Source organism: Emys orbicularis, chromosome 4 (genome assembly GCF_028017835.1).
Source record: "Emys orbicularis isolate rEmyOrb1 chromosome 4, rEmyOrb1.hap1, whole genome shotgun sequence".
NCBI classification, from domain to species: domain Eukaryota; kingdom Metazoa; phylum Chordata; order Testudines; family Emydidae; genus Emys; species Emys orbicularis.
The window spans coordinates 130,786,646-130,847,593 of record NC_088686.1 but is presented as its reverse complement, the minus strand read 5'-3'; the positions used below and the strand labels follow the sequence as shown (position 1 = coordinate 130,847,593).

The 60,948-nt window shown below is 56.8% G+C and overlaps 1 protein-coding gene across 1 annotated transcript; it reads left to right on the top strand.

Moving 5' to 3' along the window:
• The first annotated feature begins 1,613 nt into the window (after window positions 1-1,613).
• On the top strand, window positions 1,614-43,594 carry LOC135877863 (kinesin-like protein KIF21B). The gene is made up of 35 exons (XM_065403393.1): window positions 1,614-1,672; window positions 3,650-3,872; window positions 4,236-4,418; window positions 9,620-9,769; window positions 11,701-11,835; window positions 12,059-12,214; window positions 12,635-12,750; window positions 13,493-13,688; window positions 15,342-15,531; window positions 15,696-15,759; window positions 16,959-17,180; window positions 17,632-17,707; window positions 18,412-18,511; window positions 18,985-19,176; window positions 20,176-20,375; window positions 20,518-20,625; window positions 21,905-21,973; window positions 22,692-22,921; window positions 23,210-23,357; window positions 23,488-23,682; window positions 26,014-26,115; window positions 26,482-26,647; window positions 27,106-27,166; window positions 27,659-27,716; window positions 28,414-28,619; window positions 29,168-29,242; window positions 30,009-30,122; window positions 31,972-32,010; window positions 34,097-34,233; window positions 34,732-34,912; window positions 35,990-36,154; window positions 36,962-37,079; window positions 38,148-38,318; window positions 41,971-42,170; window positions 43,540-43,594. The coding sequence occupies exons 1-35, from the start codon at window positions 1,614-1,616 to the stop codon at window positions 43,592-43,594; spliced, it is 4,860 nt and encodes a 1,619-aa protein (XP_065259465.1).
• The last annotated feature ends 17,354 nt before the right edge of the window (window positions 43,595-60,948 follow it).

Below are 60,948 nucleotides of genomic sequence, written 5' to 3'. Positions count from 1 at the left end.
GTTTTTGTCAAAAAGCCTTTTTTTTTGGTCCAAGGGGACAGGGAAGGAAACGTCTTTGGGGAGAAGAAACCTGAGCGGCCCCAGTGCTGAGCCCTTCTGAAAATCTGAACCTTGCTGTGGTCGCTGAGCTCTGTCTGGAAATTCTGGCCCAAAGGGCCCAGTTGAGCCTTCTGCTGTTTGTAGGCTTTAAACAAAGTGCCAGCCTGGGAACCCTGGAGAAAAGCCCCCACTTAGTGAGACTTTTGTGCTGGCATAATCTGATACCCTTTTCCATCCTTCAGTGATACACAAACTATCCACAGAGGATTCTTTCCCAGGTGTCTGGCTCGTGGGTCTTGCCCACATGCTCAGGGTCTACCTGGTCGCCAGATTTGGGGTCTAGAGGGAATTTTCCCCGGGTCAGATTGGCAGAGACCCTGGGAGGTTTTTGCTTTCCTCTGGATCATGGGGCACTTGCAGGTTTAAACTAGTGTAAACAGTGGATTCTCTAACTTGAAGTCTTTAAACCATGATTTGAGGACTTCAGTAACTCAGCCAGTAGTTAGGGGTCTATTACAGGATTGGGTGGGGTTTTGCAGCCTGCGATGTGCGGGAGGCCAGGTGAGATGATCAAGATGGCCCCTTCTGGCCTTAAAGTCTGAGTCTCTCACACCTAGCGCTTACACAGTATCTTTCATCCAGAGATTTCAAAGAGCTTTACAAAGGTATTTGATATCATTATCCCTGCTTTACAGATGGGGAAACTGAGGCACAGAGTGGCCATGCAGGATTTGCTTCACCCATGGCTAAAGTACATTAAACAGTAGCTGAGGATAATATCGGACACTATTTGATAAGCCCCACTTAGTGAGAGGGTGGTGGTATTAATCATGTGGTCCATTCTATTGGCTTCCATGGCTTTAAAGGAATTAATATAAGTATTTATAAAACCGCCAATGAGGGAAGTTTTGTCAATAAGTCTCCAAAAAGAGTTTTTATCAGGGTATTTGGTGTCATGTTTTTTCTCCCTGATTCTTCCCAGGCAAGCCAGCTTCAGAGCTGCCAGGCTGATCCCCTGAAAATAGGAGACTTTAAAATCTCAGCAAAAGCAGCTGTTTTACCAAGCAAAGCTGCAGGTCATTTTGTTAGCAGTACATTTCTCTTTGTTGATTCCCGTGTAACAGCAGAATTTTAGGTGTGTGTGTGAAATTACGATTACTTGATCTGATTTGGGTTGTGCGGATGCTGGGGTGGCGCTGATGGCCTGTGAGCTACAGAGGTCAGACTGGCTCATGGTCTCTTCTGGCCTTCAGCGCTGTGATTTAGAAGGTAATGAAGAACTTGAGAGCGAGTACTGAAAAGACCCTTAGCCGAGCTCTTCCCTTCCTGGCTCAGATTGGGTTGATTTTCATCTCTGGCTTCCCCGGTCTCGCTCATGTGGGGTTTGTATTGTCTCTTTCCCTTGTCTGTTTTGATTAGCAATATTCGGATTACCCCAGGGTTTATTTTTAATGACTGATTTTGGGCAAAAATGTTTAAGCCTCAAATTTGTACGATGGGAAACTGCGTCAAGGGAGCTTTTAATGATGTGGATTGAACATGTGCACTGCAGTAGTCTATCTGACAAAGGAACGATGAGTTCTACCAGCTGGGAGCTGACATCAGATGAATTCAGGCTGGACATAAAGCACAGGTTTGTGTTTTATTTGAACAGTGAGGGTAAGTAGACACCAGAACCACTTACCCAGGGCTGTGGTGGATACTCCATCCCTTGAAGCTTTGAAATCAAGAATGTGCATCTCTAATACATCTGCTTTAGCTCACCCACATATCATGGGATTGATTCCGAAGTTACTGGGGAAAGCCTGTGTTATGCCGGAGATGAGACTGTGTGATCAGAATGGTCCCTCTAGGAATTTATAAATAACATTTTAAATGAGTGAGCATGCATTCTTCTAGATCCCTGAATTGGGTGTGCGGTTTGGGGCTGTGCGCAGATGTGGGGGGCTACGTACCTATGCCTTGCAGATTGAGGATCTGCATATCTAAACCAGGTGTTACCTGTCCTAGTAGTTTGTACGTGCCCAGGTCATCCAAACCCGTATTCCAGTTAGGACACTCTGATGCACCCACTGCCATAAATTAGCAGCTGGGACCCCTACGTATCTAATGGGGTGAGGGGTTGCAAGCAGTAAAGGAGTGGGAGAGAGGTCTGGAAGGAGAAATAATCCACCCGAGGGCCCAAGTTGCCCCTGGGAACAGTCTTTAGGGAGCATCCAGCATCTTCTGACCTGACCCACTTATTGTGCAAATGAAAATGGGAGCTGGTCAACACAAACTTTCAATAGCAGCCACGGATTTGGGGTGCCTCTGCTTCTGGGGGGCCCAGCCTGAGACACAGTGGGCCTTGATATTTTTTTTTCCCAGAGGGTTTGAGCACAAGGAAATCCAGCTGACGTCAGTGGGAGCTGCGGGACAGTCAGTACCTCTGGGAATTGGGCCCCAATTGTCTCAAAATGGGCTCCCCAGAAAGAGAAGCCTCCAGAATCAGAGGCCAGTGCTGAAAACATGGGTCTTGCTCTTTCTAGCAGAATGTGAGGAGGAGGGAGATAGGCGTCTGACTAGGCCAGGGAGCCATTAATAAATAGGAAAGGTGCTTCTAAGGGCTGGTCCGCACTACCCGCCTAATTCGGCGGGTAGAGATCGATCTTCTGGGATCGATTTATCGCGTCTCATCTGGACGCGATAGATCGATCCCAGAAGCGCTCCCCCGTCGACTGCGGAACTCCTGCTCGCCGAGAGGAGGAAGCGCTGTCGACGGGGGAGCCTGCCTGCGCCGCGTGGACCCGAAGTAAGTACTTTTAGTTCGATATAGGAAACGTCGACTTCAGCTACGCTATTCTCGTAGCTGAAGTTGCGTTTCCTATATCGATCCCCCGCCTCAGTGTGGACCAGCCCTAAGACTTCTGTTAGCCTTGGGCAGGGCCGTGTTTCCTTGTGCTCGTCGTCTGTCAGCAGCCGCCTGTGGTCTCTTGTCTCACAATTGATCATCAGCTCTTTGGGGCAGGGACCCTCTTCTTGTTCTGTGTTTGTACAGCGCCTGGCCCCAGGGGGTCATGATCCATAACTTGGGCTCCTATGAGCTACTGCAAGACCAATAATCATAAGGAACTGTTTTTATAATAGCAGAAGGATATTTTCCATAAACCTTCCCCCACAATTTACTGTCCCTCATATACCAGTGTGTGTATATTGGGGCCCACCAATATCACTTGCTACGGGCCAAGCAACCATCACATGGGAATTGCTGTCAGTAGCTACTGACTGGGGGGATTTGAACCAGCAACATTGAGGTGACAGTAACACCTCGGTCCCTACCCTTTGTGTGGTCTCTAAGTATCTTACTGCATTAGTCTCAAGAGTCGGGGGGCCACCCTGACCAAATTCCAGCTGCCTTTCTAAAGCCTGCATCCCGCAGGTTCACCTGGGTGTGGTATTCCTGTTCCAGACTGTTACTTTGTGTGGTTAAGCAGCTGCTGTCAGGTTGCAGCCCAGAGGTGGCTGCATTTCACTGGTGGGCAAGGTGGTCCCCCTTGCTGCAGGGATGCAGGGTGCTCTGGGAGAAGTAAGATTGTTGTGTCCTCAGTTGTCTGTCTTCTCCCGCTGGCAGGATCCGTCCCCAGCTGTCAAAGGAGAAGATTGAGGGATGCCACATCTGCACTTCAGTGACGCCTGGGGAGCCCCAGGTGCTGCTGGGAAAGGACAAGGCGTTCACCTATGACTTTGTGTTCGACCTGGACACGTGGCAGGAGCGGATCTACACCACCTGCGTCAGCAAACTCATCGAGGGCTGCTTCGAAGGCTACAATGCCACTGTGCTGGCGTATGGCCAGGTACCGGCTGTCCCCGTCCTGTGTCTCGGCGGTAAACCTGGGCTGTTGCACTGAAGCCAGGCTCGGCTGTTAGCAGTTGTGGGCTATCTGGCTGCGCCAGCAAAGCCATGCGGGAAGGTGCTTGGCTGGGCCTGCAGGTCGGAGTTGAGGCTCGTTGGTGGGGTGCAGGGGCAGAGGCCCAGGGCTGGAATATTGGGGGGGCCGTGGGTTGGGATTTTGGGGCATCAACAGAGCTGTTGGGGAATAGTCAGGGAGGGGCGGGTGCAGGTTGGGTTTGGCAGCCCAGGGCTGGAGCTGCAGGGGGCTGCTCTTAGGTTGATGCGCCCTGGGGCTGTCTTAAGTGCCCGTCCTGTGCCCTTTCAGACCGGCGCTGGGAAGACGTACACCATGGGCACCGGCTTTGACACAAACATCTCGGAGGAGGAGCACGGGATCATCCCGCGGGCCATCTCCCATCTCTTCAGCGGCATCGAGCGGCGCAAGCGGGCAGCGCAGGAGCGTGGCACAGCCGTGCCAGAGTTCAAAGTCAGCGCCCAGTTCCTGGAGGTGGGTGTGAGCGAGGGGGGAGCAAGCTGGGGCCCCAGAACATGAGGAGCTGCCATTCCCACACCCCGGAACAGGGTATGGGTGGGGGTGTCTGTCCCAGCGACCGCAAACCACAGCTGCTCATGCACTGCTTCAGGGGGGCACGTGCTGTGGGCCCTACATAAAATGGTGCTGACTGTTTATGTTCTGGCTTCTCTGGGAGGCAGTGGTGCTGGTTATCTGTGCCCCCTCTGTGTCTGGGAGCTGGAGGGCTGGCTCCACTGCAGTCCGTGTACTCTGCATCCACTTGTCTGCATCCAGATTTGGGCCAAAGTCCAGTTTCTGTACAAAGGATGCAGGTTTTCCCAGCCTTCCCCAGCTGAGCAGGAATTCTCAAGCGCCTTCCACCCCATCTATTGCTTCAGGCTTTCTCATCACCTTGAAAGTAACGTACTGGCCCTTCCCACCTCTTTGCCCTGTTTCTCAGTCTCCAGAGCCTAATTTTAGCATGTTCCTATCATTATCCAAACCTTTCTTATTGCACCTTTCATCTAGAACGATCCCATCATGCCTTGCAGACTGTGTACTTTGTGATTGCTTCAGCTCTTACCCACACGCAGCTAGTTCTGGGGTGGAATATGAAAAAACCAAATGCAGCATCCATCAGCAGTTCAGGACAGGAATGGGTTTAGAATGACTTATCTGGGCGAATGCAGGAAGGCTGTATATAGCTAGCCCCACTGTTCTGACAAAGTTTCTATTTTGGTAATGCCCCAAACGCATGTGGAAAAGCCAGGAGCTTTTCAAAGGATTGGCTTTGCATTTTACTTTCGGATCATGTTGATAGAGAAATGTGTGCTGTGGTATAATCGATCCAGACTATGCCATCCTTGTGTTTAGTGACTAGAGCTGGGTGAGAGGGATTTTGTGAAATCACGGAAAACCACTGTGACACTATTTTGCCAAATCACTTTTGCATAATTTCATGGAATCCTGAAACTTGAGCTTTTTTTTTTAGAATGTGTAAAATCTCAAGTGATCTGAAAACTAGTCCCACTTCAACATAGAAATGCCTCCCCTGTTGGAAAAGTGTAGAGGAGAAAGCATCTGCTGTAAGGCTATATAGCCTAGAAAGGACTGAAAGATTGGGAGCAGGGAGGTCCTGAGTCTAATCCCACTGCTGACACAGTGCCCTCAATGATCCTTGTATATCTATCCCTTCAGAGGAGTATTTTCTTGGGCTTCACAACACCTTGATGAATTAGATAAATACCAATGGTCCATTTTACAATGGAGGTACAGATAGTGACTGGCCAAAGATCAGGCAAGCCTGGGTCCGAACCAGAAGTGGATTGCACATCTCCAGATGATCAGGCCCAAACCACTAGAGCACAGAGTTCCCCCTGGAAAGTCTCTGAGCTCCATTTTCTCCATCTGGGCAAAGAGTTGAGACCCGTATGACTTCAGACCCCTGTACCTGGCTGGGTAAGTTACCCCAATAGGAAACCTTCCCGGCTTCCATGACACCCTCCTCATCTCTTCTGCCCCAGATCTGAAGCAGCCGGAAGTGCGACCGTGTTCCCAAGGATCTCTAGCCTTGGCAGGGCTTTGGCTCTTCCCTGAGTGCCTGTGAGCTGGCACGGAAGCAGGACGCGGGAAGACTTCCTGCTCATTGGCACCTCCTTTGAAATCCCTTTGTCGGGGCGAGGCTATTCTGAGTGGTGGTTAACCCTGCTTCTCATTCAGTACGGCGGGGAGTGCCCCTCCGCCAGCAGCGTTGTGTGACTGCCCAGCCCTGGGCATGAGCTATAGGATCCGACACAAGTGCTGCAGTGAACCCTGTGAGATCCCATCTTCCCCAGAGCCAGCCAGTCCTGCTTGTGAATGCCACAGGGTGCTGGGACTCCCACCGCGTAAGTCGCCAAAGGAGATCTCGCTGTTGTCGAAACCTCCTGCTATTCAGCCTACATTTCCCTTTGCTCGATCCCTTTCCTCCCAGCGACACCCACTTTGGGAACGCCCTGTTAGAGTTTATGGGCTTGGGTAACTCCAGTGACTTCAATGAAGCTATGTCTGAGGATCTGGCCCCACTGCACTGGCATGTGGAGAGTTTGTGCAAACTTGGCCAACGCCGTGGCTGCCACGGGGTGGCTGGTGGACCCTTTACGTGGACTGAACCATCCCACCTAGGCTAAGAGGAGCTACATCTGAAAACCCTTCTCCTTGGCCTTGCTGCAGCTCTGTAGGTTCAGCACCAGAAGCCGTCCAGTCTGAAGGCCGGGCTGGCAGATGCTAGCTTCTCGGCTATAGAGAAGCTTTGACAAAGCCCAGAGGCTGCTGGGGCGACAGCAGAGACTCCAGCGCTGCAAGGGTTAATGACACTGGCAGTGCTGGAGCTGGGGGCTGCCTGCTGAGTTTATTGTGTCCTGTCTGTTTTCTGGTCAGGATATTTTTGCCTGTTAAATAGTTTCAGAAACTTAGATGTCTGGGCTTCTGGAGCCTCCAGTCCCAGCATGAGGCAGGAGTTTCCGCCAGACAAACCCCTCTGGTCTATTTCAGAGTCACCCGTTCGTATTCCCCCGGCAGGCTGTGCCCAGCCTTGCTCGCTCCAGGCGATCCACAGAATCACAGTGACCGCGAAGGCCCTAGTGTAGGCAGAGCTCAGGCTTTACCGTCGCATCATCGAGACCCAGCTGGTATCTAGCGCTTTGCCTCAGGAGAGCTCAAGGTGCTTTACAAAGGAAGATCAGTATCATGATCCCATTTTACAGATGGGCAAACTGAGGCACTGAGAGGGGGAGTCACTCACCCAGCAGGCCAGTGGCAGAGCTGGGAACAGACCAGAACCCAGGTCTCTGTAGTCCTAGGCCAGTGCTCTAGCCACTAGGCCACACTACCGGCTCCTCGGCTGGCTGGCTGGCTGCAGCTGCACGAGATGGCCAGGGTAGATAAGGCCTTCTTTAGCTGCCTGCTTGGCTGCTTTGCCAGAACATCACTACGCATGCAGGGACCGGCTCAGCTGGCCTATAGCGCCTGTCGTCTCCACGCTGAACACCCACGCTCCCTGCAAACCCAGCAGGGTAGCGCAGTCCTGTGGGGACTGGTTTGCCCCAATGTCCCCTCTCCCGCAGTGGGGTGTGCTGATAGCTGCCCTCCACCCCAGAGGTGGCTGCATCTCGGCGCCGTGGTATGCACAGCTGGAATAAAAGGTGCTCTCGTTGGGGTGATAGTGGGGGTCCGTTAAAGCTCCCGAGGCTGCCAGCATGCAAGGTAATTACCTGTGCTGTTGTATCTGCTGTGCTCTTACCCGTGTCCTGTGACCTCTCCGGGCAGGTTCATTAGAGGGGAGGCTTTACTCCTCTGGAGCTAACTTCCAGGGACAGTGGAACGGATTAGCCTTATCTTCAGAGCCGCTCTGCGGTGCTTTCCCGCTAGCCCCTGAGCTGGGATCCTTGCAATGAACTGCGTACGGGCCTAATGCCAGCCAGGTGCCAGGACTCCTGGCTTCTACCCCTGGTTCTGCCCCTGACTTGGCATGTGGCCTTGGTGAACTCACTGCTCCACTCTGTGTCCTGGGCCAGGGCCCAGACCCTGTGATCGGAACATGGCCTCCCAGCATCTCTGGCGAAGGCCGGGTGGGCGAGAGGCCCAGGTTGAGATCTGCAGCCTGTCTAGCACCACAAGCAGTGAGGCCCCAGCCCAGCTTCCTTCTGGGACTTCAGCGCACCACCCACCCTGTTAATGATTCGCTGGATTCTCGTCACTTACGCAAATGGGCAGGTCCCAGCCTGTGCCACCCATAGAACTGTCAGCCAGCCGGGCGAAGGAATGGGAGGCCAGGCACGCCCACCACTCCAGGGCAGGATCCCATCTGCAGGTGGTGGCTGGGGAAGGGGGACGGCCGGGTCACTTTACCTATCCCTCGTGTAGGGTCACAGCCTGGATCAGCCCTACGGCAGGATTTCGGAGACCTGGGGTTTTCCTCCCTGCTCTGCCATGCATGCCCAAGGTAACTCTCTGGGCACGTCCCTTGGTCTCTCTGGCCTCCGTTCCCCATCTGTACAATGAGGCGTGAGGATAAATACGGTAGATTGTTAGGTGCTTGCATATTAGGGTAAAGAGGGGCCTGTTAATATCGTAGATGGGGTGAAGCCTGTCTGTTCTACGCTGCTCTGCCAAGGAGGAGCCACTACATAGCCCCTCTGGACCTGGCCTTCAGGGGGCTTCCTCTGAGCCCACCCGTTCTCCTGCCCTGTAGTGACTGGGATGGGCTCAATGCACCTGCCCTGCTGTTCTTGCCCCTTCCCCCGATTAGCCACAGGCACTAAATCCATTTCTCCTCCGCCGCCGCCTTCTGCTCAGTGCTCGCCCCTTCCATGTTGCTCCTGCTCCCAGCAGGGGAGCAGTAGCTGGGCTGGTGATACACCGCTTGCTTGCAAAGCTAATCCAGGGCAAGGTGCAGAATTGGCTCTGGCTTCCCTGCCTTTGGGGACCTCCCGGCTTGGAGCCCTAATTAGCCCCTTTCTCCACCGGGGCAGGTCAATCTGTCAGTGATGACACCCCCCCCCCCCACCCCACCCCACCCCCGGCGGGCCAGGCCTGACTTGCTGGGCTCTGGATAATTACCCTGCTCGGACTCTAGTCCCAGATAACTAGGGGGACAGCAGGGTCCCCAGACGTACGGACAGTGCTGGGTGACTGACGGCCATGGCGATGGGGGGAATGCCAGGTGCGGTGAGCTGGCTCCTCGGCCTCCTGTCTGCTCTCTGAGAGCTTTTAAGGAGAGAGCAAGGCCTAGTGGGCATGGCCTGGGAGCTAGGATGCCTGGGTTCTTTCTATTCCTGGTTCTGCCACTGGTTTGGCGCATGGCCTTGGGGAACTCACTGCTCCAGTCTGTGCCCTTAGCTAGGGATCATCGGGACAGCACGCTGGCACTGTGCTGCTCTGCGTGTGCTGGGTAGGGGAGGCCTTGAGGAGGGGGGGGACCCAAGAGGCATTGGGGGGGGAGGTTGGGAGTACCTGGAGGAGAGGTGGGGGGGACGACCCAGGAGGCATATGGGGGAGGTCGGGTTACCTGGAGGGAGCCAGGAGGCCCCAGGGGTCTGAGCACGGCCCCTGTGCACCCCGCAGTGGCGGGAGGTAAGTTGTGAAGCCCCATGCCAGGCTCTGCAGCAAGCCTCGTGCCGCCCAGTAACCCGCTGCCCTGTCTCCCTCCCCCACAGCTCTACAACGAGGAGATCCTGGACCTGTTCGACAGTGCCCGGGACCCTGACTCCCGCCACCGCAAGTCCAACATCAAAATCCATGAGGATGCCAGCGGCAGCATCTACACCACGGGTGTCACCTCCCGCCTCATCAGCTCCCAGGATGAGGTGGGTGACGCCCGGGACCTGGCTGCTGCGGGGGGGTCGGCTGCTCTGGATCGCCGGAGAGCGGGCAGGGGCAGAATGGAGGGGCCGGGTGCTGTGAGGGGCAGAGCCCCCAGTGACGACAAGGGGAGTCAGGCGCTAGCGTGCCCCAGCCCCAGGGCAGAAGCTCTCCTAGCCAGCTGTCCGAGGCTCTGGCTGCCGCCGCCCTGGGACAGACACACTCAGGGTGTGGCATTGACATGTGCCCGGCTGATGCGCCCCTGGGTGGCATCAGGGCACTGCACCAGGATGCCGAACGCTTTGGATTTTCCTGTGGTGGCTTCGCGGTACAACTGTGCCCCTGCTCCCAAAGCTGGTCTGGAGGGGCGGAGGGGGATGGACTGTGAATGGATTTTCCCTCCCCCCCCCCCCAAAAAACTGCTCTACTAGCCCCCCCTCGAAGGAGAATTGTCCCCCTGCTGATCCCAGCCCTCTCCTGTTGCCCACACTCAGCAGCCCCCCTTGCAGCAAGAAGGGAGCCCAGCTTGGACAGAGTTAACTCTCTCCTTGCCAGTCCCCAGAGGGGAGGGATAGCTCAGTGGTTTGAGCATTGGCCTGCTAAACCCAGGGTTGTGAGCTCAATCCTTGAGGGAGCCATTTAGGGAACTGGGGTAAAAATCTTTCTGGGGATTGGTCCTGCTTTGAGCAGGGGGTTGGACTAGATGACCTCCTGAGGTCCCTTCCAACCCTGATATTCTATGATTCACTCCCTACCCCTTCAATCTGTGTGCTTGGATCCTTCCTTCTCTCCAGGCCCCCGCTCCTGCCCTCTGTGCCATGTGGTGCAGGGCCTAGCGAGAGCCATCCCGCTGGCATCCTCAGTGCCCACGTGCTCGTCCCCTGTTACCCGAGGGCAGGCGTCTGGGCTCCATGCCCAGCCCTCCCATGCCCCCTTGTGTCGTTGGCACGTGGTACCTGTCTCCCATGGGAGCAGCGTCCTGGGGCGAAGGGGGGGGTGGGAATGCAGCCCCCATCCTGTAGCGCCGGGGCGAGGGAATCGCTCACCTAGCACGCAGTACGAGCCGTTTGTTAACCAGGCATCGCTGCAGGAGGCTCTGGTCCCAGGGGAGATGAGTCAGGCCCAAAGACAGGACTGTGAGCACGTGAAGCCGGGACGCGTCTCTACTGCTGCCTCAAGTGGGTAGCTCCTGGCACAAGCGCATGGAGGGGGTTGGTCCTGGAGAAGCCCTTGCCCTGTGCGTTGTCTGTGAGCGGGAACGTCTCCCAGCCACTGGGGATAGCAGAAACGACCCTCAGGACCTGGAGGTCAAATGCCTCCTCTGCTGCCCCTGGACACTTCGTGTGCAGCAGAGAGCACAGGGGGCAGCGTAGATCAGTGCTTAGGACTCTGGGCTGGGCCCTGGGAGAGCTGGGTTGTTACCCACCGGGCCACTTGCTGCGGCGTAACCTTTGCAAGTCCCTTCTCTGTCAGTTGCGTGGGGCTGGGGCTGGGGTGGTCTCTCAGCATTTGTACAGCACCTAGCACACCAGGGCCTCGGTCTGTAGAGTGTCACGTTACTCGCCATGGCTGTGCATGGGCGGGTTCCCAATCCCGTCTCCGAGCACACAGACCCTGAGTTAGCCTCCGCCCTGGCCTCTTGCCTGGGGTTTGGCTTTCCTGGTGACTCGTGAGCGGGGCTGTTCCGGGGTCTCCCTACAGTGCCTGCTCCCTTGTTCCCTGTGGCCACTGGGCAGGGATCTCCCAGCGCGGGGCCCTGGCACCCGGGCCTGGATGGCTCGGCAGGAGAGCCTGCATGCCATGCAGGGGCTCGGCTGCCCCCATCCCAGGGTGACTATGGCACATTGACCTAGGGTGCCCTCCCCACTCTGGCATCTCCCCACCTCCCAGCAGGCTGGGGTGGACATTTCTTTGAACCCTTTCCTTGTTGTTGCAGCTGATCCAGTGCCTGAAGCAGGGAGCTCTGTCCCGCACAACCGCCAGCACCCAGATGAATGTCCAGAGCTCCCGCTCCCACGCCATCTTCACCATCCACCTGTGCCAAATGCGAGTCTGTGCCCAGCCCGACCTGGTGAGACTGCGCGAGAGGGACAGGGGAGCGCCCTTCGCCCCACAGCACGGCAGGCGTGAGCCGCTGTCAGGCTAGTTCCTACGTCTCCCTGCCACGTGCTGGTTGACAGCGGAGCCGCAGCGGGCTGCTCTGCGAGGGGGCGGGTTGGGATCTATCATAGCAGAGGGATAAAGCCCCGTTCCCCTGCGGGAGGCGCTGACGCTGCAGCCTGTCTGCTTGCCAGGTGACCGGCCTTCCAGAGGGATCCCAGGCCACCAGCGAGTACGAGACCCTCACCGCCAAGTTCCACTTCGTCGACCTGGCTGGCTCGGAGAGGCTGAAGCGGACGGGAGCTACGGGCGAGAGAGCCAAGGAGGGCATCTCCATCAACTGCGGCCTGGTAGGCTCTTAGCGGGTGGAGGAGACTGGGACAGGCTGCAGTGGATATAAAGGGGCTGCTGGACACAGACAGACCCTGCCTGGCTCACTAGCTCCCAGACTGAGCCACCACGGGTCACCACTAGGGGTCGCGCGGTGGACTCGGTGGTGAGGGATGGGGCAACTAGCTGCGCTACCCAGCACTGTCCCCAGTAGGGGTAGATTCCTGGATCTGGGGGCTCAGGAATAACGTGGAGGCAGGAGAGGGGCTGCACACTGGCTGGCTGGTATAGCTGCACTGACTGGCTGCTAGTGCATTGGTCCAGAGCCCCCCGCTCCCTGGAAAGAGGTGGCTCTGATCACCCTGAACTTTGTTTTCTACAGGGAGGGGCCCTCCCCAGCACGGGGGGAAAACTCAGTCCCTTCCGTTTTTTGTTGGCAGCTGGCGTTGGGAAACGTCATAAGCGCCCTTGGAGACCAGAGCAAGAAAGCGGTGCACGTACCCTACCGAGACTCCAAACTGACCCGGCTCCTCCAGGACTCGCTTGGGGGGAACAGGTAACAGGCACCCTGAGCCAGGGCGTGGGGTCACCCAGCGGGTGTCCGCTTCAGCTGGGTGTGTGTGACCCAGAATGGAAGAGCTGTGCCCTCGCTGGGTCTGCACCCTGGGAGTGTTGCCTGAGGCGGGTGGGGGATTTCTGAGTAACAGGAGGGCCGGTCGGGCTCAGGGATGGACCTGAAGTGCCGTGTGGGTTTCCTGGGGTGGCGTGTTGCTGAGGGTCCGGTGGAGTCTCCATAGTGACTTTTCGAAGGTAATTATCTCGGCTCTCTTGGTCCCGGGCCCCAGACGCAATTAGGCAGCTTTCGTGGAATTAGCTCTTGCAAAATGCGTCTGAGCCCTTCGTGATCTGGGACTTGGCAGCTGAGTTTCCCAGCACGGGATTGCTCTAATCCCTCCCCCTTCCTGTCTCAGTGATGCCCCGAATGCCCTGCCGTGGGCTGCCCGGGGTGGCGACTCCCTGAACACCACTTTGTAATGAGCAGGGGAGGCCACCCGGGGTTCTCTTTGCCAGCGCAAAGCAGGCTGCTGCCTGAGCCACACTCCCAGCCTGTGCCGGCCCAGGGTGGAAGGGGCCCACACCCCGTTTATAAAGTAAATAAAGGCCAAAGGGGGTTGTGGCTGGAGCTGCCAATAGGCACCCATGTGCCAGCGTTGGAATTGGCTGATCTGACGTGGCCCAGGTGCTGCATTGTTTGATGGCAGCTCCAGCTGACCCCGTTGGCTCTCCGTCCTCCCTAGCCAAACCATCATGATCGCCTGCATCAGCCCCTCTGACCGGGACTTCATGGAGACCTTAAACACGCTCAAGTACGCCAACCGGGCTCGCAACATCAAGAACAAGGTGGTGGTGAACCAGGACAAAACCAGCCAGCAGATCAGCGCCCTGCGGGCCGAGATCGCCCGCCTCCAGATGGAGCTCATGGAGTACAAGGCGGTAAGGGGCGGCTGAGCAGGCGAAGCCTCGTGTGTGTACGGCCCACTCGGGTCACCAGCGAGGATCGAACCCAGGACCTTCCACGCCGGCCCCTGCCGCTTGGGCTAATGGAGTAACTCCACTAACTGAGTTTGTGGCAGGCTGTTGTGGTTGCTGGGGCTGGCTGCTAGAGGGAGACCTACTTGCATGTACAAAGCCTGGGTATGACCTGGACTCCTCGCCGTCACAGGTTCAAATCCCAGCTGTAGCAACACAGCCTCGAATGGCATGGGGAAAGTATTCCTGCCTCCCCTGCACAGATCTGGCCCCATGCTGTGTGTACAGCTACTCCTCTGCTGGCCTTGGCCAGCACCATGCCCTCCTGGGTGCGGTGTATGCTGTGGCACTGGGCTCCACCCCACTGGGCTCCACTCCACTGGGCTCCACAGATGGCTGTGTTTCAATGGTGCTGTAGTTTGTGGGTAGGATGCAAGGGACTATGGCGAGGTAGGCTGTTAAAGGGCTGTATGTCATGTCTGAACAGGGAGAAGGCTTCAGGGTATCTTTCGGAGCTGGGAAGGCACCTCCTGCTTTATATCCCTGTCCTGTGGGCATATCAGACATCCTGCTTCATGCTGAGCTTGTCTGGACTGGTTTCCCATGAGCACCAGCCCTTAAGCAGCCAGAGGTTGCTATTGAGCTGAGTCCTGTATCTCCCCAGCCCGAGAGGAAGGATGGCCCAGTGGTCATGGCACTGGCCTGGGACTTGGGAGCCCTGCGTTCAATTCCTTGCTCTGCCACAGACTCCCCGTGTGACCTTGGGCAACTCCCTTAGCCTCAGGGCCTCAATCCCCATCTGCCCAGCCGGGGTCAGAGCACTGCCCTGCCCACTGGGGGTGCATGAGGGTAAATGCATTAAACTGGGAGGTGCTCAGCTCCTGCCATCATGGGGCTCAGATCAGAACCTTACCTGAGTAAAAGGCACTTACAGCATGTCAGCTGCTCCCTGTTTCTGCCGTCCCCCGAGCACGGCCTTCCCACGGGCACGCCTGCCATTTTTTGAGTCTCTACCTTTTCCCTGCTCCTCTTGCTGTGACCCATCTTTAAGGTGACCATATTTCCCACAGGGAAACCAGAACACCCCGTGGGGCTGGCCTGAGCCCCTCCTCCTCCTCCCCCGCCCCCCACGGGGCTGCCTCGAGCCACTCGCCTGAGTCCCTCCCCCCATGTGGGGCTGGCCTGAGCCACTCACGCGAGCCCCCCTCCCTGTGCAGAGGGTAGGCAGGGCTGGGGCGAGCAGCAAAGCACATATGGGATAGGTCGACTATTTCCCAAAGGCTGGGGCTGGCGTCGCTGCTCACCCGAGCCCTGCCTGCCCCCTGCTGGATCCCGGCCTCCCCCCCACGTTCCTCTGCACCCCACTTTCTTGACAAAACTGGGTGTTTGTCCCGTTTGCCCTTGGAGACAAATGCCCACTTTTGCCAAAAAAAAAGTCGGGACGCCCGGGACATGGCTTAAAAAAGGGACTTGTCCCAGCCGAAACGGGACGTAGGGTTACCCTACCCATCTTCCTCAGTGCGGCGCCATTGAGCACGTGGCCGGCTGGGTTCGGCCAGGGCTGACGGACGCTGTGGCTTTGCCCTCTCTGCATCTCCCTTTCTCCTCTCCCCGCAGGGCAAACGTGTGATCGGGGAGGACGGCGCCGAGGGCTACAGTGACTTGTTCCAGGAGAACGCCATGCTCCAGAAGGAGAATGCCACCTTGCGCATGAGGGTGAAGGCCATGCAGGAGGCCATTGATGCCATCAACAGCCGGGTCACCCACCTGATGAGCCAGGAGGCCAATTTGATACTGGCCAAGGCAGGTGAGGATGGGCACCTCCGGAGGATGTGTATGCGAGGTGGGGCATGCGGATCGGTCCCACGAAAATTACAGCCACCCCGGAGCTCAGGTCCAAGGGCAGCTGAGTGGCAGCCCAGCTGCTAGGAGTTTCTGATCTAGTCCGTGATCCTAATTCTGTCCCTCCAGGTGATGGCAACGAGGCCATCGGCGCCCTGATCCAGAACTACATCCGGGAGATCGAGGAGCTCAGGTGGGCGTGGGCCACGTTCTCTCCTTCCGCCCGTCTGGGGGGGCCACGTATCGCGTGCAGCTTGAGAGGACCTGCAAAGAGGCAGTGCGGGCTAGCGGGGGGGCTGCTGACCTGGGGCTCTGGAGGCCCAGATTCCCTCTCTGGCTCTGCCGCTCCCGGTGCCGCGGGCACTGGGTTCAAATAGTAGGCTGGCATCGCAGCTCTGCCAATGACCTTGGGCAAGTCACTTCCCCTCTCTCTTGCCTTTGGTCTGATGCGACCATTTAGATTGTCGGCACTTTGGGGCAGCGCCCGTCTCACGGGTGTGTGCAGCACCTGGCACAACAGGGCCTTGATCCCGTCTCTCTCGGTGCTGCTGAAATATAAATAAAAGCCCCACATTCGAGATGGAAATGTCTCCATCCTGTAGGGCGTCCTGTCCGGCCCTTGTGCTCCCAAGCTTTCTCTGGAGCCTTGGCTGATCCAGACTTAAATGCCTCCCAGGGGTACATTGAAATGCAGTCTGATAGCTAGTGCTGCTCATAAATGTGGATTCCGTGCTGGAGAAACTGACAACCCCGGAGACAGGAATCCCCTCACTCATTCTGGGCCAGATTCTCAGCTGGTGTAAAATCAGCTTTGTCCCACTGGGGTCCCTGGAGCAATGCCGATTTACCCCCCTCCCGCTGAGGATCCAGACCCCTGTCCGTAATGCTAGAAAACAGAGGTGCCCCACCCTGTCTAGCGCAGCCGCTGCTGAAGATTAACCCTTAGGCTGCCATGTCAGCGTATCACCGTGGCTGTTGAGAACTGGCTGTCGGCCATAGGGTTGCTTCTCTCCCGTTAGCGTTCAGGCCTGGTGGGAAGCCCTGGGGCCTTTGTGACGAGGCCTGGGCTGCATTGCCATCTAAGGGAAGGCACTAAATCCGTGAAGTGGCATCTGCTGTGACTCTTTGCTCCCACAAGAGGCATGCAGATGGTTAGTGGTGGCCATGCCAGCTTTCCTTCCCTGCGATGTCCTTCTGCAGCCCCCCTCCCCGGGAGCAGAGCCATGAGCCCCTTTGACCAAGCTGAGCGAGGGCAGTTTAGGTTCCAGACACACACTCTCCCGGTCACCCCTCCTTAGAGGTTGGGGGGAGGGGGTGTCTTTTCCCCTGGGGTGTCTGGACATCTGCCCAGGGCAGCAGATCTCCGTAACCAAAAGCCCCTCCGATCCCCAGGACAAAGCTCTTGGAGAGCGAAGCCATGAACGAGTCGCTCCGCCGGAGTCTGTCGCGGGTCTCCTCCAGGCCCCCGTACTCCCTGGGCTCGTCTCCAGGCCCAGGCCTGGGGGCGCTCAGCAGCCCCGTGGTCTCCATGGAGGCAGAGGCCACCGAAGTCCTCCGGCGGGCCAAGCAGGACCTGGAGCGGCTGAAGAAGGAGACCAGGCAGCGGAGGAAGAGGTGATGGCCAACTCCTTGCTGGGGACAGAGGGGGGGGGGGGGCTGTTCTGGGTGCTCCCACCCCTGGCTCTTCATTATTATGGCTATTGGGATGCCCACTTCTCCCTTGGCTTCCAGCCCTGGCACCCTCCAGCCCCCATCAGCCCTGCTGGTCCAGACATTGTCCTGCCCCATCCCTGGGAAGCCAAAGCCATACAGCAGAGAATCAGGACTCCTGGGTTCTTTTCTCAGCTCTGTCTCTGACGTGCCACATGACCTTGGGTGAGTCCCTTCCCCTCCTTGTGCCTCAGTCTCCCCATCTGGTAACACTGCCTGGCCCGTCTCTCTGGAGGGCAGTGAAGCTGGGTTCCTGAAGGGCTCTGAGATGGAGGGTGTTGGGGATGTATGGTCTAAGGGGACCGTGTGCCAGGGCTCCCCTGTCACCGGGGTTCATCCTGTCTCTTCCTGGCAGCCCGGAGAAGGAGGCCTTTAAGAAGAGGCCAAAGCTGCAGCAGGAGAACGGGGAGGAGACGGACGAGAACGAGGAGGTGAGGGAGGCTTCCCCCGTGGAGTGGGGGGTGGGAGCCCGGTTGCTAGCCAGAATGCCAGCGGCCTTCTCTGTGCCTCGCCGGCGCTTGGGGCAGCTGTGTCCTGCCGCACCCTGGGAGGTGGGGCAAATCCCAGCCTGTCTGTGGGAGTCGCAGGGGATCCGGGGGGCAGGGGCAGGGTCCATGACCACCCCCCCATAGGGCAGCCAGTCTGCTGCTGTTTGGCCCCGCCTAGGTGTGGAGAATGGGGGCAGGGCATGGCTGAGGATGGCGGGTAAGACAGTCCCCTCTGCCCCCTGGCAGTGCCCTGTGCCATCTGACACCCTGGCAACAGGTGGGGCAGGGCAACTAGCCACAGGCCTTTCCATGCAGCTGGGCTTTGTCCCGTGAACCGTGTCCCCTCTGCCCCAGCCGTCCCGGAGGTTCTCATCAGGCCCTTCATTTTCAGCTGCCATCTCAGCAGGGAGGGTGGGGGGAGCTCCCCAGACATGGCCCACTCCCTTTGCACACAGGGATCAGCCCTGCCCCTGGCCCCGGGTCAAACGTCCTCTCTCCTGCCTCTGCCTGGCACTGGTTTCCGAGGCAATCGCTTTAATTCCCCCACATCTGGGGGTGGCGGATGGGGAGAGGCCTGAGCCCCTGCGACGATAGGAGAGGGGCCGAAGGCTCCTGATCTCTGCCCTAACCCTGCGCTTGTTTCCCAGGAGGAGGAGGAGCGGGAGGAGAGTGGCTGTGAGGATGAGGACGAGGATTCGGGCAGCGAGGAGAGCCTGGTGGACTCGGACTCCGATGTGGAGGAGAAGGGTAACTCGGAGGGCACGGCGCCCAGCTCTGTGCTCAGGCTGGGACCGGGGATATCTGCAGTGACTCAGGGCTGTGCCCCTTTTGGGGAGGTGGTAGGCGGCTGCAGTGGGCCTGTAGGGTGAGCTGGGCAGGTCTTGGCTGGAGGTGCACGAGGTGCCAGTCAGGGTGGTAAGGTGGTCCGGCTCAGCTGGTGCTCAGTGGCACAGGCCTGGCTGCCAAGCTCTGTCCCTTCCTCCTCAGCCCCCCGCATTCGCCTCCGGGTACCCGGGCAAGGCTAAGACCGCAGGAGCGAGATGCCATCCCCTCTGAGTCCTGCCTCATCTGCCTCCTTTCCTCTGCAACGCCAGAGTCCATAGGGGACCCGTGAGCCAGGCACTGCCCCTCCCCTCTCCAGGCCGGCCCAGGGCTGCCTGGCTCTCTCCTCCTGACCTCCCCGGGGCTGCCTGGCTGACTGACTCTCCCCCCACCTCTAGTGGTGAATTTCCAGGCTGATCTGGCCGACCTGACCTGCGAGATCGAGATCAAGCAGAAGCTGATTGACGAGCTGGAGAACAGCCAGCGGCGCTTGCAGACCCTCAAGCACCAGTACGAGGAGAAGCTAATCCTGCTGCAGAACAAGATCCGCGACACCCAGCTGGAGAGGGACCGGGTGCTGCAGAACCTCAGTACGGGCAGTGCCCCCTCCACCCCCCCGGCTCATCCCACCGCACGGGTCCTCTGAGCCAGCGCTGGCAGGAGAAACCCTGGGGTTCTCCCGGCGCCCAATGAGGCCCAAACTGGGCCGCTGCCCCCTGCATTCCATGCCCCTCTTGCGGTCCCCAGAGATTCCCGCTGGCTGCTCAGTGTCTGGCTTCCCAGCTCCTGGGATCGATCCTTCTCCTCAGCTGTGTGCCACTTGTCCCGCCTCTTGATCAGGGCTGGGCCTGGTGACCCCGTGACCTCCCAGCTGTGCAGCCCGCTGGCTGTGGGGAGACAGTGGGAGTAGGGCCCAGGGAAAGTCCCTTCCCTCGGAGGAGCTCCAAGCTCTGACACGCGTCAGGGAGACAGGGCCAGGCAAAGAGGCAAAGCCACCTGGCATCTGTGGCCAAGCTCCCAGCTGCTCCCGACTTCCTCCCAGCGAGGAAACTGTGGCTCTCCAATGCAGGAGCAGCAGCGTAGCCTGCCCATGCAGAGAGCTCCATCTCCAGGGCTTTTCAGTCCTGGGCATCTTCCCCGAGTGGGGCAGCTGATGCTATAACTGAGACTTTAGTGATTGAGACACCTGCCCCCAGCTGAGTCCCACCAAACTCATTTCAGCAGCATCCCCCTCTGGGCTGAACAGCAATGGCTGCCTGGAGGAGAACAGTGTGCACCCAGTCCCTGGAGCGGTGCGGTCCCTGGCACACGCCTGGCACTGCTCTGCTGCCGGGGTTATTGGTCTAAAATAGGCCCATGGTTCTGGCTTGCAGGCAATGACTGGTCTGGGCTACTCGGCCATTGAACATCTCTTGAGCTGCTGGACCAGGCAGACTTGTCCCTGGAGGCCAAGAGTTAATCTAAAGTGCCCCCCACTGAGGGTGCTTTCCCTGGGGGCCTGGTGGGTCCAGGGGGCAGCTGGGTGGGATGCAGCGTGATGGGCTCGGCCTAGCCTGGCACTCTGAGCGTCTCTGCGCCACCCCCTTCAGGCACCATGGAATGCTACACGGAGGAGAAGGCCAACAAGATCAAGGCGGACTACGAGAAGCGGCTGAAGGAGATGAATCGGGACCTGCAGAAGCTGCAGGCAGCCCAGAAGGAACACGCTCGCCTGCTCAAGAACCAGTCGCGCTATGAGCGGGAGCTCAAGAAGCTGCAGGCTGAGGTGGCAGAGATGAAGAAGGCGAAGGTACCTGGCTGGGCAGAGGAGGAGGGGGCTGGAGGGGCATGGCCCGCTTGTGCTAGCTCTTCAAACTGGGGAGGGGCGGTGGATGGGCACAGCCCCTTGTGCACACTCCTTATGCTGGGTGTGGCTGTCGGGGGGCCCGCAGGTGGCACTGATGAAGCAGATGCGGGAGGAGCAGCAGCGGAGGCGGCTGGTGGAGACCAAGCGGAATCGGGAGATCGCCCAGCTGAAGAAGGAGCAGCGCAGGCAGGAGGTGAGAACCCAGCTCCTCGCCAGGGCTCTGCAGATAGGGCAGCTCTGGCTGGGACCTGCGCCCCTCACTCGGCTCTGAGCTCCCACACCAGCTGGCCAGGGTGCAGCGGGGAGTGCGGGTTCTCCAAGGGGTCTGGGCCTTTCCTGGGGAGATGCCCCAAGCCAGGCTCCTTGGGACCAGATGGGGAGGGTGCTGGAGAGCCCTCGCTGATGCATGATGTGTCAGGTCCCCTCCCCTGTGCACAGGTGAGCAGTTACCTGGGTGAGGCAGCCTGCACCCAGAGCCCCTGACGCAGGGTGGGGCAGGGGCAGGGGAGCCCCTGTGACGGGGCAGGGCTGAGACAGGGAGTGGGGCCATTCGGGATATGGGGCAGCAGGGGAGCCCTGCAAAGCTGGGGCTGAGCCGCAGGGATGGCTGAGCAAGGCGATGGGAAATCTGGAGCAAGCGCTGCACCAACAGAGGACCAGATTCCTCTCTCTATTACGCTCGTTGTAAATCTGGAGTAACTGCATTGACATTAGCGGAGTCGCTCCAGATTTACACTGCTGCTGCTGCGATGTGAATCCAGCCGTCGCCTGCATCAAGAACATTCCACGTTCAGTCCTGCCCTACCTCTGCTCGACAGTGTGTTAGAGCTCTTCCGGGTGCCCGGCCGCTGGAATCAGTGCCCGGCTTGGCATCCAGGCCCGCTCCTTTCAGAGCCTGTGTTGGGCCACTGGCCGGCCAAGGCCTGCAGGTCCTGTGAAGCCAGGAATGGGGCCGGCAGCATAGAACAGCGTAAAACCCTGCCTGGTTGGGGAGCTGTGTGCTGGGAACCCTGTGCGGAAACCAGCCACCCCACTGTCTGTCTGGGGACTCCTCCCCCTGCTGAAGGCGCAGCATGTCCCCTCCCCCAACCACATGTCCATATGTCTGTCCATCCCTTGAGATCAGCACCTGGTGGGGTGGCAGGTTCCGCCTTCCCCAGGTCAGAGGAGGTGATTGCTTCCTCCTGCATCTCTGGTTGCTGCTCAGGGCAGGTACAAATGCCACAGTGCTGCCATCGGTTACAGCAGAATAAATCCAGGTTTTACACCGCTGCTGGGTGAGATCAAAATCTGGCCCATGGCCTGCACTGAGAACATCCCACGTGCTGGCCTCAGGCAAGGGGGTGGGGGAGCCCTGGGTCCCCTCCCCTTCCCCCATTGCTGCCATGGGTTCTACCCCAGACCCTGGGTTCCTCTTTAGCGGCTCACGCCCGCTCAGGACTCGACTGAGGCTTGGCTTCTCTCCCGCGCAGTTTCAGATCCGGGCTCTGGAGTCTCAGAAGCGGCAGCAGGAAATCGTGCTGCGAAGGAAAACCCAGGAGGTGAGTTCCAGCCCCTGCACCTGCGGGGGTCTGGAGAGCCGCTCGCGGGGCCGTGACTGGGTGGGCGCTGAGGCCTAGCTCCTGGATTGGGCCGTTGGCAGGGCAGGGCCCTGGGGCCTCTCCAGACAGAATAGTCCCCTCTGCTGTCCCAGTGGGTCGTGCTCCGCCAATGCTGGGTTGTTCCCAAGGTGCTGGCCCTGGGTGGGGTGGATTTCCCACAGAGCCTGGTGGTTTTATGGCTAGGAGTAACCAGGCAGATGACAGTGATTGCGGGGGAGGAAACGCCTGCCTCCGGGGGCAGCTGATCTTCTGGGGTCAGGAAGAAGGAATTCTCTGCGTGCCATGTGTGACTGTGCACAACAGGCTGTGTCCCCCTCCCTCCTTCCTGGAGCTGGGTCCTGGCAGCCGAGTTGGTCACGTGACTCGTCCAGGCTGCCTCCTGCCCCAGCACCCGTACAGCTCGCGGGACGGGACGGTGCTTCGATCCCAGCCCCTTCCCAGCCCCTCCTGATGCATTCTGGGAAACTGCTATCCAAGGGTACCGGACCTTCACCCAGCCCAGATAGGCTCAGCTCTCTTGAAAGGTGCTCAGCTGCTCCCGGGCTCACTTTGCCACCTGAGAAGCGTTGGAGTCGCTCTGCCACTGGGGTGGCTGGGGGGCGATGCCCCCTGCGGGTGTTCCCAGGAGGCCCAGCCCTCAGGCACTGCTCTCACCCAGGTCTCTGCTCTGCGCCGCCTGGCCAAGCCCATGTCGGACCGGGTCTCTGGGAGGCTGAGTCAGAAGCCCGCCATGCTGGACTCGGGTGCGGAGGTGTCCGCCAGCACCACCTCCTCGGAACCGGAGTCCGGCTCTCGCTCGGTCTCCAGCATCGTGCGCCAGTGGAACCGGAAAATCGACCACTTCCTGGGAGACCCTTCGCCCTCCGTGAATGGGGCTCGGCCCGTCAGGTCAGACCAGTGCTTCCGAATCCGTGTCCCCCGCGGCCTCGTTCCGTGCTTGGCCCTCAGGCCCCGGGCTCCTGGGTGTTAGATGGGAGCGGAGTTCTGTGGGAACACGGGAAACGATCGCTCTATCATCGTGGGCGACTCTGCCATGTGGTTTGACACGTGAGACTCTCCACATTGGCTGGAGGCAGACCTGATGTGTAAATGCCCCTCTGTCCTGAGCACTAGCGGGCGTGATGGCCGAGCGCCTGCCCGGTGGAAGCCCCCTGACCATGTCCCATCCCACTGCAGGAAGAAGTTCCCAAAGAAGGGGATGAGCCAGACCTTCAGCAAGGCGGCCCGGCTCAAGTGGCAGTCGCTGGAGCGGCGCATCTTTGACGTCGTCATGCAGAGGATGACCATCGTCAACCTGGAGGCAGACATGGAGCGGCTGATCAAGGTGAGGTGTGGGGGGCAGTGCCCTGGTGGGGATTGGATGGCCTGAGCATGACCGAGGGCCAGGAGTGCTGGGAGGCTGCTGGCACCTGGACGGCGCCGGCTGAGGCGTTTCCTTCCCACCCGCCCCCCAGAAACGCGAGGAGCTGGCGCTGCTGCAGGAGGCACTGCAGGGGAAGAGGGGAAAGCTGCAGGCGGAGAGCCCAGAGGAGCAGAAGGGCCTGCAGGAGCTGAACGAGGAGATCGAGGTGCTGACAGCCAACATCGACTACATCAACGACAGTATCGCCGACTGCCAGGCCACCATCATGCAGCTGGAGGAGACCAAGGTGCCGGGGGAGGGGGCCTGCGGGCGGGGGCAAGGTGCAGGGGGTCTGTATATGGGGAGTTGGTCTCACGGGAGGGGGAGCGGGGGAGATCACCCCAGGGCATTGTGTGCTGTAAGGGAAAGGGGGTGCTCTGGGGGCTGGTTGATAGTTGGGGTGGGGGCTGGGCGTGAGCAGGAGGCTGGCTGGCTGGACTCTTCCTCTAGGCAGTTTAAGCATAAGGGGTGCAGGAGGCAGGTTTGCAGGGTCCTCTTGCTTTCTAAGCTCCAACTTCTGGGCTGAAACGTTCTGTCGTGGGTCACGCAGGGAGTCAGGGCCGAGCTGGCTCCCTGCTCTTAGCCCCCAGAGCTCGCCCCCTCCCTACAGAAACGTCACAGAGCAGCTGTTGCAGTCTGGCTGCTTTCTCTGCTTGTTTGCTGATGACGGCTGTATAAGGCCCAGTTCAGCAGGTGCCTGAGCACTCACGGGGCTGGTGCGATAGGCTGCCGTAGGCCCGTGGGCGCCAGGCTTGGCTTGGACCAGCAGAGGCCAAGAATCAGCCCTCTTCAGCTGCACGGTCTGCAAGGCCGGGGCCAGGATTTAGGAGGCCCCTAATATGTTGGTCCGCCAGGGTCTCCATCGGTGCTGGATGGTTTGTTTGTGGAAGGGACGGCTGCGGAGAGCATGATGTCCACCACCAGCTGCTAGGCCCAACAGCCCTGATGGGAGTTCTGCACATGCTGGAGTCAGTGGAAGCCCTGTCCGTACCATGGGACAAATGTACCCATGGTGTACCCAGTGCTGCGGGCAAGGCGTGGTCTAGCCATGCTCAATCCTCTCTGTGTGCACAGAAAAACCCATGTCAGCACCAGGCTCCAGCCTGGGTCGCCGCCAAACATGCTTAGAACTTGGGCTTTCTCCATTCCCTGCGTATACGGCAACACAACCTCCTGTGAGAAACTGCCTCGACCCAGCCCAGTTCCACAGTGGCGTTCCTGTAGCCTAGACCGAAGCCAAGCACGGGGGGCAGCCCGGTATTCAGAGCCAACTCCAGGTGTAGCCACGAGAGAGGGTTGAAGATGCTGTTTGCTTTTGTAGGAAATCTCAAACCCTTTTAGTTTTTCTTTTGAAATTTCCCAGGGGGAAGAAAAAATCAGTTTCTCCTCTTCCCCCACCCCCCCGCCCCACCCCCTGAGAAACTGGAATTTTTGTGGTTTTTGAAAATCAGTTTTGATGGTTTAAGGCAAAAAAATTGGGGGTCTTGGGAAAGAGTTTCCCTATTCTGAAACCGCGAACTTGTGCTGAAAGCTATTGTCAAACATTGAGTCTCTTTTCTGATGTCAAATGTTTGTAAAGGGAGGGTGGGATTTTGACCAAAAAGGAAATTTTTGTTTAATCAAATATTTCCACAGAGAAAGAATAGCCTAATAATGAGGCCTTTCTCCCTGGCACCTGTCGGGTGTCTGTGCTGCAAGGAAAACCCCACAGCACAAGTCTCACAGCCTGGATCCATTGCCTTGGGCTCGCAGGGCTACGGGGCTAAAACGAAGAGTGTAGACATTCGCACAAGGGCTGGAGCCTGGGCTCTGGAGGGTCTCGGAGCCCATGAGCGGGAATGTCTACACTGCTACTTTTAGCCCCGTAGTGCAAGCCCGAATCCTTTGGCCAGAGGCTCGCTGCTGTGGGTTTTTCTTTGCTGTGTGGACGCACCGTTAATGACATGTGGGGTCTGACCCAGGTTCAGCACAGTGTAGCTCTCTGCTCCCCTCCTAGCAGCTGGAGGTCGTAAACAAGTTTTTAGTATATGTCTACGCTTAATCTGCTACAGCTGCAAGGCTTTAGGTGTAGACGCTCCCCGTCGGAGTAGGTAATCCACCTCCCAAGGAGGTGGCTGTTTAGTTCGGTCGGCAGAGCTACACTCTCCGGGATCGGGGGGCAGGGGGCAGGATTTTCACACCCTGGAGAGACATAGCTATGCTGGTATAAGTTCCCAGTGTAAACCTGCCCTTGGTCTGCTCTGGTCACCTGGCTAGCGAGCAGCTCCTGCCATCCAGGCGGTAGAAGCTCCTCTTCTTTAGATCCGCAGGTGTGTGGTTCAGGCCCCATAGATGGCCCAATCAGGGGCCTGGTTCCAGGCACACATCCAGTGCGAGTGCTCATGCACAGTATTGGCATGCAAGTCGTCTTCCCCGCCGCCTGCTCGCAGAGCACCTGTGTCCCTGCCGGCGTCAGCCAGTCAAGGAAACCCCCCCTGTTCCGTGGCGCTGGTGTCTCTGCTGGCCCTCTGCTTTCTGCCCTTCACCGCCCTCAGCGCCGTTCTAATTCCCCTCCCTCGGGGCCTCTCCTGCACCGTAGGAGGAGCTGGACTCCACCGACACCTCCGTGGTCATCAGCTCCTGCTCCTTGGCCGAGGCACGCCTCCTGCTGGACAACTTCCTCAAGGCTTCCATCGATAAGGTCAGGCAAAGGGCCTTCCAGTGGGGGTGCAGCTCTGGGGGGCGGGTCGCAGAACATGGGATCCCAGGAGGCCCCCTGTTGGGGTGGGATCACAATTGCTGCAGGTCAGGTTTGGAGCCAGGGCTATTTGGCTGCGCCTGGGGCATCCTTTGTGCGTGGGTGAGGGAGACTGAGAGGCTGGCCTGGCCTGTGTGCTGTTGGACCCAGGGCGGGGAATGGGTTACAAGCAGCAGCTGAGTGAGGCTGGTGTGGAACTTGCATCTGTGCCCAGGGACAGGGATTGAAGCCAGGAGCTGATTCCCCATCCCACCCACTGGCCCGTCCTGTGTGCTGGACGGAAGGTAACCTCCTGCTCCCGCCAAACAGGGGCTGCAGGTGGCTCAGAAAGAAGCCCAGATTCGCCTGCTGGAAGGGCGCCTGAGACAAACGGATGTGACCGGCTCCTCCCAGAACCATGTGATCCTGGATGCCCTGCGGGAGAAAGCAGAGTCCCACCCCGAGCTGCAGGCGCTCATCCACAACGTGCAGCAAGGTGGGTGCTGGGCTCTTCCCTCCTGGGGACCCCCGTGAGTACTGGGCATTGGCTGGCAAAGCAGCCGGCAGTGGGGCCTGGGGCTGGCAGCAGCTGGGAAGGCTTGGGGTGTTTCCCTGCCCCTACAGATGGCACGTCTGCCCATTGGGACAGATGGAGCCCACCCCAGGGCTCTTGGCATTGCTCTGACCCTGTGGGCAGGAGTGATAGGCCCACTTCATCCAGACGTATCAGCCCACATGGTCACAGCCTGTCCAGCCGTGAGGATGCACTGATGGCGCTTTGGTGGCAAAGAGTTAATGATACGATAGCAGTGGTCTGGGGGGGTCCCAAGGACCTAAAGGGCCACACGCTGATTGGCGACCGCCTGCTGGCTGGCTCTGATCGGACCGGCCCAGTGCGGTGCCCTCCCACCCTCTGTCGCGTTGACGCACCCTTGTCGGCTGTTCCTTGTGCAGAGAACGGCTACGCCAGCACGGACGAGGAGATCTCGGAGTTCAGCCTGGCCTCGGAGGGGAGGTAAGCGCACCAGGGAGCATGCAGTGTCCCAGCCTCGTGCGCCCCTGAGCGGCGGGATCTATGGAGGGAGGGGGGCGCATCTCTGTGGCACTCATTGGCAAGGTAGACCCGTTAGAACTTGGCAGCTAAATTCTCCAGGTTCTGTCTGCACCGAGCATGCTCCAGCCCCTCAGAGCTCCTACGTGTGACCCGACGGTGCACAGGCTACCCACACGCGATGACTGGCCATGCTCAAACCCAGGCGTGCAGGGGCTGTACAGAACTGTCCCAGTAATCGTTCCTCTTGAGGGCCAGGGGCAAGATGGAACTGGGAGGGAAGAGGGCCCCGAAAGGGACCGGGGGATGGGCTGTACCTCGGGGAATGGGAGGAGGAACCGTAGCCGGGCTGGTGATAGGGTGTTATGGGGTGGAGGTGATGGGCAGTGGTTTCTTCCTTTAGCTTTAAGTTAAGCCTTAAAGGGGATCGGCCATTTAACCCTTTGTTTCCTACAGCTTCTCCCAGTCTTTCACCATGAAGGGCTCGGCCAGCCAGGACGACTTCAAGTTCAAGGTCAGTTCACAGCCACAGACAGGGCCATTTAACGTCCAGATGTGGGGTCTTTGGTCCATTGTACCCCCTCTCCCTTTGTGCTCACGGCTGGGCGGTGGCCCTTGGCGGGAGTCTTCTCCATGGGCGGAATGTCTTGGGTCTGGAACTGAAATAGCCCGGGGTCTGGTCTCCTGGTGACGGCCGTGCCTGGCGTGTTACTTTGGCCCTATAAATGGCTCCTTGAGTCGTAGAGCCCACTTTAAACCCCCAAATGCCACATCATTGAGCTGTACTGGGCTTCCCTGAATCCAGGCAAGGTGCCCTGGTGCTGTCTAGCCCTCCTCTGGGAGCAAATAAAACCCATGTGACACCCTGGTGCTGTGCGCCCTTCCCAGCAGCTAATTGACTGGACCAGTCCCTCCATGTGCCGAATCCTCCTGGGAGAGCTGCTCCGGAACTCTGGGCCATACACGTTTCAGCCTTGCACAGGGGGTACTTCCTGTTGCCCTCATTAATGAGCTCATGAAACGTTAATGCTGGCAACCGGGGCCCAACTGAAAGGTTTCTCTAGATCTGCCACTGCTGGGTGCTTGGCCTCAGAGGCTTCTTGGAACTGAATGGCCAAGGGGCGCCAGCGTCTCAGACTCGCTCCACGTGCTACCCTCGGGGCAGTGAACTCCTCGCCTCTCAGCTCTCCCCTCCCTGTGCCACGCCATAGGGGGAACCCAAGCTGTCAGGCCAGATGAAGGCTGTGTCGGCCGAGTGCCTGGGACCCACGCTGGACATCTCCACCAAGAACATCACCAAGTCCTTGGTGTCCCTCATGGAGATCAAGGAAGACGGGATCGGCTTTTCCATCCGGGATTCCTACTACAAGGATAAGGTCTCCCGCACCATCAGCCTGCCCACCCGCGGCAGCACCTTGTAAGCCCTGGCAAGCGTGGGCCCCACGTGCTTACAGGCCCTTGGGGGAAGAGGTGGGCTGGGCCATCGTATTCTGCCCTTGGAGCCTTGAGTCTGGACTCCTCTCGGTCGACCCAGCCTGTCCCAGCATGCAGTGGTGGGGCCAGCTTGCTCTGCCATCTTGGATTGCCAGTGTCCACAAACTGCCCGTCGGGGGGATGGGGCCTGGGGAAGGCGGGCACAAACCGGGTTCTGCTGTCGGACAGAGTTGGGCGTCCAGTCTCCACAGCCCTCTTATCGAAGGCACGGAGCTGCCTTCTCCGGCAGCAGTCTCGGTGATGAAGCCAACAGGACCTGCGCTCACAGCGCAAACCCTTAGCCGGGGCCGCTGGCCTGGCCTTGGGCCCTGCCGGGGCCTGATCCAGCCCGCTGGACCCCTGGCTCGGGAGGTGGATCTGTGCGCTGCCCCAGGGCTCTCGGCTCGCTTGCTCTGGGGTAGGCCTGTTCAGTGCTGAAGGGCCCTGGCCCCAAGGAGGGGCGATTGCTGATCTGGTCTTGCTCTGTTCCAGCCCTAGGCAGTCCCGTGGCTCGGACACCTCGCCTCTGACCCGCAGGAAATCCTATGACCGGGGGCAGCCTGCCAGGTGAGTGGGGAGAGGCTGGAGAGCACGTGGGCCTAGCTCCCCATCGGGGACCGGCCTCTGCACTCGGCTGTGCCCAGGCACGACGCTGGGTGCTGGATCCAGCTGTGCCATAGAATCCTAGAATATCAGGGTTGGAAAGGACCTCAGGAGGTCATCTAGTCCAACCCCCTGCTCAAAGCAGGACCAATCCCCAACTAAAGCATCCCAGCCAGGGCTTTGTCAAGCCGGACCTTAAAAACCCCTAAGGAAGGAGATTCCACCACCTCCCTAGGGAACCCATTCCAGTGCTTCACCGCCCTCTTAGTGAAATCGTTTTTCCTAATATCCAACCTAGACCTCCCCCATTGCAACTTGAGACTATTGCTCCTCATTCTGTCATTTGCCAAGCTCCATCCTTTTTGGAACCCCCTCCTTCAGGTAGTTGAAGGCTGCTATCAAATCCCCCCTCACTCTTCTCTTCTGCAGACTAAACAAGCCCAGTTCCCTCAGCCTCTCCTCATAAGTCATGTACCCCAGCTCCCTAATCATTTTTGTTTCCCTCCGCTGGACTCTCTCCAATATGTCCACATTCTTTCTGTAGCGGGGGGCCCAAAACTGGATGCAATACTCCAGGTGTGACTTCACCAGTGCCGAATAGAGGGGAATAATCACTTCACCATGGGCTGGCACTGCAGGCCTCCCTGTGCTGAGTGGAGGTGCGGGGCAGGGGGTAGATCCCCGGACCAGGCTTGTGATCATGGGTCTCTTTCTGAACACCCCGGCTCAGGACTTCGGACGTTGGCTTCACGCCTCCCTCATCCCCTCCCACCAGGCCACGCAATGACCGCAACGTCTTCTCCCGCCTCACCAGCAACCAGAGCCAGGGCTCCGCGCTGGACAAGTAAGAGCCTCGCGGGGCAAGGAGCGGGTAGGGGGGTGAAGCTCCAGGGAGCCCAGCCCCAAGAGCAGTGAATGGCAGACGGTGACTCCCATGGCTGTCCCCAGGTACCGTCCCCGCTCTGCCTCGGGCCCGGCAGTCCCAGCTGGAGTCAGCCCCAGGCTCCTGCCGGGCTCGTGAAGCGACCAGGGCGAAGGCAGAGAGCTGCAATACCGGTGCAGTAGAACTTCACATGGGGCAGCATCTCCCTGGGCAGGGGCCCTATGCCAGACCTGTCTATAACCCCATTGATATGGGGGGGGGGTCTTTGGCCCCCCTCTACTGGCTAGACCTTGTCTCGGGGCTGCCCCTGAGCTGCCAAGCCTGGGCCTTTAGCTCAGGCAGAAGCAGCTGCTGTTGAGAGCCTGGGGTGGCAGATGCCCTCCCTGTAGATGATCCAGCTGGAGGCTCGTCGTTACATTGCACTGCTAGAGCCCTCAGAACAGGCCCGAAGCGGTGCCCTGGCCTTTAGCGTTGTGTGCATACACGTGGCAGTGCCTGGTCCCCCGCTGGGCCCGTGGGGATCCCCTGGGGGGCTGGGGCTGTCACAGGCCCCACTAGCGGCCCTGGGCTCTTTAGCTCCTGCTGGTAGCTCTGGAGGGCCCTGGTTCAGGCCCCAGTGTGTTGGCCAAGATGGCAGCTGTCACACTGGCTGCCAGCAGAGGAGAATTTCACCCGCAGGGACGCTGCTGGGTGGGTTTGGCTGCAGTTATAAAGCGGGTGAGGTGGGTCCAGGGGGCTGCTAGCTGAGGACACTAAGCCACCATCCCGTCCCCAGCGAAGCGTGGGGCTCATCGGCGCTGGGCTTGGCAGGGGTCCCCAGGCGGTGGGGAAGCCATTTCCCAGTCGGCCCTACCCCGGTTCTGTGGGGCACTGGCTGTGCCATTGCACCTGCCCCTTCTGGGCCCTGCTCCCTCTCCCGCTGTGCTCTGTGGGGAGATGCCGGCTGCTCACAGGTCCCGGTCCCCCTCAGGAGGTGACATGGCTGCTCTGGGTGGGGCGAGCTTTCCGCCAGGGGCCCGTAGGTGCTCCGATTGCTCCTGGTGCCAGGGGCTGTGACCCTTCGGAGGTGGGGTGGGGGTGCTCTCCAGTGGCAGCCTGTGGTTTCTACGGAGGAACGAGCCCACCTTAGGACTGCCTTTGACCGTCACGGGCCAGCCCCTGCACGGGTGCAAATTGGCCTAGCTGCCATGGGGGCAGCAGAGCGGCTTTGAATTACAGCCCCTGAGGACCTGGCCCTATGGGAGCTGGTAGCAACCACCTCCCATCTGCCTCCCTGCAGAATCCCAGTTTGGCAGCGATGTTCTAACCGGCGGGAGCCCATGGCGCTGCCTGCAACTCGGGAACAGCCCCTGGTCCCCATCCCACCTGCTAGCAGACCGCACGATAGCGCAGAGCCGGACCGTGTCAGAACGCCCCAGCCGTACCCCAAAACCAGGAGTGCGGAACCTGAGGGGCTAGGTTGGATGGCTGGTGGCAGTGATGAGACGGGGGGACCATGGGAAGATTAAATGAAGACTGGATGCAGGAATCCCCGGGCGAGGCCTCAGGCCTGCACTGTACTGGTCAGACTGGGTGATTGTAACAGTCCCTTCTGGCTGAATGACTCCAGTCCAGCCTGAAAGATCTTGTGTCCGAGCCACGTGTCCCTTCCTGCTCCTCTGCCCCTTTCCTCTCTGGTTTTCTGTGTCCGCTCCTCCCTCTCTACCCCGCTAGCTTGGATGCAATAACAACACTCCACTCTCTGACTCCGCTGCTGCCTCTCTCATCCGGGATTTTTTCTCCCGTAATCCTGCTAATTTTCCGTCCCTAGGTCTGATGACAGCGATTCCTCTGTCTCGGAGGTGCTGAGGTACATACAACTTTCTATTGATTAGAACTCTCCTGCTTCTCGCATTTCCCTCCCCCTGCCCTGCATGCTGAATCCGTGCTGGCCAAACTCTGGGCCTTGCTTCTTTGCTAAATCTATTGGGACTCTGTCCTGGTGCTGCTCTTGCTCGCTGTGTGTCCCTCTTTCCTTCTCTCTGCTTCCCCGCATGGCCCTGGCATGCCGTATCCGGCTGTGGAAGTCCCTTTCTGCCTCTGGTCTCCAGTGCCTTAAGGTCTGAGCCATCGTCTTGAAATGCAGTGCTGGGTGTTTAAGCGGATAGCGTACGGTGCTTTCACTGAATGGGGGCAGCTGCATGCTCTATTCTGCCTCGAGGGCAGGGCGGGTAGTGATGATATCTTGCGCTGTGTCTGGCCTAGCTGCAAGAGGCAGGGCAGGCCAGCTGTTGGAGCCGGTGGATGCTTGGAGGGTCCAGGCTATGATGCTTTTTTTTTTTTTTTTGGTCTTCTCTCGCACCTTCAGTTCAGACATCTCAATGCACTTGACAAATGTGGCTTCAGCCTCCCAGCACCCATGGCGAGGCTGGTCAGGATTGTTATCCCTGTCTTGTGTCTCGGTTTCCCCATCTGCAAAGAGTAAACACCTGGGGTGCAGCCTCTTGGCACCGAGGATCCTGTGGCTGCTGCTGAGGCCTGTGCAGCCTCCCAGATATATTAGAGCAGCCTTGGGGTTGCTCTAACTCACTGCAACCTCCCAAAGGGCTGCTTGCCAGCTATGCCACAACCCAGAGTTCCCCTAATGGGGTGTGCTAAGGCCCTGGCTCTGCCCCCAGCATGCCTGGGTTTGCAACACAAGCCACATAGAACCAATTACGCTAGCCCAAGGCAGTGTCTGTGCCAGGACAACTCTCCTTCCCCCATTCCCTGCACATCAAAAGGGCCAGGCTGGCAGAGGAGCATCTCCCCACTGGCCTTTGGGTGCCTATTTGAGACACCGTGGGCCTGACTCTGACACCCTGAGCACCATCAGCTGGAGTAGTGGGTGCTCAGCGCCCCTCAAAAAATCCATTCCAACCATGCCACAAATGTGCCGTGTGACCCTGGGCTAGCCCTTTCCCCTCCCGTTGCCTCAGTGTCCCCACCTGTAATCCAACCCTGCTGGGAGGAGGGGAGGTGCTTAGAGATCCTGGCTGGGATGCTGCTTTGGGGCTATCAACCCTCTCCATGATGGGTTCTTCCACCTGGGCTCTTTCCTCAGGGGTGTCGATTCTCATGTGCTCAGCGCTCTAGAACCTCCCTCTGAACTCTGCTCACAGCCCCATTGGCTGTTGCTGGGGCAAAGCCTAGAACTGGTTTGAGACAGGATTGTCTCCTGGCCAGGGAGCCAGGATTCCTGGGTTCTCTCCCTGTTCTCGGGGGATTGAGAACTCCTGGGCTCCGTTCCCAGCTCTGCCATTGATCCGCCACGTGACCTGTTAAAAATCCCTTCCCCATCTGCCAAAGCAGGGTGAAGCTCATTGCAAAACCGGAGTGGGTCAGATGAAGAGAGGGCGCTTCCCCCCCCCCCCCCGCTGGCCACGGGGTGGTGCCCTTATGCCCCACATAGCACGGCTGGAGCAGGGCCCCAGTTTGTTCAAGCCCGGAGGTTCTGGGGGTTGGGTCCGGAGCCAGCCTGTCCCTGCTAGTCTCTGACTCCACAGGGGATGGGGCAGCGTGTGCCATGCAGCAGCCTGGACTCTGTTGGCTTTGGGATCTTGCCTGGATGGGGCACAGGGGCCACCCACAGCTCTCACGGGGGGAGGGGGTAGCTCATCTGTGCCAGCAGTGAGATGGCCAGGGGGTGAAGCCCGTTTCCTTTCCAAGCCCCTGCCCCAAGCCAAGGCAGGGTCTGCACGAGTCCCTGAGCCCTTAGCACCAACGGGGTGTGACCTGCCCCCGGGGGGCCTGTCTGGGGAGCAGGCTGCCCAGCAGCTTCTATCTGTGGTTTGCTTTGCTCCGGAGCCCCACTAGCAGGCCCTGGCAGCCTCGTGGGGCGGGATCTGGCTTCGTCCTGGGTCACCCAGCCAGCGCCCCCCTGCTGACGCCCTTGCTCTCTCTCTCTCCCACGGAAGGGGCCTCATTAACCCCGTGGGCGGAGCCAGGAGCACCCGGACGGCCCCGCTGCAGTGCATCTCCGTGGCGGAAGGACACTCCAAGCCCGTTCTCTGTGTGGACGCCACCGACGAGCTGCTCTTTTCCGGATCCAAAGGTGCGCGTCTCGGGGGTGGGCCGGCTGCTGAGCTCTGGGTGTGATCACTGGGGAGTGAGCCTGTTACCCAGGGGAGGGGCTGAGCCACCCCAAAGTGCGGGGGCAGGACAGGAGCCTCTTGCTCGGATGGCACCGGCCTGCCTGAAAGCCACAACGGGCCGGTGCAGTTCTGGGTCCCCCCAGCAGAGGGCAGCAATGCTGCACGAGTCCTTAGGCTGAACAGCTGTGTGGTGACATCCCTGAAGCGAGTTGTTGGGGCCTCTACACGGTTCCTAGTGGCTGGATGTTCACCTCGCACCTGGCACTAATAGACCCTCCCCCCGTTGGCAGGTCTGGCGGAGGTGCCAGGGGCTGGATGGGCCACAGGGACTGAGCTCCCCTGGGGCACTCGTGGGAGCAGGGGGTGGCGGGGGGGGAGGGAGGGAGGAAGCCATGGGGATCCTTTGCTGAGGACAGGAAGGGTCCCGCAATGTCATGTGCTCCTGCCTCCTCCCGCAGACCGGAGCTGCAAAATGTGGAACCTGGTGACGGGCCAGGAAATCGCCTCGCTAAAGGGCCACCCCAATAATGTGGTGTCCATCAAGTACTGCAGCCACTCAGGGTTGGTCTTCACTGTCTCCACCTCCTACATCAAGGTGTGGGATATCCGGGACTCGGCCAAGTGCGTCCGCACCCTCACGTAAGTACCTGACGCACCGAGGCTGCCCTGTGGGCCTGGCCAAGCTCGACGCGCTACCCTGCCAGCGTTCTGCACCCAGGGCAGCATTGCAAAGGCCAGGCAGCCGGGCTGGTCTGCAGGGCTGAGTCTAGGAATGCTGCAATGCTGGTCGCTCTAGCCTGGCCTGGCTCGTGGAGGCTCCGTGGCTTGGTGCTCTGCTCTCAGGGCAGTTGCTCCTCTCGTCTGTTTCGGGGGGCACCGTGCACCCTACAGTTGCTTTGATCAGGGATGGGTAATGACCCATCTGCAGCTGCCAGCACCGTTTCCAGACCCCAGCGTATCAGCCCCTCTCTCTGGTGCCCAGCCACAGACTGAGACTTCTCTTCTAGGCCTCCCCAATCTGACTGGCGGGAACAGGAGCGGCGCCAGGGTTTTTGGCGCCCTAGGCGGGGGTCCTTCCGTGCTCCCGGTCGTCGTCGGCAATTCAGCGGCGGGGGGGTCCTTCCATGCTCCCGGTCTTCGGGGCACTTCGGCGGCGGGTCCTGGAGCAAGTGAAGGACCCGCTGCAGAATTGCCGCTGAACACCCGGAGCGCGGAAGGACCCCCCGCCGCCGAATTGCCGCCCCCCCCCCCCAAAATCCTGGTGCCCTAGGCGACCGCCTAGGTCGCCTAAAAGGAAGCGCCGGCCCTGGGCGGGAATATGCCTGGGCTGCCTGTCAACATCAACTCCAGGCCAGGGGTGGGGTTTGTGTCGCTCCGCCCTGGGCGTGGAGCTGGCACGCCTGCTGGTACGGGTCTGGCTGGCTGCGCGGCAAGGCACCTCCCTTGGGTGCCGAAAGCTGCTGCCTGGGTCACCCTTGCTGTGCCATTGCTCCTGGCTTGAGGGGACGTGGGGGTCTCATCCTGGCACCACTGGCACTGCATGTGGCCAGGAAGTGGCGTTGCTTCACCCTATAGATGGCTGGGGACAGACGCTCTCCAGCCTTCTAATCAGTCCACAACAGGCTAGATCTTCCATTCCACACTGTGTAAATTGCCCCCTCCCTCCCGCGAGGGTCTCTGCCTTGAGGCTCACCTGTTTCTGTCTCTTTGGCTTAGCTCTTCAGGTCAGGTGATCTCTGGGGACGCCTGTGCCGGGACCACCACCCGCACCATCGCTAGCGTGCAGGGCGAGCACCAGATCAACCAGATCGCACTCAACCCCGCCGGCACCATGCTCTACGCTGCCGCCGGGAACTCTGTCCGCATCTGGGAGCTCAACAGGTCCGGGCGGGGCTAACTTGGGCCCCCAGGCAAGGGCAGCTCTTGTGGGGAGGCAGACGGGTGCTGCGTAGGCAGAGGGAGCAGTCGTTCTGGGCTGGGCGGGGGCCCGCTCCCTCCCGGCTGGAAGCTGTGTTATTGAGGCAGGGGCGGATTTGGACTGGCACCGGGGGAAGCTGCACTGGCACAAACCCCAGCGTGGAGCAGCTTAGCCTGTTTGCTCCTGGGCTTTGCACTACATCAGCCCCAGCAGCTGCTGATCACGCCCAAGGGTGGCTGAAAGCAGGACCCAGTGCTCCTCTCCCAGCTGCAGCCCTTAGGGCAGGGGTGGGGAACCTTTTCTCTGTCACTGGCCATTGACCCACAGAAAAAATCAATCACGGGCCACTTGCCTGCCAGGGGGGCGCGGAGGCTTGGGGCTTCCCCTGCAGCGGGTGGTGGGAGAGGGCGCCACGGGTCAGATGAAATTAACCAACGGGCTGGATCCAGCCTGCGGGCCGTAGCTTTCCCCGCCCCTGCCTTAGGAGATCGGTGGACAAGACGGTCACCCCCTGACACCGCATCTGAGCCCAGCTCCCTGCCCCTAGCCCAAGGCCACAATCACGGCCCATGGTGCTGAGGGATGTGGTATCCCCGAGATTGCTCCGTGCTCTGCGCCCCGGAGCCCGAGGTCCCCGCTTCTGCTTGGGATGGTGGAGAGGGGCCTGGGGCTGGGAGGGTCCCTGCTGGGAGCCTTGGAGACTGGGCCAGCGAAGAGCGCCTCCTGCTGAGCGCACCCCACACCCTGAGGCCCCGGGCTCCTGCTTGTAGGCTGCAGCCTATCGGGAAGCTGACCGGCCACATCGGGCCTGTGATGTGTCTCACTGTGAACCAGACCGTGAGCAACCCTGACCTGGTCGTCACCGGCTCCAAGGATCACTACGTCAAGGTACCCTGGGACCCTCCCTCCCTCCCTCCCGCTCACAGGCAGCACAAGGGGCCTTTGAGCCCAGGAACTGCTGCTTGTGCCAGCCCTCCCCACCCCCATGCATAGCCGCTCTCCTGTAGGTGCCAGCTACAGGGGCTCGCTGTCCACCAAAGGCCTGGCGAGGAGGGGACGCGCTGGGTGGGGTTGTCCAGAGCGCCCAGCGTCGGCCTAACTCTGCTCCCATGGGGGGCGGGAAGGAGCCGTTCTGTTGATCGCAGCGGGCGCAGAGGGAGGCCAGTACTGAGCACATTTGCAAATGCCACCAGGGTCTGAGAAATGCCATGAGCCCCCCAGCGCTCGTGGCCTGAAGGACCTGGTGGCTTTGCAGCTGGCCAGCGTTCCTGTCCCCACACCTGCCAGGTGTGTCTGTGGGTCACGGGGAGCAGGGTCTGTGCACTGCCCCTAAGAGCGTCCTGGAACCCAGATCCGGGAAATGATGGAGGAGCTGCCATGTCTCAAAGTGCTGGGCAGCTCGGCAGCCGTGGAGACCAGAATTCCAGGTGCCCGGCCCAGGCCTCCCCTCCGCACCCCCCGCTTCCTCCTGACGCCTCCTGCGTGGAAGGTGGAACCCACCTCCTCCTGCCCTCCGTGGCCTCTGCTGAACCTGCTGCCAAGGAGGCTATTTTGTCTTTGCAACGTGGCCCCCTGCCAGCCGGACGCTGAGCTGTGCCCGCACGTTGGCCACCAAACCATTGGAGGAGGCGGAGATTTCCAGTCCCAGCTGAGCCGGGCGAGGTTCGAACCCGCGACCTGTATCTCAGCCCTAGTGCTGAGCCATTGTGTCCCCACATGGCCTCTGCCCAAGGATCCCAGCGTGGCGTAAGCAGGCAGAACCCTGCCGCTGCCAATCCATCCCTGTCTCATTTCACTGGGCTGTGGCTCAGCATCCCAGTGGTAGCTGTGTGGTCGGACGCTCTCGCCATCCCCGCCTTGCTGAAAGGGCTGTTGCTGGCCTAATGACCTGAGAGCGACTGGTCTCCTTTGCCACCGGGGTTCACAGCAGCTGCCCTCCGGGCTGTTGCCTTGCAGATGTTTGAGATTGCGGACAGCGTGGTGGGGAACGTCGGCCCCACCCATAACTTCGAGCCCCCACACTACGATGGCATCGAGTGTCTGGCCATCCAGGGCGACGTGCTCTTCAGCGGCTCCAGGGACAACGGGATCAAGAAGTGGGACCTGGAGCAGCAGGAGCTCCTCCAGGTACGGAGGGGGACGAGCAGGAAGGCCCTGCTGCTGGGCGGGGGGCAGAGAGATGGGCTAGACCCGCAGCGTGCCGTTTCAAGGGCCAGTGCCAGGGTCTGGAGCGAGGACTTAGAACCTGCTGGAGAGTCACTGTCCAGTCTGGAGCGTGCTCCCGCCGTCCTGGGGGCAGAGGATCAGAGGGCAGACACAGGGACCCCATCCCTACGTTGCACATGGGGCCTCCAGGCAATGGAAGAGCCCCGGGGGTTGCAAACGACAGTGGCTGGCAGGGTGGGTCCCGAAGGCAGTTTACAGCCGTGGGCAATGCACGGTAGCCAGTTCTATAGGGCTGGGCCCCACCTGCTGCGGTTAAAGGGCTCAGTGGCCTATGGGGAAGGGGGACAGGTTGGTCTGGGGGTAGATAGCGCTCGGCGTTGTCCCTATTTCTGACCCCGGTGAGTGTGGCTGTCTGGTCTCCGGGCCCCATAGGCCGCAGTGCCTGGCTCTCCAGGTCAGTGGTGGCGCGCAGCAGTGCGGGGACGGCCTCCGGTGGGCCTGGGATAGAGCAGCAGCTGAAGGGGGCGTGCAGGCCGGTGCTGGGAGGCAGGAGGTCTGGCTCTGCCATGAGACTTGGCTAACATTTCAGAGACCTCCATTGATTTTTTTTTATTTTTATTTTTTGGTGGGGGGGCGGGGAGGCTCTGTTTTGGAGAACCTACTGTGTGCCCGCCCAGGGCCGGGTTGTTCAGAGGAGCTGGGCACTGTGGGAGTCGAGGGGAGCAGTGGGGGCTCCACCCCTCTGAAAATGGGGTGGTCGGGGTGTCCCCCAAAATGGAGCTGCCCAGAGCTAGTCACCATTTGTGGCTGTGTGACCCTCCCCCACAGTCTCTCCCCTATGAAATGAGGCTAATGCTCATTTTTCTTCCCACTGGAGCGCTGAGGATTGATGGCAGACAAATAATTAGAGAGATGGGGGTGGGGGGGAATCTCTTTTATTGGACCAGCTCCTGTGCGTGGAAGGGACAAGCTTTCAAGCCCCACCCTGGAAGAAGAGCTGAGTTTGCAGACTTGTCCCTCCCCCCCCCCCCCCACACACACACAGAAATTGGTCCAATCAAAGAGATTCTCTCCCCCATCTTGTGTGTCTCGTATCCGGGTTGCCAGCACAGCTTGGATTGATCGGAGCTTGGAGATCCCCTGGCCAATCCCAATGAGCCATTGTCTCATAAAAGAAGCAGTGAGAGATAAAAAGACTTCCTTTAAAAAGTGGAAGTCAAATCCTAGTGAGGCAAATAGAAAGGAGCACAAACACTGCCAACTTAAGTGCAAGAGTGTAATAAGAAAAGCCAAAGAGGAGTTTGAAGAACGGCTAGCCAAAAACTCCAAAGGTAATAACAAAATGTTTTTTAAGTACATCAGAAGCAGGAAGCCTGCTAAACAACCAGTGGGGCCCCTTGACGATGAAAATACAAAAGGAGCGCTTAAAGATGATAAAGTCATTGCGGAGAAACTAAATGGATTCTTTGCTTCAGTCTTCACGGCTGAGGATGTTAGGGAGATTCCCAAACCTGAGCTGGCTTTTGTAGGTGACAAATCTGAGGAACTGTCACAGATTGAAGTATCACTAGAGGAGGTTTTGGAATGAATTGATAAACTCAACATTAACAAGTCACCGGGACCAGATGGCATTCACCCAAGAGTTCTGAAAGAACTCAAATGTGAAGTTGCGGAACTATTAACTAAGGTTTGTAACCTGTCCTTTAAATCGGCTTCGGTACCCAATGACTGGAAGTTAGCTAATGTAACGCCAATATTTAAAAAGGGCTCTAGGGGTGATCCCGGCAATTACAGACCGGTAAGTCTAACGTCGGTACCGGGCAAATTAGTTGAAACAATAGTAAAGAACAAAATTGTCAGACACATAGAAAAACATAAACTCTTGAGCAATAGTCAACATGGTTTCTGTAAAAGGAAATCGTGTCTTACTAATCTATTAGAGTTCTTTGAAGGGGTCAACAAACATGTGGACAAGGGGGATCCGGTGGACATAGTGTACTTAGATTTCCAGAAAGCCTTTGACAAGGTCCCTCACCAAAGGCTCTTACGTAAATTAAGCTGTCATGGGATAAAAGGGAAGGTCCTTTCATGGATTGAGAACTGGTTAAAGGACAGGGAACAAAGGGTAGGAATTAATGGTAAATTCTCAGAATGGAGAGGGGTAACTAGTGGTGTTCCCCAAGGGTCAGTCCTAGGACCAATCCTATTCAATTTATTCATAAATGATCTGGAGAAAGGGGTAAACAGTGAGGTGGCAAAGTTTGCAGATGATACTAAACTACTCAAGATAGTTAAGACCAAAGCAGATTGTGAAGAACTTCAAAAAGATCTCACAAAACTAAGTGATTGGGCAGCAAAATGGCAAATGAAATTTAATGTGGATAAATGTAAAGTAATGCACATTGGAAAAAATAACCCCAACTATACATACAACATGATGGGGGCTAATTTAGCTACAACGAGTCAGGAAAAAGATCTTGGCGTCATCATGGATAGTTCTCTAAAGATGTCGACGCAGTGTGCAGAGGCGGTCAAAAAAGCAAACAGGATGTTAGGAATCATTAAAAAGGGGATAGAGAATAAGACTGAGAATATATTATTGCCCTTGTATAAATCCATGGTACGCCCACATCTCGAATACTGTGTACAGATGTGGTCTCCTCACCTCAAAAAAGATATTCTAGCACTAGAAAAGGTTCAGAAAAGAGCAACTAAAATGATTAAGGGTTTAGAGAGGGTCCCATATGAGGAAAGATTAAAGAGGCTAGGACTTTTCAGTTTGGAAAAGAGAAGACTAAGGGGGGACATGATAGAGGTATATAAAATCATGAGTGATGTTGAGAAAGTGGATAAGGAAAAGTTATTTACTTATTCCCATAATACAAGAACTAGGGGTCACCAAATGAAATTAATAGGCAGCAGGTTTAAAACAAATAAAAGGAAGTTCTTCTTCACGCAGCGCACAGTCAACTTGTGGAACTCCTTACCTGAGGAGGTTGTGAAGGCTAGGACTATAACAATGTTTAAAAGGGGACTGGATAAATTCATGGTGGCTAAGTCCATAAATGGCTATTAGCCAGGATGGGTAAGAATGGTGTCCCTAGCCTCTGTTCGTCAGAGGATGGAGATGGATGGCAGAAGAGAGATCACTTGATCATTGCCTGTTAGGTTCACTCCCTCTGGGGCACCTGGCATTGGCCACTGTCGGTAGACAGATACTGGGCTAGATGGACCTTTGGTCTGACCCAGGACGGCCTTTCTTATGTTCTTATGTCCTGGGGCGGAGCCCTCTTCTCTCCTGCTGAGCTGCTTCTGTAGCTCACCAGAGTCCGGTTGTCTTGAATTCAAATCCTCGGCTGCTGCTTGATGAGAAATCGAGCGGAGCTTAAAAATTCCAGCTCTCAGCCACGGTACAGATGTGGGGGGTTTGCATCAGCCCATTACAGAGCCAGCAGCCAGCTGCAAACCCAGCATCTGGCTCTGGCTGCTGGCCTGACCCTGCCCTGGAGCTCAGGGGGCGGTTTGAGTCTTGATGGCCCCGGCTGGCAGTGTGGATCGTGTTCTGTTGGCCCCAGGGCCCTCACTGGCTCTGCCCTGTCTCTGTGCCTGCCAGCAAATCCCCAACGCGCACAAGGACTGGGTCTGCGCCCTGGCCTTCGTCCCCGGCCGCCCCATGCTGCTGAGCGCCTGCCGCGGGGGCGTGGTGAAGGTCTGGAACGTGGAGAACTTCACACCTGTTGGGGAGATCAAGGGCCACGACAGCCCCATCAATGCCATCTGCACCAATTCCAAGCACATATTCACTGCTTCCAGGTGAGGGCGGTGGGCAGGGCTAGGCCCCTGCGGCGGGGGGCAGGGAGGTCTGACCCCCAACTCACCCCGGTGCAGCAGAGCCTCAGGAGCTCTCCAAATCCACTGTTGCTCCCCCCATGTGGCAGGGCCTGGAATGGCACTGGGAGCGATGGATGGGAACAGCGCCGGAGCCGGGCTGCAGGCGGTTTGGTGTGGGGCAGCAGTCGGCTGCAGGGCCCCCAACCCCTCCCCATCTAGCCTCTCGTCTCCTCCATCTCTCAGCCGTTGTTAGGTTGCCCCACAGTGAGGCTCTTCTGCCCCATCCAGTTATGCCAAGCGCTGGTCCTGCCCCGCCATGCTTTTGGGATGCTCTTGCCAGCTCCTTCGATGTGCCGGGACTAGCCAGACATGGTGCTGCTGGCCCTGCCACCCTCAGTGCAGAGAACGGGCTTCCTGCCAGCCGGGCACCAGCTCCTCCTCGAGGGCACCTTGTGCATCTCCAATGAGAGCACCACCGCCCCCTCCTTCCGCTCCCCGGCCCCTGTGCACAGCCCTGGCCCCCAGAGAGGGTCCCCGGGCTCACAATGTCTCTGGCACGGTCTCTGATCTCCTCTTTTCCGACCATGTCCCTTTTCTCCTTTCCTTTCTCTTCCTCTCTTCCCCCCTCTGTTTCTCTCTGTGCCGCAGTGACTGCCGGGTAAAGCTATGGACTTACGTGCCTGGGCTCACCCCCTGCCTTCCTCGCCGCGTCCTTGCCATAAAGGGGCGTGCCACTAGCCTGCCTTGACCCTCCTCCTGCTCTCTCTGGCTCTCACCCCCTCTCTGGCTCTCTCTCCTTTTTTCTCTCTCTGTCTCTTCTCTCTCCGCTCTGGTCTCAGCTGCTTCTTAACGGTATGAGATTCTTTTGGATTTCCCCCCCATGTAGAGCTCTTTGCAAGAGGAGACTGCCTCTTGCCCCCCCCCCCCCCCCAGGTGATTGGATCCAGCGGCCAGCTCGGTGCTGCATGGGGTTTGCCCATCTGACTACTGCTCCTCCTGGGCCACTGCTGGGGGGATCCCTGCCCCATCCCCACCCCCCACTGCGTCACTGGCCACTGCCAGTGAGGTGCCACTGGCTGAGCCTGCGCTCTGGCAGAGTGCCCCGTTACTGGCGCTCTGGGGGATTATCCCGCTGGCGGGCAGCTGGGCGCATCTGCTCCCTCCTTGCGCCGGTGCCCGCCCGCCTGGGGCACAGCGGCCTTGCTCTCCTGGGCTGCAGCGTGATGCATTTGGGGGTGGGGGAGTTGGGGGCAGGGCGTGGCCCGTAGCTGATTGTACTCGCTGTGCTGCCTCTCCCAGCTGGGGCGGGGGCAGCCCCCGGCCTCACTTCCTCTCTCTCTTCCTTCCCCAGCGACCTGACAGTGAAGCTCTGGAGCAGGAGAAGATTGCTGAACGGCCCAACCTAGGCACTGGAAAGGCCGGAGCCAGGGCGACTGTCAGGCTCCCTGGCGGGCCCAGGCCCCAGCCCCTCTCCCTGGCTGTGAAGAGCTGGGAGCGGCCTGGCCTGTGTGTGCTCCAGTTTCCAGGACTCTGGGGTGACGGTGTCTCAGCTGGGGCTTTGTGAACTGCCAGCTCCCACGGCTAGGGGGCGTCGTTCCCGTCCAGCCCCACGCTGGGTTTCCATGATGCATAGGGCTTTCTGCTGACCAGGGCAGTGCTTTGGGACATGGTCTTGCCAGCCACAGGGAGGACCCCAAGCTGAGAGACTCAACGGGATCATTCCAGTCTGTCCCGCAGCCCGTTCAGCAGCCCCAGAGCCTGGATGTGCGAGAGGGATCCTGCCACCTGCATCCTGCTGCTGGCCTCTGCACCTCCTGGGTGCCTGGGGTCTCATTCCTTCTGCAAGCGGCTGCAGGCCCCTCTCCACACTTCGTCGTTCAGCAGAGCTGGGATCTGCCGGCCGGTACCGAAATACGGAGAGGGCTTGTGTGCTGCCGACCCCAGCCTAGCACCAGCAGGGTGCATGGAGCACCGCTGGGGAATGACCCGCTCCCAAAGACGGCTTCCGAGTCCCGGCACTGCACTGGGGCTCCTTGCAAGGGGCTCCGGCAGCAGCTCCATCGCTGGGTCTCCTGACCAAATCCCCATGCTGCCTGGCAATTGTCGACCTCTGCATCTGACCCACCTCGTTCTGAGCCAGGATGCCCCCCCTTCTGCCCCGGGGGTGGAGAGAAGGAAGCTGGCACATGGGGATAATCCCTGTGGGTGTCTCCAAGGAAAAGTGGAATTTCTGGATCTGTTCACTCTGGGTACCCCTTGACCTGACTGAGCCTTAATTCCGCACTGGTCTGTTCGCTGTTCCCTGTGGTCCCCTCACTGCCCATTTGGACACCCGGCTTGGTGCCATCTCTGCTGTGCGTGGGACTAGCTCATTCCCAGCTGCTGCGGGAAGGGATCGAAGCTTTTATAGTGGGGTTTTAAAGAATGTTTTAAGCACCCTTGAGAACGGATTGGGACCTGGGGATTTTTAATAGCCGGGAAAGGCTTTAATGCTGGGAAAAGGGCTAAGCTCTCCACACCATCTCACAGGAGGGGTTTAGGTTTGCTTGGGGCAGTTCCCTGCCTGCCGGCCTGTGGGGCCTGGCTCGGGAGAGGTCTGGGATTAGAGTAGTGGAAGGGCGGGCAGGGGGTGGTTATATGGGCAGGAGAGAGGTGCGTTGGCAAAGGCAGAGGGCATGGGGCGCTCTGGATGGGATCTGCAGCAGGGAGCGGGGCAGGGCTAGAATGGAGCTGGATGAAGGGGAGGACGGGGGTAGCGGGAGGGGCCCACATGAGACTTGAGGTGCATTAGCAGAGCTGGGGGGGGCAATGAGGGGTTGCCCATGGCCTGCCCATGCTCTGCTTGCCACCCACCTGCACTGCCAGTCTGGCACGAGACACTAAATCACCAAGGTCACCCCAGATTTGGGTTTTATAAAGGTCAAAATTCCGTAAGGTCTCTCGCCACCATCTCCTGCCATGCTTGGGTGCCCCCCTTCCTCCGGGGCATCCGCAGCCAAGTGCCTGCAGCTGCCAGAGCCACGTGGGCACCCCACAGCGCTGCATTCCCCAGAGCACATGGACTCACTTTCACTGGGGTCTTTCGCTACCTTCACTCCCTCCCCTAAGGACTGGCTAAGGTGTCCCAGTCCCACGCAGCCAACGCCCAGTGCAGTCGCACCCTTCGTCAGCCAGCTTCTCGCTGCTGCTTAACGCCCTGGGGGTGCAGAACTTGCCGCGAATCGGACCTGAGGGAACCGCAGCAGCCTGGCCGTTTTCCCCGGGTGCGTTTCTTGTGTCGCTCTGCACGTCATGTAGGAAGCGGCGGTTGGAGTCTGGTTATACGGATTGATTCCCGTTGATGTGCTGGGGGCGGTGAAGTGTTGGCTTTTCAGCTAACCCCATCAGCAGTGGATTGTGTGTTCTCTGGGATCCAAGAGCGTCAGTATCCTTGGTTAACAGGTGATTTCCCCTGGTGTCCTTCTACACGGCAGCTCGAAGGACAACACCAAGGGGTTCTTACCCCAGATTTGACCTCCTTTCAAACTTATAAACGGAATGGGAAATGTTTCCACTTTCTAAACATCAGCAGCCTCTTTATTTATTTGTTTTGCCTTTTGATAATCCAGCTGCCCTGTCTTGCAGTAGCAAACCCTACAAAAACTGTGATTGATCGCCCCCTGCTGGACAAAGTAAAAATTGCCTCCAATCGCTGCTGCTCTGTGGAAACAAAGCAGTGTTTCTGAGGTGGGAAAATGTGTTCATTTGCATCATGCCTCTGAGCATCGGGCTACTGACCAGTATGGGGAGCTTGGAAGTCCTGCCAGGGTGCTGGCTCTGGGGGATCCAAACACAGTGACTTGGTTTGCTCAGCTACGCATGACAACCACCCGTCATTCTCCCACTCCTGCCCCCAACGAAAGGAGAAGCGTCCCCAGGCTCTGCCGATGCCATGGGGGAGGGGAATGCAGGTTAAAGTGATGCGTTCCAGCTACCGAGAGAGTGGGTTATATCCAAGATCCCACCCCATGGAACAGGATTAAACTGGCTGGGAGAGAAAAGATGGACTTTTTTCCCATTTGGCAACAAGAGGGACAAGCAAACGTGAATTGTCTGAAATGAAGAGGATGGGAGCTAGGGGCTCTGAGTTGCCACTCATATCACTGGGGTGTGGGTGGGTGGCCTGTACCCTGGAGGAGGATGTCTGAGTCTCTGCTTGGCACAGCGGCTGTTGAATGCAACTGCTCTCATGGGGTAACACTTGACATCCGCTCTGCCCTGGCAGGTGTGACTGGCTCTGGGGGCAGGAGGCAGCCAGGGCAGGGGTGTCTCTGCTTTAATGGGGCTTCATCTGCTCTTTAAGAGCCTGATCCGAAGCCAGCCGAAAGTCTTCCATTGACCTCCATGGAGTTTGGATCACGCGCTCAGTGGGGGTCGCTGCATGAGAAGGGAAGATTTCACCTGCATGTAGCCCAGTGGCCACCTCTTGGGATTCCCCGGTTCTTTCCCTCGGGGCTAATCCCAGGCAACGCCACTCCAGTGACCCGCAGCACGTCGCAAGACCGAGCGCTCATGGGGGCTGGGCCTCTGTCTCGCACCAAGCGATTGCATCTCGTGGCGTTCCCGGCCAGCGAAACCCTACAGGAGGTCAATAGGAACAAGCAGGTTGAAAGATGGAAATTTCCTCCTAAGTTGTCCCGAGGCCATGGCTGGCGCCCAGCCAGCCGGCATCAGATGATCCAGTTCAGAGCACCTGGCGTGTGTCCACTGTCAGCTCCCATGTGCTGGGCAAAGCCCTTCCCCTGAGGTGCCCCTGCCGGCTCCTCTCCCTGTGTGGCAGGGAGAGCAGGCGGGGGCCGTGTTGTACTGTAGTTGTGTGTGCACGTGCGGTCTTTTTTCATTGGAGGGGGTGTCATATGGGGGGTTCTTTTGGTTAAGCTACCTCACGGTCTGAGCCTTTTTTTTTTTTTTTTTTTTTTAATGATTTTGAAACTTGAATTTGTCCTGGAAACGCACAGTCTGCTGACACCTGCGTTGCTGAGCCGCTCGGGCCCTGGGGGCTTGTCCTGCCTTAGCATTGCAGTGTGACATACCGCACCTTGCTCTGCTTGAAAAATGCCCCCCTTAGCCTTTGAAAAAGGGCCTCTGATTGTTGGAGGGCCCAACTTGACACTTGACAGGGGCCTGACCTCCAGCCAGGGGGTGCTCAGGGCTTTCTCTTTAAGGGGTCATGGGCTGGGCCCCTGAAACAACTAGCCACTCTTGAAAATCATGACCCTGACTCTTACATGGGGACCCTGTCTGCAGGTTGTCAAGAGGAGTCTGAATGCCACCCTGAGCCAGCGTGGGCTGGGCGGACATCGGAATGCCTCTCGAACCCACAATAACCCTGCCGCGAGCCCAGAAGGGCCCGGGCCAACCCCCCGGCTGCCTGTTCTTGAAAGCACTGACGTAGCCTGACGCTGATTCGGCTGAAGCTGAGGACCTGGGAAGTGGGGCCCTCTGAGATTTAAAGTGAAATCGATATGCGCCCCCATGACCCTCCTGGTCCTGACGCTGGCTGTGGCCACCTGGGAATGGCTCCTTGTCTGGAACTATGCAGTGACTGATTTTACCATGATCTGGCTGCACTTAACCCTAATTTAACAAGAGCCTCCTGTGGCATCATATTCAGGACCCATGTGAGAGCAGGGGTATGGCGTTTCCCCTAAGCTCATGTTGTATACAGCTTGTGTTTGGCTGAAATGGCCCCTAACAGGGACTCTTTCCCAGCCGCCGGATTAATGTCCATTTCTTTCTGAATCCAAAGGCCCTCGGGTCAGATTCTCAGCTGGTGAAAATGGTCACAGCTTCATGGATGGAGCGAGGATGGTTTACACCAGCTGAGGATCTGCTCCCTGGATTTTTAGCCACAAAACTATCCTTCCTCTTAACCAGGGAGCAAATCCTGGAACAGCCCCAGCTGAAAGCACAATGCCACTTAATCATGGGAATAAGGGGCAGCTTTGTAATGTACAATCAAAGAGGAAGCACATTCCCCTAAACTATATATGCTGCACCCCTTCTGGGGGCCAGTAACTCAAAGCACACCCCCTGATGTACCCCTGCTGTCCTTGGTAGCTGGGCGTGTTAGCCTCTTGGAAGAACTAAAGAGTCATATTTTGTTCCTTGTCTTCAAAATCTGCCTGCTCGTGATTGTGCTTTCAGGCAGCAGCACAGGCAAAAGACAGTACAAATCAAGAGGTCCCTTTGGGTACAGTCATCCTGATGTTACCATGTAAGGTGGGGAGATGGGGAACAAATGCCTCCATGCAGGGGCAGTGGGTGACAGTAACGGTGACCGTGTGTGAGCTGGGAGAGTTTAATTGGATGTGTCTATTCTGGGAAGCAGATAACAGGGCAGGACAGCCAGGGCTCAGGAGATAAATTCACCCCCACGAGTCTCCTTGGTGTTGGCACCAGCACCCGGGGGTGGGGAGGGAGGGGGGCTGTAGCCCAGTAACTCAGAGGCTGAAAGGAGCCCAACGTGGATGCCTGATTCTGATCCTGACCTGTCACTGCAGTGTCTGTGGGGCCGCGAGAGTCAGGCCCATAGACACACACTCATTTATGGATGCGTAACCTACACCCTTACAAATGGCATCTGCATCTGACCACCAACCTCTCCCCACCCTGCTCCCACCTCCTCTCTCTCCATCCCCCTGTCTGGCCCTGAAACCATCCAAGACTTGACAGGCCATTGGCTGCCTTCCCCTATGCACTGCACGTGAAGGGGGTTTGAATTCAGGGAGTGGCTCCACTGGCCTTCAATGGGAGGGACAGGTCAGCGCAGGTAGCCCTCAAGGCCACTGCAGCAATGGCGCCTCCTGCAGACGGATGGTGAAATTGACCAGTGGGGAGATGATGCAAGTTAAAGTCTGAGCTGCCTGGAATGACTTTCCTTTTTGTTTACACTGCAGGGCACTGCATGTACCCCTAGCGTGGCACCCAGGGGCCCTGTTCCCTTACTTGCTGTCGGTGCAGCCCCTGCTCATGCAGAGCTCTCCAGGGGGGCCAGGCCCAGGCCCTAACTGACAGTGGAGACAATTGAGTGCAGCAACCGCGAGTTATTTCCTCTGCTTTCTCTCTAGACTCCTGCCAGACTCTCCCCACCTCCCCCCCCCCCCAAAATGCTCCACCCTTGTCCTCTCCTGGCCGTACGGGCCATGCAGCTCCGTTCACAGCGCTGGCTGCGGTACCCTCCTGGAGCTGGGACTCACTCTGTCCCATCTGCTACCATGTGCGCTGCAGGGGCAGGGCTGACTAAGGTCTAGCACCCCACGGCTCACCCCTTTCAGGCCCCCAATTAGCTGTTAGCACCATAGAGCCAGAGTGCTAGCCCCGTTCCCACTAATCACTGGTGACAGGGCACAGTGTCCAGTTCAGAAGCCGACTCCTTTAGCCCCCAAAGCCTGGGGGGAACCTGTGGTTCCGACAGGTCCCATCCCTCATGCTCCTCAGGACACAGTAGTAACCCCCCTGCTGGGGGCTCCATTCTGCAGCCCTTATGTTGGGCAGGGACGGGTGCCTGGGGCAGGGGCCTTCACTTGTCAGTGCTCCCCAGCGAAAGGGTTACAGACCTGGGGCCATACTATTTGGAAGGTGGAGTCTCATGAGCAACGGGATGGCCTGGCACTGACCCTCTCCCAGGACCCTGCTTCCTTCCTGGTCCTTTACAATCAGCCCTTCCACCCCCTCGCACTGCCGACCGCATTCCCATCATGCCGTCCGCTGACCCCCGTTTCAGGTACGATTCCCCCAAAGAGCACAAGGGTCAGGTTTCTCTCTGAGCTGACTGGTGCCATCACATGGTCAGTGTCTCCCCTTCCCTTCTCACCCTTAACAACAAAGTTGCTTCCTTTAACATTCCTGGGCAAAGCTTCTCTCCTGGGGGAGCTGGGTTGCGAGACCCAGGGGAGTAGGACAAACGGCCTTCATCGGTGGCCTCATGCCTCTGCAAAGGCAGTGGGCCATTGGCACTGGGACTGACCCAGAGCAGGGATCCTTCCACCCCTCCCTGCCATGCCCCAAAGTTCCACCAGGAGATTCTTCTGGTGCCCAGCCCTGCAACTCTTAGCTGCATTGTCCCAGGCCTCACCCTGTTCGTCCAGGGGCTCCTCCACCTTCCACTACAGCCCTGCTTTACCCTGGGATGATGCCTGGCCTTTGGTGTAGTCATCTGCGTGATTTCTCCCCCACCCCAAGCACAGAAAGGAGCACTGCTTTACATTGAGGTTCTTTCTTTTGGTGATGGGATAGCAACCTTACCCCCACCCTGCATTTTGAGGGTGAACAGCTGTGTATGGAACCTCAGACAGTAGAGATGGAGCAGACCTAACACTGGTCACTGAGTCTCACGCTCACCCTGTGTCTATACTGTACAAGTGTTGCAAACAGCAGGTGCCTTTTCTTGCCCTGAGATGGTTTTAGAGATGTCAATGCTTGCTGAGGCTTTTCTCTCTGTCTGGGTTGTGGGACCCAGCGGCACGGTCTGTGTATAGGACAAGGTGTGTATAGATTTTATACCTCGCTGTATTACTGTAAATGGGGTTATTTAAGCCTCATGCTGTACATGTTTTTTTCCAATGGATGTGTCTGTTCCTTGCGCTATCTTCATAAAATAAATGCATCAAAATGAAATTGAGGATTGGGGCTGCTCTGTACGAGGAGGGATTGCACACAGCGGGGCAGGCGGCCGATGGGGAAGAAGCCAGAGTGGTGGGAAGAGCCCTGCTCAGGCAGGCTCACGAAGCCCCAAAGGAGGGAGGCTGGCTTTTAGCGGAGCGGGGGCAGCCGGCAGCTCCAGTGACTGGGCTCTACCTAGCACACATCCTTCTGATCCTGCGGGCGAAGGTCTGTAGGTTGCAGCCGGAGGGGGGTTGGTCCCTGAAGGCATCTAGGATCAGGATGGTCTGAGAAGCCAGGCAGCGGACCTAGGACTTGCTGTCCTGCTGCAAGCCTTTGAGGACTACGACTGAAAGGAAGGAAGCAGAGGTCAGAGCCAAGGCGCTCAGGAGAGCCCCGGCAGACCAGGCCAGTACTGTATCTCTCAGCCCGCGACAAGGAGGCAGCAGGCTGGGATGGCGGGAGGCAGCAGACTAGTGGGAACAATCAGCAACCCTCGTTAAATGTCCCCTCCACAGCTGAGGGGGGGCCTCCAGGCACAGTCAAGAAGTCACAACAAACCCCATTCACTCACTATTTCTAGGACTCCCCCATCCCTGCAGTATCTGAGCACCTCGTCCCTGCCTGTATTTACCTGTAACCCCCACACCTTCTGGGTGTGGTGTTCTGTCCGCTCTAGTGACACTGAGACCACTTAGAGACAGAGAGGTAAAGTAAGTCTGCGCTACAGCCTTAGCTAAGAGCCATACACTAAGCTCCACAGGTCCCAGGTTCGATCCCGCCTGCTGACGACCGGGGTCTGTCACCATTACACGTGGGGGCTTGTCCGGGATGGAACCTGGGACCTTGGGAGCTTAGTGTATGAGCTAAAAGCCAACTGGCTCTTAGCTAAGGCTGTAGAGCAGACTCATTTCCGCCCCCCCCCCCACCTTCTAAGTGGGCTCAGTGCCACTAGCTGGGCCAGAACTCCACACCCAGAAGGTGTGTGGGTTACATACCCTCCCCCTGCCCCCCAGTGCACCGATGGGCACTTAAGTGCAGCCTGACAACACCTGAGCCCCCTTTGTGGATCTCCCCCTCCCTGGGCCTAAGTGTAGGTGCCCTCCTGCTGCCACCCAGCTCCCTGGAGGCCAGCCTGTTGAGCGACCCCTTGGAAATGCCATGGGGAGGGTATGCACTAAGCCCGGCCTGCCCAAGGAGCTCTGCCCTTATCTAGCTCCAGTTGGGAGGCCCAGCTGTGAACCTGCTCTGGGAGTGAGGAGACTGAGCTATGTCATCCCCTGATTTCTCCCAACAAATGTGGAGGAGACGCTGGCCCAGGGCTCCGGGCACACAGCAGGGAGGTGGGAGATTGGACGTCACCTTGTGGCCTCATTTGGAGCAGTGGCTTGACCCCAGGCACCCCACATGGAGGTGACTGCTCCAACCACTGGGCTAGTGAGTGCAAGGGGGGAGGCAGCACCCCACCTTGGCTGTGTTTTGGGGGGACCCAATTGTCTGCAAAGGCCAAGCAGCTGAGGCCCAGTTTGGGGATCTGTCAGGCCGCAGGCTCTGAGGTCAGGACTCGGGTGCCTGGGCACGTGCCCACACACGCAGGCATCTACAGGGTGAGGGGGCAGCTGATCAGGGGGCTTGGGGGATCTACTTTTGCAGTTAGGTACCTTAATCCCTTTGTGGTTTCTTCTATCCTGGGTAATGGATAGGCATCCTTTCTGGTAATGCTGTTCAGTTTTCTATAATCCACCACCATCCCAAGGGCTCCGGTCTTCTTACGCACCAGCACATGTTTGTTAGTCCCACAGACGAACTTTGGGAATCATATCTTCAAGGTTATGTATCCCAGATATGGAACCATTTGCCCTCCTGCCCCTTCTATCTGAACTATACTGCCAATTGCCTGTAACTTTCGATAAGATAAATGCTCATTACGGAAAGTTTCACATATGCAAGTAACTTGAGACCCAGTATCTGTTAGGCAGGTACTCTTTACTCCACCTAGGTATACAGAGCCATGACAAGCAGGTCCCACTAACTGCCGGATGGCCTCACTGACACCCATTTGGGTAACATCTGTCTCCTGAACCCATTGACTAGCAGCCTTGCTCTGAGAGGAGTTAGTTTCTTTTCTTGCTGGCTCAAACTTGCTCTGATTTGAATGTCTACCAGTCAGCTCCTGATGTATTAAATTGGGGTTAGGAGAATTCTGACATTCATTTTGAAAATGTCCTATTTGCCCACAGTTAAAACAAAGGATTTCTTCTGTTAAATCTTGGTATTGCTTGTTTATTAAATTCTTTGGGTCTTTGAGGAGTATATCGTGTATCTGCAATGGACATTTCAGAACTTGGCTGGGTCAACTGCAGTCCTTCCAACTGCTGCTCAGCCTGCAGATATTTCTTCTTCCAGTCTATTGCAGTGACTTCTTCATGGGCACTGGGAGTATTTTCATAGGCTTTCATCAAGTGCAAACTACTCCTACTCAAAGGCCTTCCTTTTTCTTCTAGTTCTTGTTGAAGTTTTCTCTTCTGTTTATCAGAGTGCTCCCTTTCAATGGATCTCACCTCAAAAAGGAGTGTGGCATAAAAGACGCTCTTTTTTCTACCACTACAATTAATCCCTTTTAATAAGAGTGTATTTAATAAGGATTCATGCCAACAACCACGGAAAAATTGATTTTGTATATGAGTCCAATTCAGTATCTTTTACCCCACTGGCCTCCAAAACTTCTTTGGACTAATGTGTGTAGTCCAGTCAGGTACATAGAAGGTGGTTCTCTAGTGAGTCTCAGAAAATTGAGCCTTAAGCTCAGATGCGTTTATGACACTTCCATGTGCCTTCTCTAAAATATCAAAGCATTCTACAGCGGATGCCTTGTTACCAGCTCCTAAAGCCACCTTCAATGCTGGGGGTAATAAACTTTCAATAATCTTCCTCCTTTTGAATTTGTCAGAAATCTCACTGTCTTCCATCGTCTCTTTGGCTTGTGCTCGCCAAGTAGGATAATCTTCTTCTCCACTGGGTCTGGGTGAACTACCCAAAACCACATTTCAGTTTAATTTTCACATCAGTCACAGTTTCATTGGCAGATTTCAGCACCCTCTCTAACAAAAACTGTTGCATGTCAGGAGGGAGACTCACAGCAGGAATAGAGGCTTCTACTGGATCGTGGTCTATAACTGGTGTAGCATCTGTTAACCACCTAGTCTGTCTGTCAGCCACAGGTGTAATCACAGCCTGTGTCTCAGTTTTGAACCCTCTGTCAGAATACACAGAATATCCCAGATTCCTGCACTGAGGTACTCTGGGCACAGAACCAGTGGATATAAATGGCAAAATCTCAAAATGAATAGGAGTCACATCCCGTTTCTGCCCTAGCTTCTGCAACACACATTTCCTTCCTATGTGTCTCACAGAAAAAAAGTCTTCAAATTCATAGAATCGTATCTTTTTGTTCTCCGTTCACCCGCCTCATATTAGTCACATGACCAAAGATTCTAATAGCCCTCTTCATTTCTGCTGTACTATCAACAGGGGACATATCACTGACCAAAATGAGCCTATAGGGATCTAACGCTAACTGTGTACAAGTTTCCATTATCTTCATTATATTATACAGTGCACAAATTCAATACTATTCAATGCCACATTCTTTTATAAGTAACGGCACTATTCCTCAAAAGAATTCAGAGGTGAGCTTTGAGCAATCCTCAAGTCCCTGTCTGTTCAGGTGCCAATTTGTAACCTCACTTCATTTCCCGGCTCCAGTGCCTTAAATAAAAAATCCCAACTCCCATAGAAAGTAGCTGGAGACCCAGAGTTCAGTCTCTAAGGATTTTCAGCAAGGATTGCACAGGGTCAACCTCCGCACATTCAAGTCCCACAAGGAACTAAAGAAATGAATTTAATTAAATAACTTTATAGAATCTTATGATAGAGACAAATAATCATCTAATTGTTACAGCATGACATGGCTATTTTATAATCCACAGACATTACCTTCACAGTTATACATAAAGAAAACTAATTAAAATCTGAACAGTTCAGTCCCCACAGAAATACAGTGAGAAGAAACTGAAAGTTCCCAAACGCTTCGGTTTTGTTCATCTAAGTCTCAGAGTGGTTGATCACCAAATCTAGACAGTCTGCTGAGTCTCAAACAACATCTTCCCTCCATTGCTTGTAGGAATCTTCAGCTGGAATCCAGGCAGACTCTTCCGCTGCTGAAATCCCTGCTAGCCAGCCAGCTGACTGATTAACCAGCCACTCAGTTACGTGTCTAGATTTAAAGAAAATCCTGTTACAAGAAAATACAAAACTGAGAAGAGCAAACTAGATATTACTGCATTTAAAGAAAAGTTGGTGACTCAGACGAGTTGAGACAATGTAACTAGAACAGTTTGGCTAAAATCAAAACAATATTCAAAACATACAATTAAAATAGAAGTTATTTTCCCTCCCAATTTCCCCTGGCCATAGCAGCATTGCCCATGCTTCCCTGTTCGAGGGTTCACAATATCACTCACCTGCTGCAAAATGCTTCAGAGTTCGGGGCACCAGCTTGCTTCCTGCACTGACTGCTCGCCCTCCTGGAGTCTGACCCCAGCAACGGGGAACCTATTGGCGCAGACCCAAAACTACCACCCCCAATTCCAGAAGCTTCTGGATGTGGAGTACTTAATCTGTCTAGCACTAACTCCTCACTCCTACCTCCCCGCAGTGGATCTCTTAAAGAGATATCTCCCTATTAGGCACATGGGTTACACTGGTAGACCACTGACCAGAGAGAGTCTGGAAGCCCTGGGTTTCCTGGCTGGTGGTGGGACTGCCTTGGGGCCACAGACCTGGGGAGCCAGGCTCCCAGCTCCATGGAAAGGAATCTGAGCTCCCAGCTCCATGGAAAGCTCTGAGCCCCTGCTTGAGCCAGGGCACTCAGGGTTTCTAGGCTATGGCTCAGCAGCAGGAAGCTTGGCTGAGCTAGCAGCCTAGCCAGCTTTGAGAGCCCTAGCTCCAGCCCCGCTCTGGGGGCGGGCAGGCTCCCTGCTGCAGATCAGGGAATGTCACAGCTGTGAGAACTCCTCCAGCCAGTGCTCTGCTGTGGGGCTGTCCACCCTGGAACACCAGCAGGTTTCCATGGAAACCTGCCTATGTTTTGTGGAATCTGCAACAGTCTTGATAAAACATTTTGCTCCAGCAAATTGGCATTTTCCAACTCAACTAAGTTTCCCGCCCACTCTACTTGGAAGCCCTGTCAATCCTAGACACTTTAATTAGTGGTATTACAGCAATTGCTGTCAGTCGTTCACCTGCACGGGCAGTAGCAACAGCATGAGCACTAGAGCATGTTGCAGGCACAGAGGCCCGAGGACAGCAACAGCGAGGTTCGTTGCCCGGCGTGCTTCGCGCCCATAAACATACCGGGGTGGAGAAACAATCAAAGTTTATTTGAGATCTCAAAGTGGTGCAAGGAGACAGGCAAGTCTCAAATCAAGCACACCAGAACAAAACAGCTTCTCTCCTCTTATACTTTACAACTAAGCCCCCCCTTCTCTCCACCTTCACCACCCCCCCTCTACTCCCCCTCCCCTCTCTACCGAAGGCATGTTTATACATTTAAGCCGTTAAATCATTCTAGGGCTATACATCTAGCTTGTTAGTAACATTCCTCTAAAAAGTCACATTTGGTTCTGTTTACCCTTAGTTTACTACCCCTCCTCCAGCTAGAAACATGCAAACCTCATCTTTATTGCTTAGGACCTGGTTATGAGTAAGGTCGTAATTGGTAACTGGCTATTTACACATTCCAATTCCTGTCCTTGGCTCTTGAGGTCGATTAGAGTTAAACATGGAAGGACAGAGTTTAAACATGGAAGAACTTTGGTTCATATATATAGGCCTAGTGACGTCAACAAGCAGACAGGCTGTTTTAACCGCTGTGTCTGGAAAACCATCTCTGCGCAATTTCCCATGACATGGTGGTAATAACTCCTTTGAGTGCTGCCTGCATTAGTGCCTTAGTACCTGTTGCTGCCGGACCGTTCCTCAGTGTAGAAACACCTCGAGGGATGAGTGCTTCTTTCGGAGTCACAAATACTAGCTTTTGTAGCTCCCTGGGTTGCCTCTGGGCTATTTCATCACAAGGATTGTGTCCAGGTCATGTGGAGTGAAACTATGTCACAGAGCACGTTTCCCAGAACAAACCATTCAAGAAGAGATTCTCAAAAAATCTGCAATAAAGATTTTAAAGCCAATGGTAGGATTTAATTCAAAACAATGCAAGAACACCGTGACCTAGAAGGGAAGGTGGACCTCTTTCTTTCTACTTCCTTCAACACGTTGTTTTCTAGCTCAGATCTTGAAGTAGCACATGAACATGGATGTCATGTTCACGAGGGGTGTTCTGGTGCAGTTTATTCCTGGCCTGCTCCTCACAGGAGTCTCAAATCTCTCCCCAGTTGCAAGGAAATGATGTACTGAGAAGTAGCATGTGTATCCATTGGGAGTTCTTACTGTGCCAAGCAGCTGCAAGGATGTGTGGTGCTGAAGTAACTCAGCAAGGCAATCTGGATGCAATGCATTTAAGATGACTGGATGACAACAGTTCTTTGTCTTCCCTTCTGTTCCACACATCAAGAAAAGGTGACTAGTGTCCATCACACTACGTGAAAGTCAGAATCGTTTTAACCTGGGCTTCTCTTGGGTTTAGCTTTATGGCAGCTGTTTCAAGTTTCTTATTGGAATTTAAATTCTTCGTTCCTTCCCTCACCCAGATCTCTTAAATATCTTTATTTTTCTGACCACAATGTTTAAAAACTTCATTCGAGTTTTTAATCTGTTATAACAAAATGCTGGTCCCTTAAGACTTTAGGGTTCTGTCTGTCTAGGTACTAGCAGGTAACTCCCGCTAAGCACCTTTGCTGCAGTATCTGAGCTCCGGATGGTTGTCATTACACTGTACTAGGTGTGGTTACTTAGCATTGACAAGGACAGCAAGAATAAATCCTGATCCTCTTGCTCCAAAAGCACAGGCCCCTACCACAAGGAGAATCCCTGTTAGCTAGTGGGTTTGCAGGACCTATGGTTTACAACTCAGCCGTTCTGGTTTATTCCAGGAGAGGGCAGTGATATCCCTTCTAATATTTGTTAAATCGGCCTCAATGCAGTATTCCTCTGGTTTTTTTCCAAAAACATTTTAAAACTGAGCATAGACAATAATGTTTTCAAACAATAAATAATACACTGTATCCCTTTGATTTGTATTTAAACACAAAGGTAGTTTTTGTTGCATACAAATGCAGTGGTAAACAACTGGACTGTACCTTTCCCAACAAGGAGGAAGTGAACAGCCAAAAAAAACCACCCAGCTAACTTCTGGAATTCCAGGCTTATGAAACAGATTCTTATCTCCTTCCTGGCTGCCTGAATGGAACTGAGGCTTTGGGAGATAGTGAAGTTTTCATGCAGATTAGTCTCTTTCAAACCTCATTCCCAGAGTGTCCAACAAAAGTGCATGCCCCCCTCCCCCATCAAGGTGCATTTTTGCACAGATGGAAGGGGAGCACACACAGACAGTTGTACCCAGGTGGGGAATTAGATATTCTGTCTATGGGCAGCACCTACAGAGGTGCTTGTTGGAACCTGGAGTGGGGGGTGTGTCCCAGGATAGGTGTTAAGTCTTCTTTGTCAGTTAAGGGATGGGAGAATAGGGGGTGTGATGGGTTCGGTCACAAAGACCGCCTTGAGGCTGTCACCTGACGTGCTGGAATTACCTCTGAGCGCATTTTCCCTGCCAGCTTGGGACTCCAGAACCCTGCCTTGTTGAGCCAGACACGCTAGTCTGCTGCAACACAGACCCAGGTCTGGTCCACGCCCCCAAAGCTGCTCAGCAAGTGCTCCTGTCTCCAGCACCCAGACACTTAGCTCCCAATGGGATCCAAATCCCAAATAAATCCATTTTACTCTGTATAAAGCTTATACAGGGTAAACTCATAAATTGTCCACCCTCTATAACACTGATAGAGAGATATGCACAGCTGTTTGCTCCCCCAAGTATTAATCACTTACTCTGGGTTAATTAATAAAAAAAAAAGTGATTTTATTAAGTATAAAAATCAGGATTTAAGTGGTTTCAAGTAATAACAGCCAGAACAAAGTAAGTTACCAAGCAAAAGAAAAGAAAACACACATGTCTAAGCCTGATACATTTAATAAACTGAATACAGGTAAATCTCACCCTCAGAGATGTTCCAACAAGCATCTTTCACAGACTAGACTCCTTCCTAGTCTGGGCCCAATCCTTTCCCTTGGTATAGTTCTTGTTAGTTCCAGCTTTGGTAGTAACTAGGTTTTCTCATGACTGCAGCCCCCTTTATTCTGTTCCACCCCCTTTTATAGCTTTGGCACAAGACAGGAATCCTTTGTCTCTCTCTGGGTTCCCACCTTTCCTTCTAAATGGAAAAGCACCAGGTTTAAGATGGATTCCAGTATCATGTGATATGTTCACATGTCCTGTGAGACTTCATTACCCACTGGCTGGCACACAGGTAGGCTTACAAGTAAACAGAGCCATTTACAACCAATTGTCCTAGTTAATGGAAGCCATCAAGATTCCAAGCCACCATTAATAGCCCACATTTTGCATAGTTACAATAGAACTTCAGAATAATACTTCATATTTCTAGCTTCAGATACAAGAATGACAGGATGAATACATTCAGTAGATTATAAGCTTTGTAATGATACCTTACAAGAGACCTTTTGCATAAAGCATATTCCAGTTACATTATATTTACACTCATAAGCATATTTCCATAAATATATGGAGGGCGACGTCACAGGGGGTGCCCTGGCCCACCCCATATGGTCAATCCCCCTGGCCAGCACCACAGCCTTGTCCTCCCCCAGAGAGCTTGGCAGAGGCAGCAGGTGCTATGCATGGGGGAGAGGGGCAGGGGCTCTTTCTGGCCATGGAGCTGGCAGGGGTTGAGGAACCACAGTGTGAGGAAGAAGAAATCCCAGGCACCTGGAGGCTGAAGCTCCGGTGATATTGATCCCTATAAAAGGTCTTTCATCCACAGAGTTCAAAAGCAGGTCTGGATCATTATCTCCAACTAACTAGCAGGGAAACAAAGGAGGCCAGGGACTCCCCCAGGTCACACAACACCAGAGCTAGGAACAGAACCTCAGCTCCCTGCTCCTGAGCTTCAACCACTAGACCGCATGGCTGCACAACTTCCCTGCAGCTAGGCAGCAGACAGGCATGACAATAACCCCACACAAGCCAGAAGAAGCAGAGAGGAGACAAGGGGAAGCTGCAGAAAGGGACAGAGACAAACCCTCCCAAGGCTCAGTCCAGGGGCACTCTCCAAGCTGCTCCCCAAGACACCCGTCCTAGTTAGGAATGGAGGCAGAGTGTGAGGCTGAAGGAGCTCCTTGTAGTCCCTTCTTCCCTGCATGCGGGCTGAGCTCCGGCGCCCTACCTCTCCCCGGGAAACGCTTTTAGCTCCTGCATCCTTTCCCCTCCACCCAGCTCCCAGTCAAGTCAGGAGAGGCTCCACCACAAGGAGTTAATTGAAAGCACCAGGAAGGAGCGTGTCTCCAAAGTCCTAGTGCAGCAGGTTCGTTGACGCCGATGTGAGCCTCTAAGAGCCTACGGCTGGTGCTACTGGCCCGGCCCAGCCCCTGCACAGCTCTGGAGCAGGGCATTGGAATGCTCTTCCCTGCCATGCCACCAGTCCAGAGAGCTGAGATCCAGACCCCATCCAGCCCAGGACATCTTCCCTGGGCCCGGCCACTGGAGCACAATCTCATGCCCTCCATGAGCCATCCCTCACCCCGTCTACATCTGGGAGCTCAACAGGTCGGGGCAGCACCGCCAGGGCCCAGACGGGGCTAGCTCGGGCCCCCAGGTGAGGGCAGCTCTTGTGGGGAGGGAGACGGGTGCTGCGTAGGCAGAGGGAGCAGCCGTTCTGGGCTGGGCTGGGGCCTGCTCCCTCCCGGCTGGAAGCTGTGTTATTGAGGCAGGGATGGATTTGGCCTGGGACTATTGGCCTCAGCGCCAAGGCTCTTCAGAGGGACCCCAGAGCCAGAATCCCGGTGGAGGGGGAGCAGGAGGGTGGCC

Bases quoted from the DNA above. Each gene is read 5' to 3' on its own strand.
- LOC135877863 (XM_065403393.1), top strand. From the start codon at position 1,614: ATGAGTTCTACCAGCTGGGAGCTGACATCAGATGAATTCAGGCTGGAC. The intron at 15,532-15,695 runs GTGAGGATGGGC...CTGTCCCTCCAG, and splicing joins TTTGATACTGGCCAAGGCAG to GTGATGGCAACGAGGCCATC. The intron at 23,683-26,013 runs GTGCCGGGGGAG...CCTGCACCGTAG, and splicing joins TGCAGCTGGAGGAGACCAAG to GAGGAGCTGGACTCCACCGA.